At 33.0% G+C, this 72,089-nt stretch overlaps 1 protein-coding gene and 5 long non-coding RNA genes across 8 annotated transcripts; 5 read left to right on the top strand and 1 right to left on the bottom strand.

Moving 5' to 3' along the window:
* Positions 1-5,497: 5,497 nt before the first annotated feature.
* LOC146956415 (proteinase inhibitor-like) lies at positions 5,498-6,199 on the top strand. Its single transcript, XM_085728782.1, has 2 exons — positions 5,498-5,651; positions 5,803-6,199. The coding sequence occupies exons 1-2, from the start codon at positions 5,624-5,626 to the stop codon at positions 5,994-5,996; spliced, it is 222 nt and encodes a 73-aa protein (XP_085584908.1). The 5' UTR covers positions 5,498-5,623; the 3' UTR covers positions 5,997-6,199.
* A 9,936-nt stretch (positions 6,200-16,135) lies between these two features.
* On the top strand, positions 16,136-20,071 carry LOC146956414 (uncharacterized). Its single transcript, XR_015020151.1, has 2 exons — positions 16,136-18,000; positions 18,227-20,071. It is a non-coding gene; the product is annotated as an uncharacterized LOC146956414 (long non-coding RNA).
* A 7,063-nt stretch (positions 20,072-27,134) lies between these two features.
* Positions 27,135-29,581, top strand: LOC146956413 (uncharacterized). Its single transcript, XR_015015851.1, has 2 exons — positions 27,135-27,279; positions 29,333-29,581. It is a non-coding gene; the product is annotated as an uncharacterized LOC146956413 (long non-coding RNA).
* Positions 29,582-33,296: 3,715 nt separating this feature from the next.
* On the top strand, positions 33,297-35,676 carry LOC146956412 (uncharacterized). The gene is made up of 2 exons (XR_015015808.1): positions 33,297-33,441; positions 35,428-35,676. It is a non-coding gene; the product is annotated as an uncharacterized LOC146956412 (long non-coding RNA).
* A 10,125-nt stretch (positions 35,677-45,801) lies between these two features.
* LOC146956411 (uncharacterized) lies at positions 45,802-47,661 on the top strand. The gene is made up of 2 exons (XR_015015787.1): positions 45,802-46,081; positions 46,702-47,661. It is a non-coding gene; the product is annotated as an uncharacterized LOC146956411 (long non-coding RNA).
* Positions 47,662-63,195: 15,534 nt separating this feature from the next.
* LOC146956410 (uncharacterized) lies at positions 63,196-65,380 on the bottom strand. Of its 3 annotated transcripts, XR_015020149.1 has the most exons (5): positions 65,303-65,365; positions 64,758-64,781; positions 63,780-63,875; positions 63,579-63,692; positions 63,196-63,420 (listed from the first exon to the last, which is right to left on the bottom strand). It is a non-coding gene; the product is annotated as an uncharacterized LOC146956410 (long non-coding RNA). The 3 variants fall into 3 exon arrangements; XR_015020150.1 differs by lacking the exon at positions 64,758-64,781 and having other exon boundaries at positions 65,303-65,380; XR_015020148.1 differs by lacking the exons at positions 64,758-64,781; positions 65,303-65,365 and having other exon boundaries at positions 63,780-64,462.
* Between the last annotated feature and the right edge of the window lie 6,709 nt (positions 65,381-72,089).

Below are 72,089 nucleotides of genomic sequence, written 5' to 3'. Positions count from 1 at the left end.
CACGCAATAAAACACGCAATTAAAACATAATGCAACAACTTAATTCAACAACACATAACTAACACGCAATTAAAACAACATAAAACACGCGATTAATTAAAACATAACACATTATCACGGATCATCTAAACTAACTTCTTCCTCCTCTGGACCCTCCAGCAGAGCCCTGATCTCTTCGTAGTTCCTGGGCCAGTGCAAACTTTTCAGAATTTGTTCAGCAGATCTAACCAACGAAGCGTCCAACTCGATCGGTCCTCTAGCGCTGTGCTGACCAAAGACAGCGAACATGGTTCTCACGTCGCCATCGTTTGTGAGTTTCATCCGGCTGAAGCGTAGAGATCCGGCTGAGTCGGACAATGGACATCAATATTCAACACTGACCACCATCCTCGTGTCTCTGTGGTTGAGTTGACGATTGATTTGATCCAGCTCATCCTTCAGCCCTGAGAGGGTGACATCGTCGCGAATCCTAAACAGATGGGGTGGTGTTCCGCCGTTGTAGTAGACTGCCGCTAGCTTGGTGTTCGGATCAAAGCCAGGGAATTCCATGATTTTTTTTCCTGGTGTTGTTTACTTGTAATGAAATCTGGGACCCTTATTTATAGAGGTATTTGGGCGCTGTGGACCACAAAAATTGTCGGTGCAACGTGGGCCACATAGAAGAATCCAATGCTGAATCAATCCGGATTCTAAAATCCGAACCAGCCCTCACCATACACAAAGGCGGAAGTTCTCCTTTGATTCACCCCATTATCGTCTTTTTCCGGAATATATAATCCGGAATGTATGTGCATTCCGGATTATATATTCCGGATTGCATCAGAAGCTTTTGGCTGGTGGTCTGCACCACAAAGAAAACGTTTTTCAAACGTTTTGGGCGGTGGTCAAGTGTAAAAACACGTTTTTTGACTGGCATTGATGGCTTCCCCACCGTTTTTTGATCCTCCCTCCCCTATAAATATGGTCCTCTTCTACAATTTCTCACACCTTCTTCTTTCTTCTCTTCTCCTCTTCTACAACGATGTGTTTCCATTGTTGGCCTTTCATAGAAAGAGGCCTATTTGGAAATCCATCAGGGGTCATATGATCGGTCAATAGGGTAGGGGTCAGTCTGAATCTGAGGTTGGTTTACCTGGGTGTCATGTTGACCATCATGGTCTCTTGTTCCCTAGAGGCACCTGTGCCCCCTCTGTCTCCCCACCAACAGCATTTCTTCTTCCCCGCCATCTTCTTTCCTCCCACCTTCTTTCCTCTCCATCAGTGGCAGGAGTTAGAGCTGGAGCCACTGGTATAACTTATGTAATAGGATAGGATTAGAAATAGTTTTAGGATGTAATAAGCTTAAAAAGCTTGAAAGCTTGAAAATTATTGTAATGTATTGTTCATATATTAATAAAATGATTTCTTTTTATTCTTATGTCTTTTTATTTGTGTTTATTATTTTTATTTGCATTTTATTTTAATTTTACTTCTGCTAAAATACGATTCCGGATTTTAAAATCCCGAAACATCTGAAAAATACTAACAATTCATTCCGGAATATGAAATCCGGACCAGGGTTAAAATTGGAAAAAAAAATAGGGCGCGCGAGGAAAGGCATAGGGTGGGAAAAGTAATACTCTCATGTTTATTCCCCACTAATAAAACACTATTCAATTACTCACTTAAACATCCTATTTACTAATACACCTCCATTCTTATAATCTCTTATTTTTTTAATAATTGACTAACCCATCTATTCAACAACGTCTATAGAATAAATCAAAACTAAAAAAAACATTATAAATAAATAAAAGAAACATATTAATGAATGTGCCTAATCAACTAGAGGAGAAGTCTAAATATTCCTCAACATAGAAAACACACGTGAGACTCGTGGGAGAACATATACCACATTTCCCGATCAATTCAAAAGACAAATTGATAACTAATTTCTATTTCTTAAAAGAGCCAATTTTACCAAGAACAATAAAAAAACCAAGAAGATAAATTAGTTATCATAATCTAAAAGAAAAAAAAAACGTATATTGAGATTCATGGGAGATCTAATACTACATTTCTTGATCAATCTCAATAACATTCAAAAGAACAAATTGATAACTTAGGACTACTCTCTCATTTTCATAATATTTGTCGTTTTTGAAAAATTTACACATACAAAAATATTAAATAAATTTTGTTATTTTTTATAAAATTATGTGTGTTTTTTCTATAATACCCTAACCATTTATTATTTCATTATATTATTTCTCTCATACAATAAATATGTAAGAGTATTATTGTCAAACCAATAATTAATGTTGCATTGAAACTTGAGAGTGACAAGTAATGTGAAACAAAATTATTCTCCAAAAGCGACAAGTATTATGCTTGAGGGACTGATTGTTTTTCTTTAATATATTTAGCTTAGTTTCTTCAAAAAAAAAACTATCATAATCAAATAAAAAACACTAGTATTAAAATGCTAGAAATTGAATGACGTTCATGTTAAATAGGTTTGAATCTCATTCCAAAAACTAACTCAAAAGATGATGATCCTCAAACATATATTTATACATTTAACTGTTAGAAATCTGAACAATGTAGGACAAATAACAATTTCAAAACCAAATTCAACAATTCAAAGTAATCCACAACTAAAAAAATAATAATACTAGTTCAACACCATCATACCACCCATTTTATACCCATGATAATAAGTGTATTTATTTTACCTTTCTTTTTGCCGGAGCTTTTGACGTTTGAGCTACCTTCTGCACCCGATACGGACACAAATTTACCTCTTCCACCAGATAAATGTCTTTATTGTACTTGCATGGCTACATAAATAAATAGATCATGAATCAACCATGTTCATCTATTTAATTAGGATAAATCATAAAATATTCCAATCAATCAAGTAGTAAATAGCACATGTCTTACCCTTTCAATTCAATCTTTGAAGTTTTGATTTAAGCTTCTCACAAGTTGTAGCGGGTCTATATTATATCATGCTTCATAAAATAATAAGGTAGATAAAATTACTTTTGACTTCTCTTAAATTAATTTTAGATAACGATATCATCCTTTATTTTATTTTTTACGCCATTTTCGTTCTTTTGATCAATTTGTATAAGAATTTTCAACGTCCTCGTGACTTTAACTCAGTTGGTAGGGATAATGCATAATATATGTAAGATCCAAGGTTTAAACCTCGGCCACCACAAAAAACAAAAAATATGAATTTTCAATATTCAAATCTATGGTCATTCACGCATGTTTTCATATAAATTTATATTTAATTTTTGAAAATCCATATGCAAATGGACCAAAGACTAAAATGATTTGAAAAAAATATAAAGAACAAAATCATTAATTGAAATTATGTTAAGGACGACGAGTATAATTTTATCAATAATGCATAAGCAATCAAGAATAGGATACCAGATTTCCATGTCAAATAAGAAGTCCTTGTATTTTTATGATTCAACCTTTCACTCTACACTACTCTAATCCAAACCATTCCTTCTACATTAGATATCCAGAAGAACCTTAACACTTAACCAAACAAACAATAAAATTTGACCTAATTTGTTAAGTTTTTCTAATATCAAAATTATCTAAGGTAGAGAAAGCGAAAAGATGAAGAACTTCGATCAATATTAATTTGACAGGTTTGCATCTTAAAGAATCAAAATCTACCTAACATTTATAACTTCCTCTAAAAAAAACATTTATAACTTAAAGAAACCAAAATAAAACCAAACAAATTTATAAGACCAAAGTGTCTAACATTGATAAAAACTTAAGAGTATACGCACTATTGTAGACACAACATATATTTTTAATTTCTACTAATGATTTTCAAAGACTTAAACTTGGAGGGGGACAATCTAATTTTGTAATTAAGATAAAATATCCTTATTCACTAACTACTGAAGAAGCCATTTAAGCTAGTGGGATACACCTGTCCCCAATATGCTATGCCTATATCTGTCCTCGACTATGATAGTGTTTGCATAGGATTATTGATGAAAATTGGTTATATTGATGAGTCTAATGCATTATAGTGTATCTTATGTGTGTGTGTAATAAAAAAGTAAATATGTTTAACCTAAAACTTGAGTTAAAATCGCATAATAATGACGCTTAAGAAACTAGTTATATAGATAAGTAGCGGACTTTTTCTAGTCTCACTCCATATAGTTTTAATTACACCAAATTATTTAATTTTTTTTGCAATAATACCGAAATTGTTCTCTCCATGTAAATTTCTTCAAACCTTTTTTTCATCATCACTTTAAACCTTTATCCTTTTTCACCCACAAACCACTATGGATGTGCAATCTATAACTACCAAAATTAAAGATTTGAATCAACATCTTTTTCATTGATCCGGACTCTATTCATACAAGTGAATTTTATAAATTTCTTCAAGTTTCAATTTACCGTTTGTTCCATGATTTATTCGATATTGTTAATTTCACCATGGATGTTTGCCGATATGTCATTTTGTTTGTTCCATAATATAACGTGATTTAAGTTTACGTGAATAGGGTATCATAATTTAAGTGTATATAGGTCACATGTGAATTTAATCTACGTATATATATTCCAAAAAGGGTAGTGTAATTTAAGATTACGTAGAGTAATTCAATTTATACATGTATATGTAAACTCAATTTACATAAACTGCGTAAAACAAATTTACGTATATGTGATTAATGTGTCTAAACACCTCACGTAAACTTAATTTACTTATGTAAACTCAGTTTACATAAACTATGTAAACTGAATTTACGTATGTATAACTAATGTGCCTGAACACGTGAACATGTACATGTAAACTTAATTTACTTAATTTATGTAAACTGAGTTTACATAAACTTATGTAAATTGAGTTTACCTAAGTTAAGTAAATTAAGTTTACATAGTTTATATTGAAATTTTTAGTTTAATTAAAGGGTATAGTGGTAATTTTGAGGTGTAACTTGAATTATTTGGGGTATGAGTAGGCAAATAATATATTATCATATTGACAAAGGTTTGGCACGTATTTATTTATTTATTTATTTATTTATTTTTTTTAAACATTCATACATAAGGAATAATCTAAATCGCATCAGAAACTGATATAATAAGGTATGTGCACTTGTTGTCTAGAAAATTCAAAGTATCGTAATCCAATATCCTGCTACAGAGATTAATTAACCATTTTCATGTGGGTGCTAGTGTTTTCTATTATTAGCATTAGTGAGTGTGACGGTAGCAAAATGAGGTCTTTCTATAAAAAAAATGTAGCAAAATTAGGTTTGCTTGAGAAAGTCAAAGAACCACGCAATAGCTATCTAACTAAATCCAAAAAGAAACCTTATTTATTTTGTTGGATATGTCATATACATGGCTCAAATTTGTAAGATATTAGCTCAAGTAACTCAAACTATATCCGGAGAAAATAAGGACATATTTCACAATCAACTTCACCGATTGACAATGCTATATGATGACCAAAGACCCAAATTAAATAATATATATACACACACACACTATCTGATGACCAAAGACCCAAATTAAAAAATATTATATATAACACGAGCCTGCTCTATATAAGGTATTTAGTGAAAAACAACATATAAAGCAGAAAATGAAAAGGGACGAAGGTCGATGTTTAGGTAATCATACATATAAATAATATGCTATATTTTTTAATTTAATTTGATTGAATACAAATACTATAGGGATCAAATTCTATAATCTATAGTTATGATTGTATTATTTCTACATGCATGCTTACTAATATTGAATTTTAATGATTTACTTTAGGGAAGACTGAATGGCCAGAGGTTGTGGGAATGGACGGTGATGAAGCAGCAGAGAAGATTGAAAGAGAGAATCATAGAGTGAATGCAATATTGGTACCGGAAGGGTCTCTTGTGCCATTGAATTTCAAGTGCACTAGGGTTTGGGTTTGGGTCGACAAAGATGGGAAAGTCATTCATGTGCCAACAATAGGATAACTAACTAGCTACCCAGCTATATTATACTATTAGTGATGCAATATTAATGAATAAAACTATGGGGTGGCTAGCTAGCAAAAATGATCATTATCAATGTCATCTTTTTTTTAGTGAATCTTCCATATTCACTATTCTAAAGATATCTTAAATTGGCCTTTTATAAATAAAATAAAAGCTCTATATATAGATATCTTGAACCTGAATCATGAGATTCTTGCAACTGCATTTATATAGATATCTTAAATTAGCGTTTCCTATGATGAAACGTTTAATTAACAAGTAATATGATCTTGTTGGTATATCAAGTGTGAACAAATGTCTCGAATTAAAAAAAGTTTATATTGAACAATATATAATTATAAAGAGATTCATTTGTATGACTTCTCAAAAATCAATGTGAAGATTGTAACCAAAAAAAAAAAAATCAATGTGAAGATACTATCTTCCCTTGAAGACACAGCTATATATGTTGGTTCTCATGACTCCAGAAATGGATTCGGGGGGAGGTATCATGGACTGCAGCCCCCTCCCAAATCAAACACATACATATACAAATAAATACTAGTGTTATTTTGTTAACATATATTAATATTCTTTTTTGTAATATAATTATAAACACAAAATAGTATTAACATAATGTCCAATTAATATTCATTATTTAGATATGTCATGATATTATTTTTAAAAATGCATATACAAGTATATAAATGCTGAAGAAATGTGACCAGATGTATTTGTACTGTTATTTTAAACCATCAGTACATATAAGATCTACCACATGATTAATGAATAGACCTCGTCAGCAAAATTGACTCTAAAATAGGATGAGATGAGAAATTAGAAAAATTGAAGTAGGATTAAATAAATTGATTTTTAAAATGGAAGAATTAAAAGAGGTGAAAGTAAGGCAAACTAGGGTTTATCAAAAGAGAGAATCCTTTGAAAATCAAAGGTTGATTCCTTTTAGGATAAAATTAAACTTGGATTGGGGAACATCTTGGATAGTAAAAATATTGAGTCTCTTGGTCACAAGAAGAGATTCAGGAAGATGGTGTAGAAATTAGAGTTTATTCTTGTAGAGCTTGTCGAAGACTAATTTCTTCTAACTTTCATATATTTTTGTAAAGAACTCTTTGATAGTGAATTGAAGTGATCTCTGTTCTCCAGATATAGATCAATTCGGACCGAACTAGATAAATAAATATTATTGTGATCTTCTTCTCTTTTATCTTGTTTATTGTTTGTAATCCTTTTGATTTTGGTCCTGCTAATTTTGCTCCACACATCAATGTATTGATACGACTTTTGTCTGAATTCATTATATATATGTTCTTTTGGTCCTGCTGATTTATTTCAAGTGTGTTTTTGTTGTTAAAAAAATAACAATAAGCGGCGTGTTCTAGCATGCGCAAGGCTTACATGTCACACATGGTAGTAGATAAAAAAAAACACGTGAGAGCATTTTTTTTTTGACGTTTTGAGAGCGTATCTTAGATCTGCTTGTACAATACTTTTTTTTTTTTTTTACAAAACCGCTTCTTTTTCAATGATTCTTAAAAAAAAAAAATCATCTTAAAGATCGTAGTTGAGATCGGTTTGAAAGGTCCTAACACAATCAAATATGGGTTGGTTGTGTTTTTTGTGTTGCTTTTCTTCTTCGGCAGTTTCATTAAAGTTGAGTCAAGCGTGACCGACTCAATCTCACGAGTCAAGCAATGTGATGCAACCAAATTTCTATAGTTTTGATCTATATAAGCAGATGAAGACTTGAAGAACAATAACAAAACTCAGTAATTTTTAATGTGTCATTACTCTGCCAAAATCAAATAGCGCAAAAACACTTACGAAATTCTTATCAGAGTTTGTATCTTAGAAATTCTAAGTCTTAAAAGTCTGTTTTTATTTGTTCAGTTTATACCACTGATTGTATATCAAGTGTAAGAACATATCTTGTTTATTTTATAAACACCTAGAAGTCTCTTGCCTGCGTGTTTGAGTAGTGGAAGTCTCTTTTAGTTGTGATTGAGCATTGGAAGTCTCTTGCAAGTGTGCTTGAGAATTTGGAAGTCTCTTGGAAGAATCCTTTAGCAATTGTAATCTAGTGATATTATAGTGAAATTCCTTGGAGTGCAAGTTGTTAAGAAATTCTAAGTGAACTTGATGTGAAAACATTTTCAGCAGAGTTTTGGCACTTGTAAAATTGTTGTGAGTCTCTTTTCCAATCTTCAAGTGTTCACTCCTTTATATAGAGGTGTGAAAGAGACGTTGTTGATTGTCAGCACATCAAAAGAGTCGTTGTTAAAGCTTGATAATCACCAATGATCTGTTGCTTGATTTGGTTATTGTCCTATTGGTTCTTGTGCTATTGCAGACATGAAGAGTGGAGTAGTGGTTGTACAATTGTACTGTGTCCTTTTCCTGCGCTCTTCAGTGGATAAGCATCCAATGCCTTCTAATTCCTCTGAAATAGTCGTTGCTCCAGGCTTCCATTCCTTCTTCAATCATATGTATTTAGAATAACAACTTTTAACTAACTCCAGCTTCCAGTCTTCAGACTATGTTGAACTTCAGCTTCTGATGCTCTTCATGTAAACAATTTAATTATCAAGATCGACATATTATATGAAATTAGAACACACTTACTTGAAAATCATGATTACCGGATTCGCCGAGAATTGAGACAAGAGTCTTCCTTTGCCTTTCACATGCTCTGAACTTAGGGTTTTCGATGGGGCAAACCACTAATGAGCAGAATAGTCAGAGTGATGGCAAAGGGGACCTAGCCTCTCTATTTATAACCGTGCAACCCTATGCACCACCCATCATGGGCCTAGTGTTTGGGCCTACACTATGTTTCTACACAAATCAGATTAAGTGCCCAAAATCCCAATATTTATTGATCACTTTTATTAGGGCCTAAGCATCATCAAATGGATCACAACATCAGTCCGTTTTTATTAAAATCAAAACCAACAATTAATTGTAGCCCACAAAATATTAGAAGAAATTCTAACATTCTCCCACTTGAGCAAAATCAATTGTGTATTTTAAAATTAAAATTAAAATTAAAATTTAACAATAATTTTTAAAAACGATTCTCGGACTAATAACAAACTTCCTAATGTGGCCACTACATGATCCCATGATGCAACACTTAATAAAGACTCCGTCCAACTAAGAACTGAATGATATTGAATCATGGCGGTAGTTATATCCTTAATTGATATAACACCTTCCATGGTTACAAATATCACCAATTTCGTCGACTAGTCATATGTGTAGAGTGTAGCAAGAAATGATATGTCAACGTGATCATCGACCATACTATCATTTTCATTGTCGGTCCTCAATTTCTCTTAATGCCTTAAAGCCAGAGAAAATTATGCGATTTCTCTCAAATGCTTAAAGCAAAAGAAATTATGTGATTTCTCTCAAATGCCTTAAAGCCAAAGAAATTATGTGATTTCTCTCAAGTGCCTTAAAGCCAGAGAAATTATGTGGTTCACGGAAAACCACATTGCCTCAGCTCCAAAATAGTGTCAATCACCGGCATAGTGATCCCAACGACACTGAGCTCTAATTTTCACACATAATACATCAGCTCCAAAATAATGTTAACAGCCGGCATAAAGATCCTGTCAACATTGAGCTCAAATTTTTCACATGTAATGCATCAGCTCCAAAATAGTGTCGATCACCGGCATAGTGATCCCTTCAACACTGAGCTTTAATTTTTCACATTTGATATTTGATATATACAAGAATTAATCTCATCATCAATAATGAAAATTTACATCAATATATCAAAGACAATAAGTGAAAGAAAAATCCATCATCAGAAAATTGATAATATAAAATTCAAACTCCAACTAACCAAAGACATCAAAAGAATACACAGTATTCATGTTATTCAAAATGACTCTTGAAAACAATGAATCTAAGTCATTTGGTTAAAAGAACAATTAACGTCAAAGTTAGGGAGTCAATGAATGTAATAAATAATTTATTACCATAAATTATAGGAGTTGGGAGCCACTAATTTCAATTTAGACAATTTCTAAGGGTTCAAAAATGTTAGTTGTAACCTTTGGTTTTAGTAAATTTGCTTCTAATGCAATCCACACAAGTACTTGGATCATCAAACTTTAAGAAAGGTAGAATATTTACTTTCATTAATTTCTCAACCCTTTCCCCAATAAATATGATCCAAGTGCTTATGCCATAAAGTAAAGGATATCTTCCTCGACATTACACCTTATAGCAACAAAAAAATAGAAATTGACAACGAAAAGACGAAACAAGGTTATGTGAAGTCAAAGACAACTTATATAAACCATCAACAAAAAGATGGTCATGAACCATCTACTAAAGACAATTTATATAGATGAACAAATGATGAAGCAAGGTTATGTGAGTTTAATCTCAAACTTGGTTTTCTACCTCCAAGAGTAAAACTAAAACAAAGTTTCTCCAACAAGGTAACACAAACAAGATTCATCCTAAATGAAGGTTACGTGAAAGATATTTTTCAAAACAAGTTCAAAACTAGAATGTTAAATTATGGTGACATCTCTCACTGACTTCACAATTACTCCTAGATCATATTAATTCTGAAATTAAGTTGACATCTCTCACTGACTTCACAGTTACTCCTAAATTACAACGTTGTCATATTTTCACGTCCAATAACTTTTTCATTAGACACATGGAGACCAATATGGTAAGGTACTTTAACTTGTGAGTCATCTCCCACTAACCAAAAGGTTATTTCAGTTCATGCATGTTCTCCTAGAGGCAACTCCAAATCTTACTTAAAATATGTCATAAGACAAGATTTAGCTCAAAATAAACAAGCTATTATAATGAGGCCAATATAATTGTACAACCACCTTTGGGCAGAATGCACAAACTAAGGTCAAAACCCAAGCCAAAACCTCAAATGAGTTAATCAATGAAGATACATTGAACTTGGGATATTGTCACCTTTAGGCAGACAAATTCTTTGGTTCAACATATACTCCAATAGCTCCATTTCATATAAGTTAATCAATGAGCATGTATAATAAAAGCATAACAATTATCCATCGAGGAAATATATGAGACAAAACATGAATGCATTAAAAAATATCAATTGACAAGATATAGCTCAAAATAAACAAGCTATCACAATGAGGCCAATATAATTGTACAATCACCATTGGGCTTGGGCTGAATGTACAAACTAAGGTTATAACCTCAGTCAAAACCTCAAGTAAGTTAATCAATTGAATTCAGAAATTTGTCACCTTTGGGCAGACAAATTCCTTAGTTCATAACATTCTCCATTAACTATATCCCAAATAAAATTTTTAATTGTAAAATGCAATATCCACCTTTGGGCAGGAAACTACAGGTTACGATTAAAAACATTCCTCAAGCTACAAAATAAATTTCATCAATCAATCAATAGAGGCGGTTCCACTTTGGTGGTAACGGCCTATATCAATGCAAGAAATTCTTTTTGCACAGGAATCAACAACTCTTGTCAAAATACGACACAGAAAAAATATGCATCATTTAAATGCATCTAAACTGGTCAATATCGTTTCAATTTGCATTCATCATAATTTTGTTTGATACAATTCGGTAGAATAGTACGTTAAAAGCACATAAAGAAAATTCAATATATAATTATGTGCTATCATTTGGAAGAGTACTATTACCGCTAAACTCATAATCTCATAAACAAGTAATAATTTAAATCAATTACCAACGCAGCGGAAATATATGAGACTTGAAATTCACCACCATTAAGGATAAAAGACAAAATAGTCACAAAAAATATTTAAGCAAAGACTATAATATCCTCAATGTAAGTCTCCATAATAAACAAAAGAGTATTCATCAACAAATGATATTTGTTTCTCATTTCAAGACAATTGACATGTAAAATTCTCCCACTTGATAGAGAATGATAGTTGGATTATCAATCCAAAACTTTTAAAAATATTTAAACAAATATTCAACTATATTCTCTATCACACAATGGTCATGTCAAATAATATTACACCAGTAGGATATGTCCATCCCTTATATGATAAGGGAACAAGTGTAATCAAATTCAATAAAAGAATTTAAATTAATTAAATCATGACTAACCTCGAAAAGTGTAATCAATTCTCCTTGTATGTAGAGTCATTAAGCTTCGATGACTCAAAGAAAGTTCCACACAATTGGGCATATTGTCGTCTCAATTGGTTCATAATTCAACAACAAACCAATATAACAAAAGAAAGACTCCAATAATATAAATACAATACAAGATAATAGTTTTCAATTGCCTTCAGAATTGCTCAAAAATTATCTTTTATGATATTCCACTAGTGAGCATACAAATAAGAACAACGCAATATAGAATTTATACAATAACTATAAATTCATATACAAAAATATTTGGTGCTATCGGAAAAATTGAGTCTAAAGTAATCTCACAATTACAACACTTTGATAGAATAATTCACTTCTATAAAAGAGATTTTCACATATAATATTTTAGACTCACATCCTTGAAAATATATGAGTTCAAATTCTATAAGTTTCTCATATTTAATTGACACCAAATATTTACACATTTTACAAAATAAAATTTATTTCCATAAATAAAAAATATATGTTTGGAAATTAATCCCAATCAAATTACTTGATTTTCAAAATAAATCAATCCATCAAAATCAAATCAAATCCTTTTGAATATGAAAAGTTTGATCTATAAAATATTGGTCATGGTGTTTCCTTCCGGATTTGAGATAAAATTAAATTAAACTTGATGGAATATTCATATAGTAATCATGTCAATGCTTATACATATTAGATGCACATACACAATGAATCACAACCTCAAAAGGAGTATCAAAAATACATGATTTTAATTTGAATTTGACTATTCAAAATTGTCCATGCATTCACACATGCAATTGCAATTCAATCATGATAAACATAATCTTAAAACCAATTCAACCTATGAATAAACCAAATCTCAAATCCACTTCATTTTAATAGAGTACAAATGATAGCCATATATAAAAGAAATTATCCATAAACTTACCGAAGGAATCACACAAAATTGGATCAATTTACCAATTTCACACATATTAATACATTTATGACTCATAAAAATAATAATTGAGCAAACAATTATTAAACTCAAACCATCTTTCATATAGATTAAGAAAATTTAACAAAATTCCATGAAAGAAACTATCAAAACTCTTGTTCAAGTAACTTTATTTTGATTTAAAAATTTGTTTGCCAGATAATCAAAGATTCAACCCAAACCGAAAATATTTGATTTCTATATCAACCATATGATTTTGAAAATTGAAACAATTTCAATCATTCAAATTGAATATTAAGAACAAATTCTCAGAAACAAAATTGAACATTTTAAACAAATATGCGAATTCACAATAGAGTGAATTCCATATGTATAAAGATATCAACCCAAGGTGAAAAGAATATCAAATTCTAAGACATGGCAACGATGTTAAAAGAAAAATGAGCTAAAGTTAAAAGATTTAATTCTAAGTCTTTAGAAACAAATCACTCAAAATCAATCGATATCCATATCTATTTAAAGTACTTGAATTCAAATATATGATGAAGAAACAAATCTTTTCCAGTCCATACTTGTATAAATTAAACAAATATTTAGAAAAGATATCGAAACAGTTTCAAACATAACGATAAGAATAATTACCGAGTTCATGCAACTAAAACACATTAGGTTCGATCAACAACAACAATCAACAACATTGTGAATGAATAGGCCAAATTAGTTTTCACACAGTATATCCAGAAAATACATAAGTTCATATCTGTAATCAAACCAACAAAACAGATTTGTTCATCTCAAATATATATGTATAAATCAATATGTTATGAATTATGCAAAACCTGGAATGTCTCATAGTCCAAACTGAATTCATGATCCAGAAAGAAAATTAATGTCACACTGACTAAATCAATTTGATATAAAAGAGCTACTTTTGCCCCATGACACTTTGGATGGAAAGGTTGTAAGCAAACCAAAAATAAAATAAAATCTTACATATTGCCGTGAAGGTTAACAACAAGCATCAAGTATACGCACAACAAACACAAAATACAAGCAAATACTAACCCTAGAATAGTTTGGCAAATCATATACCAATTGATTAGAAATCAGGGTTCGTAGAAATTAACATGTTTGCCAAAATAAAAATGCATTAAGTATTAGGACCACAATAAAATTTAAATTAGGATTAGTGCTTGTCTCGTTGGTTTTATGGCAACCAAAATTGGTCACGCTTACACCAAAAATAAATAAATCATGAAGAACGATAAAACTTATATAGCATACATGCACATGAACCGAAGGCACATATGAATCGAAAGGCTGAATGCTGTAAATTGTTATGAACACATGTATCGCATCAACGACATGTAATTCATCACAAATAAAAAACTATCTATGCGATGCAGTCCAAGAACATTAGTTTTTAGGGTTCTAAATCATATAATATTTCGCTCTGATACCACATGTAAACAATTTAATTATCAAGATCGAGATATTATATGAAATTAGAACACACTTACTTGAAAATCATGATCACCAGATTCGCCGAGAATTGAGACAAGAGTCTTCCTTTGCCTTTCACATGCTCTGAACTTAGGGTTTTCGATGGGACAAACCACTAATGAGCAGAATAGTCAGAGTGATGGCAAAGGGGACCTAGCCTCTCTATTTATAATCGTGCAACCCTAGGCACCACCCATCATGGGCCTAGTGTTTGGGCCTACACTATGTTTCTACACAAATCAGATTAAGTGCCCAAAAGCCCAATATTTATTGATCACTTTTATTAGGGCCTAAGCATCATCAAATGGATCACAACATCAGTCCGTTTTTATTAAAACTAAAACCAACAATTGATTGTAGCCCACAAAATATTAGAAGAAATTCTAACACTTCAGACTCTCTGATGACGTCAGCTTCTGGTAGTCAGCTTCTAATGGTCTTCAGGCGCTCTTTGTCTTCAGACTCTGTCTTGAATCTTGCAACACAAGCTTCCTTTTTGTAAATTCCATTGCTCTCAATTGTTCTTTCAGAACCTATACTTGACTTATATTTTTTGACTATGGTCTTGCACACTTGAACAAATATTAGCATATCCAATTGACATTTTAATACATTGTTATCATTAAAACTCAAAGGTGGTAATGTTAAACACATTTTGTTCCAACAGATTGGACTACTCATGTTTTGTGCGAGGAACCAGTATAAATTATTTGTGTCCTCTCTCTCTCTCTCTCTCTCTCTCTCTATCTCTCTCTCTCTCTCTCTCTCATCTTTGTGTTTAATATTTCTATTTCATACAGACTTTGAATCCATCAGACTTTGACCAATACTGAAACACTTAGAAAAGTTTTATAAAATGCCAACATAATTCATCCCACTCTAAAGTGAGCCTTAAGATGCACTAAAATTATTTATTTTCTACATATTTATCTAATTCCCTTTATTCACCACCGTTAATTATATAATATATAACCTCTTCGATAGTACAAGGAGACACCCAAACACCACATTGGAACAATGCGAGAGAAGAAATACACAGTGTGTGATAAATGTGATTTTTGATGATATGATATAAAAAGAGAGATAGAGAAATTGAATAAATTGTTAATTCAATTCAAAGTTAAAATTATGGTTCATTCAACTACATACTCCCTCCGGTCCTTATTATAAGAAAATTTTCAAAAAAAAAAATTGGCCTAATTTATAAGAAAATTTCACAACTTTTAAGGTATATTTATTGTTTAAAAGACTTTTATATGAGGGTATATTTGTGTGTGTATTTACTAACATCAGTCTGTTTTTATTAAAACCAAAACCAACAATTGATTAGTGTGTGTATTTAATGTTTCACAATTTTTTATGAGGGTATATTTGTAAAAATATTCAAAAAGTTTCTTTAATCAATGATTGTATTGGTTTTGATGTTTTTTTGTTTTGTTTCTTATAATAAGGACCGGAGGGGGGCTTATTTAAAAACTAATAAACCTAAATTTAACGAAATCATATCTTCTACCAACACATTCACTTGGGAAGCAGAAACCCTTTTGAAGGAAGCTATTCAGGAACAGATGGAACTCCTTTTACTTAGGAAGTATTATCTATGGTTTATTCAAAAAAAAAAAAATATACAGATTAACTACAATTTTCAACGCGGCTTACATTAGCAATCCAATCAACTAAATGATGACAGTCCGTCATATCACATTTTTAGAGTCTTTTTAATTAAGTTTTAATTCTATTTTTATTAGTTTAGTACTTAATTTAAAGTCCTTTTAAATAAAATGTCATGTCCTTGTTTATTGAGTCAAGTAGTGTATTGTCACTATTATTGGTCAATTAGTATAACATAAATTCTTAAGTTTAAAGAGAGGTATGAATATAAATATCAGTATGATTAATAAAAATGGGCTTTGACCAAGTGAGAGTTATTGACACGAGAGAAGACAAAGGATGGCATCATGCTATGATGAAAAGGGGCTGCCGCACAACATAGAAAAAAAACAGAACACACGTTTTGATAGAGCTTTCTTGTACAGAGCCACATACATTTTGGAAATAAAAAGGGTATCACGCCATGGTTAGCAAGGAGCACACTTTGGAGAGATATTTGGTTTGACATTTCTAGAGAGAAACACAAAGCAATGTGTTAGGAGTAGACTCTACCTAAGATTTGTTGAGACATCATGAGTCTAGGCATGGAATCTTCATCTCTTCTTCATCCTTTGCCAAGCTTGCATAGACATATAGCTACATCTACCCTTGTGGGTTTTGAGGTATTCAAACAAGTTATTATGTAATCCTTTGATCTTTTAATATATGGTTCTAGCTTATTTATTCAATATTGTTGTTATTCTTGTATTTAATGTTTTATTGAGATTCAAAATGATATTGACAACCCAAGATTTGTTGAGACAACATGAGTCTAGGCATGGAATCTTCATCTCTTCTTCATCCTTTGCCAAGATTGCATAGACATATGTAGCTACATCTACCCTTATGGGTTTTGAGGTATTCAAACAAGCTATTATGTAATCCTTTGATCTTTTAATATATGGTTCTAGCTTATTTATTCAATATTGTTGTTATTCTTGTATTTAATGTTTTATTGAGATCAAAATGATATTGACAAATACTTTTGGGTCTAAGAACTAGAATAAGAATCTATCTTAAGTTATCACTCTAGACATAGATTTTAATATTTGATAATCACTTTTAATCTAGGAATTAATGTTTTTGGGTCATTTAATCGGTTGGGAAATCGTCGATTAAACGATCCAATCGACTTTGTGAATGTTTAAATGCTTGGGAAATCGACATTTAAACAATCCCTTAGAAATAACAATATAATTTGGACACGAATGATATTGTCGAGTGATTGTGATAATATCGTTTAAAAAGCTAGAATCCGTTATTTGATCGTGAGATTACAGTTGTTACGCTTGGTTAAGTGTCTCTGACCCCAACCGAAATGGCCCTATCTCTTCTCTATTTATTTTATGTCAAATAGTTATATAGGTTTACACAAACAAATATTTTAAATCCATACACTTAGAATAATATTGATTTTTGAATGTCTTGAATATCGCGTTAGTCCCTGTGGAGACGATATACACAAAAATAGTTAATTTTGATTGATAGAAAAATACTACATCAAAATGACGCCGTTGCCGGGGACTGACGTTTAGATATTTTAAGCATCACGACAATTTGTATTGTTTTGAACATTTGTATATAATTTTTAAATATTTTTCGCTATTGTATAGTTGTTTGAACTAACCTCTCTTTGGTATACAAAGAAAAATTTCTTGTTAGTTATATCCGTTTCAGATTGAAGAAGTGATGATGGTTGCAGAGAAAAAGGAACAGTTACTTAACAAGGAAGAATTATGCGAACAAAAGAGGAAGAAGGTATTTCTATTCAATAAAAAAAACAAAGAAAAGAAAAAAAAAGTGAAAAGATGTCCACATCAGTTCTTTTTCAATAACTCGTATTTGTCAGATGTCAGTTGTGGCAGATGAACTTTTAATTGTTGTGTTGTTTACTTGGATAACTCAGTATACCCCTTGTTATGTAATTGAATCTGAACTTGTTTATTATTGATGAATTTGCTTGTTTATTGATTTTTTTTTTCAGTTTAGTAACAATTTTGTGGTCAAACGGTATTCCAAAAGTTCATAAGGAGGGAGTGACTTGAAATTCAAAGGCGAAGTGTACGGCATGTGATAGGTAAGGTTCATAGCCAAATTTTATTTTTCAATTTACTTATATAGAGTGTTCCGTGCAACTACATTTCTAGAACTTGCATTGTTTCTTTATTGTTGATTGGTCTTTGTCATTTACACACTGAGACGAAAGTGCTTGGTCCTGTGAGCCTTTGAAGCCTACCTTTATTTAATTTGAAATTATCCTTTTTGTAAGTCAATTTGAGCCGGTAGGTTTAGATCTTTTTGTTCGGTAACAAACTACATATTTAACCTAGAGACTTTTAGGATTTAACCCAAAATGTTATATTTGAGTTAGGCAAAGTACGGTGTTGCTAAACAATAAGTTTGGGGTTGCTTTTGAAATTTGCAACCAATTAAGTTTGGGGTGGGGTACTAGAGAACAAAGAACAAAACATGAAAAATATACACAAAAATGGTGTATTAAAAAAAAGCAAAATAGAATGAAAAGAAGAAGGGGACAAACAATGAAAAATTTGAGTAATTTCAAATTCGATTGTACCGATAGTTACAAATAATCTCTAGTACCTTTACAATTGTTGTTTCAAAGGGTGAATGAGGGATTGAATCATTGCTTTAATTTTCGTAGGAGTCCCTAACTCAAATTTTGTGTAGCCTACTTATACAAATATTATCCCACCTTTACCTAAGCCCCGTTATAACCCTTAAAGACCTCAAAGTGTGTAATGACATTGATTTTGATTAACATTTAGAAATTTTTCAAGCGTATGGTAATATGTAGATCTGCATGTCGACTGTGTGGGAACTCTTATCAAATTGTTGAGTCGAGTTGTGTATGGTGGATGCAAGCAAGTCAAACTAGCTCATTTTTAGCTAGTAGGGAGATGAACTTTTGTGTACTATCGCTTGATTAGGTAATTGTTATTTTACTGTCGATTGTCGATTTTGCAAGTAGATTCCTTGAGGACAAAGAATGATTCAAGTTTGGGGTTGTGATGACAGTCCGTCATATCACATTTTTAGAGTCTTTTTAATTAAGTTTTAATTCTATTTTTATTAGTTTAGTACTTTAATTTAAAGTCCTTTTAAATAAAATGTCATGTCCTTGTTTATTGAGTCAAGTAGTGTATTGTCACTATTATTGGTCAGTTAGTATAACATATTCTTAAGTTTAAAGAGAGGTATGAATATAAATATCAGTATGATTTATTTCCATTTTTAGTTTCTTAACTTGTGCCCTTAGGGTACAAGTTAACATGACCCTTAATAAAAATGGGCTTTGACCAAGTGAGAGTTATTGACACGAGAGAAGACAAAGGAAGGCATCATGCTATGATGAAAAGGGGCTGCCACACAACATAGAAAAAAAACAGAACACACGTTTTGATAGAGCTTTCTTGTACAGAGCCACATGCATTTTGGAAATAAAAAGGGTATCACGCCATGGTTAGCAAGGAGCACACTTTGGAGAGATATTTGGTTTGACATTTCTAGAGAGAAACACAAAGCATGGTGTTAGGAGTAGATTTTACCCAAGATTTGTTGAGACATCATGAGTCTAGGCATGGAATCTTCATCTCTTCTTCATCCTTTGCCAAGCTTGCATAGACATATGTAGCTACATCTACCCTTATGGGTTTTGAGGTATTCAAACAAGCTATTATGTAATCCTTTGATCTTTTAATATATGGTTCTAGCTTATTGTGTAGCTACCCTTGTGGGTTTTGAGGTATTCAAACAAGCTATTATGTAATCCTTTGATCTGTTAATATATGGTTCTAGCTTATTTATTCAATATTGTTGTTAATCTTGTATTTAATATTTTATTGACATTCAAAATGATATTGACAAATACTTTTGGGTCTAAGAACTAGAATAACAATCTATCTTAAGTTATCACTCTAGACATAGATTTTAATATTTGATAATCACTTTTAATCTAGGACTTAATGTTTTTGGGTCATTTAATCGGTTGGGAAATCGTCGATTAAACGATCCAATCGACTTTGTGATTGTTTAAATGTTTGGGAAATCGACATTTAAACAATCCCTTAGAAATAACGATATCATTTGGACACGAATGATATTGTCGAGTGATTGTGATATTATCGTTTAAAAAGCTAGAATCTGTTATTTGATTGTGAGATTACAGTTGTTACGCTTGGTTGAGTGTCACTGACCCCAAGCGAAATGACCCTATCTCTTCTCTATTTATTTTATGTCAAATAGTTATATAGGTTTACACAAACAAATATTTTAAATCCATACACTTAGAATAATATTGATTGTTGAATGTCTTGAATATCGCGTTAGTCCCTGTGGAGACGATATACACAAAAATACTTACTTTTGATTGATAGAAAAATACTACATCACTAAATTAAACATATTTTTGCATGTGATTAATTTGATATTGCGCAAATGTACAAAAAGTAAACAGCCTAATATAATTATTGTCTACTCTATAGTTAATTAGATCATCATCCTAAATGATGAGATTTTGTCTCATAAGCATGTTTTTAATATTATAATATTTATTTTGAGGAAAATATTAAAATATTTCACTGTGATGTTGTTACATACATAGTTTTAAAAACCGGCTCGGTAATTGACTCGGCAATGGTTTTGGGTCACTGAGTCATTGGTCAAACCACTGTGTCAATAGTCGAACCGCATGACTGAACCGGATTAAACCGAATGACTCAGTTATATAACTCGGTCTTTAAATATAGCCGTTTTTTATTTAATCTACTTAAACCATATGACTTATAATTTAATCAACACTTAATTTCCACGAAGTCATAAATAAAGAGCAAAAATATTTTAAAATAGGGTTTTGCTAACCAATGCCCTTAGGGCAATGATTAAGGAATCAAAAAAGTTGCCCTTAGGTCTTTAAAATAAGTTGAATGCACAATTTTTAAGATAAAGTTACTACTTTAAATTTCTTATCAAGTGCCCTTAGGACACTTTTTAGCATTTCCCATAATAATATTGCCTCTATTCAATTTTTTTTACAACTCTTTCACTAATCATAAAGGCCATACATACAGTAGTCACTATGCATAACTCTTCCTCTTCTCTTGCGAATCATTTTATGCTACACAGACCAATGCCACCCAAAACCCACCGTCCAAATGAAAACCACTTCCCCATATAATTTATTATTCCAGCTTTCCTAGATTTTTATGTTACTCCCTCCGTTTCAAAATGAGTGTCGCTTTAGCCAAAAAAATTTGTTTCAAAATGAGTGTCGCTTTACATTTCCAATACAACTTTAATTTTTTCTTCCAACTTTACCCTCTCCAACTTTTCTCTCACACAATTTTCAATGCAACTTTAATTTTGTCTTTTTCTTATAAAGTAAGGGCAGTTTAGTAAAAGCGTTATATCCAATGATTATTTCATTCTATTTCTTAATCTGTGTGCCAAAGCCTAAAGCGACACTCATTTTGAAACGGAGGGAGTACCATTTATCAGTATTCAATTTATGTAAAGCAAACTAGAACAATCTTTTTACTTTTGATTTGTCGTCTAAATAACGTGTCCTTAAAAACACTAATACCTTAAAAACACTAATACCTTTCTTATACTTCTCATTCCTTATTTCCTCCTACTGTACTTCTGTTACTAACAATCTTCTACGTCGTGCTAATGAAAAGAGCAACGATTTATACATTCAAATGCACAGCTGATCATGGAGGTGGATAAATAAAGAAGATGAAGCGATGAATCAACCACCTCTGCCTGCAAATTTTGATTTTATCTTTAAAATTTATAAACCCGGTCCGGTTCAGTAAACCGGCCGAGTTACCGGTTTTCACGGATTTTTTCCGAGTTATACTGGTTCACACTGGTTCAATAACATGACCGATCCAACTTGCTGCTCGAACCGGCCATACCACCGGTTCACGGTTCAACCGGTCCGACCGGCCGGTCCGAGCCAAGTTTCAAAACTATGGTTACATAGTTGTAATTGAGAGATTATTTAAAATTACGTGAATTTCTATGTATTTTGTAGTTTGGTTACCGATATCCAATAAATAAAATTAATCTAACATTTGAATTTGGTTTAAAATAAAATGATATAAAAATACGACATGTGATTAAATGATTGGATAAGAGTACATACCAAATAGGCATGGCATTGGGGCGGGGTGGGGACGGGTTTTACATTCCCCGTCCCCATACCCGATTCTCATATACTTACCCATTACCCTACCCATACCCAACGGGGATGAGAAATTGAACCCCATCCCCGTCCCAGCATTGAATAATTTTTTTAATAAAAAATAGAAGTTTTTTTGCAACCGCTAGAGAAATATTGTAATGCATTATCGAGCAATATGCTCACTTTAACATTTGTTAAACCGTTTGATTTAGTTGCTCCTTTAAATATCAATGGTAGATTTTCTAATACAGAAATTATCAAACAAAATAACATGTCATATCAGCATAAATTAATTTTTTACATTCGGGACGGGTTTGGGTATGGGTTTGGGTTGGGTACCTATATACCCGTTACCCGTCCCATACCCGTGTTTTGAAATCGGGGAAAACCCAAACCCATACCCAAGCCCAGTCAAAACGGGGAAAACCCGTCAAATTGGGTTTGGTACGGGCGGGTAACCACGGGTATGGGTTTTATTGTCATGCCTAATACCAAATCAAACTACATATGTACCCAAGTTTTCAAAATTATTAGTGGAACTAGTTTTAGTAAATATAGTTTTTAGGTGTTAGGTTTAATTGATTGATCAATGCTTTCTTTTTAAGGAACTTATTGACTGTTTATTAGATAGTACTATTAATAAATTATACATGACTAACAAAATAGTTTTATATATCAAAAAATGAGTCTCTTATATTGGCTTCTTGTTGTGACCGTTACAAGACTTGGTCCGGGTCCTGTCCTCTCTTCACTTTCCCGTGCTGTGCTACTTTCTTTTGTTTTCAAATTCAATTCAACAACAGATCAATGAATTTCTTTTACCTTGTTTTGAATTCCCCAAGTTTGTGTGACCAATTCGACGTCTTAATTTGCACCATTCTTTCTAACTCCGTTCAATTTCAAAAGCTATGAATATGGTTTATAAGTGACCAAGTCATATTGCTACAAATACTACATTCTTAGTAAACTCTTAGTTTAAACGTAGCATGCAGTCAAAACAAAAACATACGTACAATTGGACCTTTTCTTAATTACCAATACTTGACCAAAAAAAAATGTTTCTTCTACCGTTCAATTTGAAAGTTAAAACATATCACCAATACTTGACCAAAAAAAAAAACATATTACCAATTAATCAAAAGGATGATTTGGTCATTGAGTTATTGAAAAAATAAAACTTCAATGAGATGTTCTTCATAAAAGAAAAATACTTTTTTACAAGAAAAATACTTGAGTTGGGTGTTTAAAATAATATATATCCAGAGATTAGGGAGGAATTAAAATAAAATGGCCTAAATTTTAGTTGTTTTATTCAATTTTTTGGGGTTTAGACTTGAATATCCTATTAATTAGTGTAATCTTCAATTTTTTAAGGATGAAAAATATAATGTTACGTCTTCTCTCCATTAAAATATTATTTCTCTCGTCGACCCAAATTCAATGTTGAAATATCTTCCCAACTCTCATTCTTTCATTGAACGAAAGACTCTATTCGTTATGAAACATTGAAGGTAAAATCTAAAGAAAAAATGAAAATATAGAATTGCAAGAGAGAGAGAATGTTTTGGTGAGGAGGGTAGCCACCAAAGAGAGAACCCAAGAATAAAAGTTATTCTCATTTTCTTTTTGACATGCCCTGAAGCCCAGATACTTCAAAATGGATGACGTACCGTATCCTTTGCGTATCCTGCACAGATACCTGCTCGATATTTCCCGATATGTATCAGGAGAGTATCCGAAGATTAAATTTTATTTTTTTAAAAAAAAAAACAATTATCCAATACTTTTCAGATACATATGGGATACAAGGGATAGGCGGTGGAAACTAACCGGTATGTGCGAGGTACCTGATGTTTCTATTATATTTGGTATATATGTAATTGACTAAGTAATGATGTTTTCTATTTAGGATATATCATATATGTAATTGATTAATTGTCGCTTTTTTTATTATCAATATTACTTACATTTATATTTCTATTGTTGCTGCTGTCTGTTTTGTGTCTCTTTGTTTGTTTGCGAACAATGTCATTGTTGATTGTTGTGTGAAGACAATTTCATTGTAGTGCCTTATCGTTTTTCTATGTCTGTTTGGTCTAGGTTTTGCGCCAATTTTTTTGCTTTTGAGTTTTAGTCCATATTTTGTAGTTTGAGTTTTAATATGTAGTTTAAATTTTTTTTTTATTGAAGTATCCCAGCCGTATCGTATCTTAAATTTTAAAATTGTCTCATATCAACGTATCGGTGCCGTATCGTATCTGTATCGTATCATGTATCTGAGCTTCATAGTTGACATGTGACTTAGGATTAGTTCGCTGTTTGATTGAATTTATACTGAAAAAATAGGACTACGACAGATTTTTTGTTTTCAGCGGTTGGATTGTGCATTATATTCAGATTTTCTCGTGCCCTTGTTTGATAGTGGAACAATTTCTTTGGTTGGGACAATTTGTGGGTTCTTCTCTTTGAGAGAATTTTCCACGTTAAAATTTTGGTGTCCCTTATGCGTTTTATTTATTCTATTTGCTACCATATAATTGTTGTTGCTCCTCACAAGTTCTCGCAAACTGGGAGAATTTTATTTTCGCTGCATATTATTTTGTTATTGTGTTTATGTGTTAATCTCCATCATTTCATCTACAGTGTTTGGAAACAGATCCAACATTTTCATGATATTTTGGTGTCCCTTATTGTGTTCTTCTTCCTGATATTTTTTTCCTTCCTAGCTAATTTTTCATCTTCTCTATTATTATTGTACCTTATTCATGAGGCCTTTATCCCATTATTAACGGTTTAAAATGAGTTTTAAAAAAGAAAAATCATAAACTTTTTTTAGAAAGTATTATATTATGTTTATCCTCTCTCTAATCCAGATATTAATCCAAGAATAGTAATTATATATATATATATATATATATATATATATATATATATATATATATATATACTTGTAATTCTTCTAAAAGGTGTTTCGTAAAATAATTTACTAACTATAATATCATTGTATACTTAATTATTTTCTATGACAAACGTATTAAGTACCATCTTTATAAAAGAAAAGTTAAATTGGGTCATGGGTCATTAATACCCTACACGATTATGATAGATTTTCAGGCTTAAAGAACAAGAAAGTTGATGTTCCCACTTTAACATTTGCTATGAAACATTAGGAAATTGTACATTTATCTTCAACGACAGTTATTTGTCTTCGAAACTTCTCTTAATAAAATGCGACATAGCCAGTTAACTGTCGCGGAACAAGGTATATTTCGGATAAATTTTTTAGCAATCTCAAAAGTGTGAACAACAACTTTCAAAGAAAAATGACAAATATCTTTATAGATTGTCCATATTCCAATTGAGGGTCCTTAAGGGTTCCTTACTTAACAAAGATCACTCCTTGTTAAGGATACTCCATTGAAGGAAGAAAATAAGAGTATCTATTAAGTAACAAACAACTATATAAGGACCATCTCTCTCGTGAGCAACTAACGGGTCCTACGTTAAAAGAAATAATAAAATAAGTACAAGTTGGTCTCACTTTCAAAAGAAGTAATATTTTATGAGGTAATTTATAATTTAATAAATAAATTACTTTTATATAATGATGTAAAGTTAGTGAGATCTATTTAAGCACTTTTCGTTGGCATCCTTATTAGTGTATTGTCATTGGAGTCATTTAGTCATTAATAGAAACTTTTATTAAAAAATTATAAATAAATGAGGTGGACATAATTGAAGAACCTATTAAGGCACTTGTTAAGGATTCAAGAAAAGAAATAATTGTTAAATTTCATTTAGAAAAAATTGCTTTTTAATCTTTCAATAAGTTGAATAAACAATTTCCAAGAAAAAAATCCTTATTTATTAATTTTATTAGGTCTGCAACAACTTAACCTAATATTTTCCCTCCAATTTGCTGTATTAGGTTAGTAGTAACTAGACTTTCGACCCGTGCGACGCACGGGTTCTACCGACTATGAAATACACTAATAAATTATACGTTTGTAAAAAATTGATGTCAAATAATTTATATGATCAAAATATATGATTCTTTTGCTGTATGTATAATTTACCACGGTTTAGGTTTTTTTTTTAGAGAAACACGGATTAGGGTTTGCTATATATAGCCAACTTTGCCTGGAAATTAGGGTATTTTGTTTGTAAACGTATTAAATAAGTGTACAACAACTTGTCAAAAAAAAGTCTACAGAAACAATAGATATATACAAACGATGACACAACGGGATATGAATGAAAAGCTCATCAGTGAGGAGAAATATTAGGGATTGCTGCATTTTGTAACGCCCCATTTTTATTTAATTATTTTTAGTAGATGTGTGAATATTTTTATATGACTTTATTTGATATATATATATATATATATATATATATATATATATATATATATATATATATATATATCTGTGTGTGTGTGTGTGTGTGTGATTTCATGTGAAATATATGTTTTGTGTGATTTTATGTGATATATGGTGTAATTCTATTTTATTATATGATTTATGGAGTTGTGTTTTAATTTGAATGAATATTGTTTTATTATTTGAGGAAATAATATGAGAAATAGAAATAATATAGAATTATTATTTATTTTAATTAAAGGGAATTAAATAGTAATTATGTGAGTTTAGTGGGAGTTAAATGAAAAGAGAGGAGGTTATAGTTTTTGGGAAAAAAGAAAGAAAGAAAAGGAGGCAGAAACATTTTCACGTAAAAACTTTAGAAACTGGTTTTGAGAGAAGGAAGAGGAAGCTAGGAGAAGAGCTAGGAAGAGAGAATCCAACCATTTTTGCTGTAGAATTTGCTGAGATAAGGTTAAGGGTGGGATTCCTTTCACTAATAATATATATAATTCTGAAATTTGATGAATTGTTGTGTTCTTGATTTTAGGGTTAGCAAGTTATGCTAGGTTGCTATAATGAAATGAATTATGTTGAGAATGCATGTTTTCTATGTTGTTTTGACTGCTATGTTTCCCATAGAACCTACAAACATTGTTGCAAATCATTTGGGGTTTGGGTGATCAGAAATTGGGATTCATATTCTCTAATCTTAAGTATGTTTTCTGAAATTGGGTTTGGCAAAGGCTGCAGGTTGTGAGTTTTGGGGATTAGGGTAAATCTTATTTTGATGTTCATAGTTTTGGTTGTTTGAGAAATTAGGTTTTGAAGATGTGTTTGGTTGTTAATAGAATAGAAAATTCATTGAAGTTATGTTAAATTAATGTTCAGGTCTTAGATTTATCATAGGCAATGTTCCTTATCAAATTTAGGGTTGGGTTGATGAAAATTGAGATTATGCGAAAAAGTGATTTTAAGTGTTTTTGAGAAATAAGTGATTCTAGGATAAGATGTGTTTGAGATTTGAAAATATGATTTTTCAGTAAAATATAATAAGATTTGTCGAATAGAACGCGTAGGCGAAAACGGAATCGGATTCGGGGTAACAGTTAGGTTTTTACGGACGAAACAATGAAACCGGGAAAAATGGGACTGCACAGAGCTGCATCGCAGGTCCCTGGCTGCTGCCTTTCCACGCCTGGGCGCAGTTTTCCACGCCTGGGCGCAGCAAGGCAGCCCCTCATGGGTGACTGCTTGTTGTGTTTTCGTTGCGTGCTGTCAGAACTTCGATTGTTGCATTCTTGTGTCTTTTTCACCCCCTTCCGTGTTGAATTAGCTTTCGGTGTAAACATAAAAGTTGTAGATATTTGAGTTAGCTTTCTAATGGTTTTAGTTTGACATGAAAATGATTCATATTTTTGAGTTATGATAAAAATAGTCCAGGTGGGTCTTCAGAAAACCTTAAGAAAACTTAGCATAACTAATCCCAAGTTAGTCCAAAAACTTATGGTTGGTTTCCCAACTTCAAACTTAAGTGTTAGGGATTTAATTGAGGTGTTTTATGGGTATTTGGCTTATGTTCTATTGATCAAAACTTAATTGCTATTGAAGGATGTTTTGAACTTTGAGAGGAATGTAATTGAATTTATATATACGCTATGTTGTTGATTTCCGTTGTTGATGTCGTTGTATCATCTGATGTCGAAGTTGGGGAGTGTGTCATAATTGTTTTAGGCACATATGTTGTTGTTGTAGTCGCTGTTGAAGTTGTATGTTGATATACACAAGTTGAGTCTATTTGCATACTCACATCTGTTGGGGGCTTATGCCTGGAATGTTCATCATTCAACCCGTTGGGGGCTTATGCCCTGGAATGTTTATCATTCACCTGTTGGGGGCTTATGCCCTGGGATGCTTTAACCATCCAAATTGTTGGGGGCTTATGCCCTGGAATGCTTAGCATTCAACGCGCGTAGATTGGTACCACATGCATGATGCATTAGTTGTCGTGTTGTCATTGCATTGTCGAGTTGTCGTTGTTGTCGTTGCCGTCGTCGCATTGTCGAGTTGTCGGTGTCGTTATTGATAACGAATTTGTTGTTGTTGTTGTTCTTGATGATGTTGTTGTTGTTGTTCTTGAAGATGTTGTTGCTGTTCTTGATGACGTTGTTGTTGTTCTGACGTTAATGGATGATATTAATTGATGTTATATAATGATGAATATATATGTTGTTGATGACTAAGATGTGGTAGGATGCTTTATCCTTATTAAATGATGTTAAGTTGATGATGTTGCATAGTCGAGTTGGTGTTCTTTGTTGATAATGGCGTTGGTGTTGTGGTAGATGTTGTTTAAATGTTGTTGAAAACGAATATGATGCTGAGTTATATGTATATATGAACTTGATAATGCTTGTTGTTGAACTGTTGTTATTTTCATTAATTTGATGAATTATATATTATTATTATTGGATAAGTTTCTCACCCCTTCTGCGTATATGTTGCCTCGGCCGTGGGTAATGTGCAGGTAATGATGGCTTGTAGGTTAATTGGCTCAAGTGTCTAGGGCTCTGATACATATTAGGATGGGGATCGTCGCGAATGTCTTCTTCATTTCTTTTATGTATCATATTTTGAAAAGACCTCGTTGTTGGATTTATTATTGTTGAGGATAATGTCTATTACGTTGAGGCCTTTGTGCCAATAATTTCGTTGACGTAGGATTTGGTTGAAATTATATTTTTAAAGAACTATTCCGCTGCAGTTTATTAAGATATTCTAAATGTTGGTATTTAAATAATTAGAAATTTTCTATTTATGAAATTTTGAAAAGTAGTGTGACACTCCGTTGTGTGATTACTCTGATTTTATTTATTAATATTACGTTGTTTGAGAACGGGGTGTTACAATTGGTATCAGAGCAGGTCGGTCCGTCCGGCCAATTAGTAGAGTTTTGTCGAGCCTAGTAGTGTTGTGTGACAATTTTGTATTGTCCTTGTTGTCCTGTTTGTTGTTTGTTGTGTAACCCTTTGTATGGACTGGTTGGAGTACAACCATGTCCGTATTAATTGTTTTAGTAAGACGGTGTACTTTTCTTCTGCTGAAGAAGAGAGTGGAGCAGAATTTTTATCTACCAAGCAGCTGAAGCGATTAGAGCATGATGGAAACTTAATGTTTTCCTTGATGACGTATTTGTCTGTAGAGAGTCAGTCGATAGTTGATAGATTGCCCGTTGTGAATGAATTTCCTGAAGTTTTTCCTGATGAGATTCCAGATGTACCACCAGAGAGGGAGGTTGAATTTTCGTTCGATCTTGTGCCGGGTACGAAGCCTGTGTCGATGGCTCCTTACCGTATGTCAGCAGTTGAGTTAGCAGAGTTGAAGAAATAGTTAGAAGACTTGCTTGATAAGAAGTTTATAAGACCAAGTGTGTCACCTTGGGGAGCACCTGTGTTGCTAGTTAAGAAGAAGGATGGTAGCATGAGATTGTGCATAGATTACCGTCAGCTGAATAAAGTGACGATAAAGAATAGGTATCCACTTCCGAGAATTGACGACTTGATGGATCAATTAGTGGGTGCTCGCGTGTTTAGTAAAATTGATTTGAGGTCAGGTTACCATCAGATTAAGGTGAAGGATGAAGATATGCAGAAGACGGCCTTTAGGACACGGTATGGACACTATGAATATAAAGTGATGTCTTTCGGTGTTACTAATGCGCCGGGTGTGTTCATGGAGTATATGAACAGAATTTTTCATGCTTTTCTGGATAAGTTTGTTGTTGTATTTATTGATGATATCTTGATTTATTCTAAGACTGAAGAAGAGCATGCAGAACATTTGAAGATTGTGTTGCAGGTGCTGAAAGAAAAGAAGTTGTATGCAAAGTTGTCAAAGTGCGAGTTCTGGTTAAGGGAAGTAAGTTTCCTTGGCCATATTATTTCTGGTAGTGGTATTGCAGTTGACCCGTCGAAGGTTGAAGCTGTATCACAGTCGGAGATTAGAAGTTTTCTTGGTTTGGTCGGTTATTACAGAAGATTTATCGAAGGATTTTTGAAGTTGGCACTTCCATTGACTCGGTTGACCTGTAAAGGTAAAGCTTTTGTGTGGGATGCTCAGTGTGAGAATAACTTCAATGAGTTGAAGCGAAGATTGACGACGACTCCAATTTTGATTTTGCCAGAGCCAGATAAACCTTTTGTGGTATATTGTGAGGCGTCTAAGTTGGGCTTAGGCGGTGTGCTTATGCAAGATGGCAAGGTAGTAGCTTATGCTTCGAGACAGTTAAGAATACATGAGAAGAACTATCCTACACATGATTTAGAGTTGGCTGCTGTGGTTTTTGTGTTGAAAATTTGGAGGCACTATTTGTACGGTTCCAGATTTGAAGTGTTTAGTGATCATAAGAGTCTGAAATATTTATTTGATCAAAAGGAGTTGAATATGAGGCAGAGAAGGTGGCTAGAGTTGTTGAAGGATAATGATTTTGATTTGAATTATCATCCGGGTAAAGCCAATGTGGTTGCAGATGCCTTGAGTAGGAAAACATTGCACATGTCGGCTATGATGGTGAAAGAATTTGAATTGCTAGAGCAGTTTAGAGACTTGAGTCTTGTTTGTAAATTGGCACCTCAGAGTGTGCAGTTGGGTATGTTGAAGATTAATAATGATTTCTTGAAGAGTATCAAGGAAGCACAGGAAGTTGATGTGAAATTTGTAGACTTGATGGTTGCTAGTAATCAGACTGCAGATGGTGATTTCCAGGTTGATGATCAAGGAGTGTTGAGATTCCGAGGCAGGATTTGTATCCCTGATAATAATGAATTGAAAAAGTTGATTTTAGAAGAAAGTCACAGAAGTAGCTTGAGTATCCATCCGGGAGCTACAAAGATGTATCATGACTTGAAGAAACTGTTTTGGTGGTCCGGATTGAAGCGTGATGTCGCGCAATTTGTTTATGCTTGTTTAACTTGTCAGAAATCGAAAGTTGAACATCAGAAGCCTGCTGGTTTGTTGACACCATTAGATGTGCCGGAATGGAAATGGGATAGCATCTCCATGGACTTTGTGACGAGTTTACCAAACACTCAAAGCGGGCATGATGCCATTTGGGTTGTTGTCGATAGATTGACGAAGTCGGCACACTTTATTCCGATTAATATCACCTATTCAGTAGCTCAGTTGGCGGAGATTTATATTCATAATATTGTGAAGTTGCATGGTGTCCCGTCGAGTATTGTGTCGGATAGAGATCCGAGGTTCACTTCGAGATTTTGGAAAAGCTTGCAAGAAGCTTTGGGCTCTCAATTGAAGTTGAGTTCAGCATATCATCCGCAAACGGATGGTCAGTCAGAAAGAACGATTCAATCATTAGAAGACTTGTTGAGGGTGTGTGTACTTGAGCAAGGTGGAGCTTGCGACAGTCACCTACCATTGATAGAGTTCACGTACAACAATAGCTACCATTCAAGTATTGGTATGACACCTTTCGAAGCTTTATATGGTCGAAGGTGTAGGACTCCTTTGTGTTGGTTTGAGTCGGGTGAAAGTATCGTGTTGGGACCTGAAATAGTTCAGCAGACTACGGAGAAGGTCAAGATGATAGGAGAGCATATGAAAGCGTCACAGAGTCGACATAAGAGCTATCATGACAAGCGTAGGAAGGACCTTGAGTTTCAAGAGGGTGACCATGTGTTCTTGAGAGTCACTCCTATGACCGGTGTGGGTCGTGCATTGAAGTCCAAGAAGTTGACTCCGAAGTTTATTGGTCCTTATCAAATATCTGAGAGAATTGGCACAGTGGCTTATAGAGTTGGTTTGCCACCACATCTTTCGAACTTGCATGATGTGTTTCATGTGTCGCAACTTCGGAAGTATGTAGCGGATTCTTCACATGTCATTCCTAGAGATGATGTGCAAGTTAGAGACAACCTTACGGTATAAACTCTACCTTTGAGGATTGATGATCGCAAGGTGAAGACGTTGAGAGGCAAGGAGATACCTCTAGTGAGAGTTGTTTGGGGAGGAGCAACTTTTGAAAGTCTTACTTGGGAGTTGGAGAGTAAGATGCAGGAGTCATATCCTGAGTTGTTTGCTTGAGGTAATATTTCGAGGACGAAATTCTATAAGTTGGGGAGAGTTGTAACGCCCCATTTTTATTTAATTATTTTTAGTAGATGTGTGAATATTTTTATATGACTTTATTTGATATATATATATATGTGTGTGTGTGTGTGTGTGTGTGTGTGTGTGATTTCATGTGAAATATATGTTTTGTGTGATTTTATGTGATATATGGTGTAATTCTATTTTATTATATGATTTATGGAGTTGTGTTTTAATTTGAATGAATATTGTTTTATTATTTGAGGAAATAATATGAGAAATAGAAATAATATAGAATTATTATTTATTTAAATTAAAGGGAATTAAATAGTAATTATGTGAGTTTAGTGGGAGTTAAATGAAAAGAGAGGATGTTATAGTTTTTGGGAAAAAATAAAGAAAGAAAAGGAGGCAGAAACATTTTCACGTAAAAACTTTAGAAACTGGTTTTGAGAGAAGGAAGAGGAAGCTAGGAGAAGAGCTAGGAAGAGAGAATCCAACCATTTTTGCTGTAGAATTTGCTGAGATAAGGTAAGGGTGGGATTCCTTTCACTAATAATATGTATAATTCTGAAATTTGATGAATTGTTGTGTTCTTGATTTTAGGGTTAGCAAGTTATGCTAGGTTGCTATAATGAAATGAATTATGTTGAGAATGCATGTTTTCTATGTTGTTTTGACTGCTATGTTTCCCATAGAACCTACAAACATTGTTGCAAATCATTTGGGGTTTGGGTGATCAGAAATTGGGATTCATATTCTCTAATCTTAAGTATGTTTTCTGAAATTGGGTTTGGCAAAGGCTGCAGGTTGTGAGTTTTGGGGATTAGGGTAAATCTTATTTTGATGTTCATAGTTTTGGTTGTTTGAGAAATTAGGTTTTGAAGATGTGTTTGGTTGTTAATAGAATAGAAAATTCATTGAAGTTATGTTAAATTGATGTTCAGGTCTTAGATTTATCATAGGCAATGTTCCTTATCAAATTTAGGGTTGGGTTGATGAAAATTGAGATTATGCGAAAAAGTGATTTTAAGTGTTTTTGAGAAATAAGTGATTCTAGGATAAGCTGTGTTTGAGATTTGAAAATATGATTTTTCAGTAAAATATAATAAGATTTGTCGAATAGAACGCGTAGGCGAAAACGGAATCGGATTCGGGGTAACAGTTAGGTTTTTACGGACGAAACAATGAAACCGGGAAAAATGGGACTGCACAGAGCTGCATCGCAGGTCCCTGGCTGCTGCCTTTCCACGCCTGGGCGCAGCAAGGCAGCCCCTCATGGGTGACTGCTTGTTGTGTTTTCGTTGCGTGCTGTCAGAACTTCGATTGTTGCGTTCTTGTGTCTTTTTCACCCCCTTCCGTGTTGAATTAGCTTTCGGTGTAAACATAAAAGTTGTAGATATTTGAGTTAGCTTTCTAATGGTTTTAGTTTGACATGAAAATGATTCATAGTTTTTGACTTATGATAAAAATAATCCAGGTGGGTCTTCAGAAAACCTTAAGAAAACTTAGCATAACTAATCCCAAGTTAGTCCAAAAACTTATGGTTGGTTTCCCAACTTCAAACTTAAGTGTTAGGGATTTAATTGAGGTGTTTTATGGGTATTTGGCTTATGTTCTATTGATCAAAACTTAATTGCTATTGAAGGATGTTTTGAACTTTGAGAGGAATGTAATTGAATTTATATATACGCTATGTTGTTGATTTCCGTTGTTGATGTCGTTGTATCATCTGATGTCGAAGTTGGGGAGTGTGTCATAATTGTTTTAGGCACATATGTTGTTGTTGTAGTCGCTGTTGAAGTTGTATGTTGATATACACAAGTTGAGTCTATTTGCATACTCACATCTGTTGGGGGCTTATGCCCTGGAATGTTTATCATTCACCTGTTGGGGGCTTATTCCCTGGGATGCTTTAACCATCCAAATTGTTGGGGGCTTATGCCCTGGAATGCTTAGCATTCAACGCGCGTAGATTGGTACCACATGCATGATGCATTAGTTGTCGTGTTGTCATTGCATTGTCGAGTTGTCGTTGCCGTCGTCACATTGTCAAGTTGTCGGTGTCGTTATTGATAACGAATTTGTTGTTGTTGTTGTTCTTGATGATGTTGTTGTTGTTGTTCTTGAAGATGTTGTTGCTGTTCTTGATGACGTTGTTGTTGTTCTGACGTTAATGGATGATATTAATTGATGTTATATAATGATGAATATATATGTTGTTGATGACTAAGATGTGGTAGGATGCTTTATCCTTATTAAATGATGTTAAGTTGATGATGTTGCATAGTCGAGTTGGTGTTCTTTGTTGATAATGACGTTGGTGTTGTGGTAGATGTTGTTTAAATGTTGTTGAAAACGAATATGATGCTGAGTTATATGTATATATGAACTTGATAATGCTTGTTGTTGAACTGTTGTTATTTTCATTAATTTGATGAATTATATATTATTATTATTGGATAAGTTTCTCACCCCTTCTGCGTATATGTTGCCTCGACCGTGGGTATTGTGCAGGTAATGATGGCTTGTAGGTTAATTGGCTCAAGTGTCTAGGGCTCTGATACATATTAGGATGGGGATCGTCGCGAATGTCTTCTTCATTTCTTTTATGTATCATATTTTGAAAAGACCTCGTTGTTGGATTTATTATTGTTGAGGATAATGTCTATTACGTTGAGGCCTTTGTGCCAATAATTTCGTTGACGTAGGATTTGGTTGAAATTATATTTTTAAAGAACTATTCCGCTGCAGTTTATTAAGATATTCTAAATGTTGGTATTTAAATAATTAGACATTTTCTATTTATGAAATTTTGAAAAGTAGTGTGACACTCCGTTGTGTGATTACTCTGATTTTATTTATTAATATTACGTTGTTTGAGAACGGGGTGTTACACATTTTAGGTTAAATTGGTGCGATGCATTTTTTTTAGTATTAAATAAGTGTACAAAATATTGTAAAAAAAAAAAGAATGAAATTGGTGCGATGAATTTTTTTAGTATTAAATAAGAGTACAAAATATTGTCAAAAAAAAGGCATGAAATTGTGCGTTGCATTTTAGTAGTATTAAATAAGTGTACAAAATATTGACAAAAAAAGGCAAGAGGATAGGAATGAAATTGGTGCGATGCATTTTTTTTAGATGGAATTTATTAGGTTAAATTACTGCTAACCTAATACAACAAATTAGAGGAAAAATATTAGGTTAAGTTGCTGCAGGCCTAATAAAATTAATAAATAAGGATTTAACCTAACAAATTTCTTTTTTCAGACGCTACTTGGAATAGCGTCTGAAAAATAACTTATAAGCTCGTGAAATAAGCTATAAACTCGTTGTGAAAAACCGTTACCAAACAGAACTTTTTTTGTCATACGAGATTATAAGTTATCCGCTATAAGCTCGTTTTTTGGCCTTGCCAAACAGAGCCTAATTAAGTCTGCATGTTAAAATTTAAATCATATCCTTACAAAGTTCAAATCCTCTATTTTTTCATTTTCAAAGATAAATACATAAAGAAGTTTGATAAAAATATAAAATAATTACTGATGATGAGACTCACTTAATGGTAGGATGCACTATCTATTTTTTGTCTATCTCTCTAACTTACATACTCCATTTATTTTGAAAAATAGAGAGGATCTTACTCACAATACGCAAATCAACTTTTTTTGCAATAGAACCAACCTCCATTATGAGATGTAGTATTTTATTCTCATCTCCATCTCCATCTCCATTTCCATTTCCTTTTCTACATGGCTTAATATGTCCAGCGAGATGAGAGGATGAAAGTGACCATGAAATAGAATTGAGTTTAGTGATTATTCATAAGTATTTCCACGTATATTAACGATAACAGTTAATACATGTGAAAACTTTTGGCGCTAAAGTTGCTATATTTAAAGTTTGATTCGTTCAATTTTCAACCTTCAATTCAAACTATACGTGTTGCTAAGTCAAGAAGCTATAAACGAGTTTTTTCGAAAATTAAACAAGTAAAAGCTCCGGTCAAGAAACAATATATTACTAACTTCTATATATATGCACGTCCTTGTGTCCTATCTCCATCTCAAATCACCAATATAACATCTACTAAAGTTTAACAAATTTATAAGAAACACATATCCAGTAGTTCTCAATAGACAAAAACATAAAAGAGCATTTTAATTGCTTATTTCATCCAAATTAATCACATTACAATATTCTATAAAATTAAAGAGATTATGGGCATGATTTTTTCCAACAGGAGGATCCTTTCAACAATTCTAGTGATCATCTTCTTCGTTTTGGTCACTTCCTCTCAACTCGGAGAAAGTTGTAGGACATTGCAAGATGATGAGTGGTCGAGGGGTCTTGTTTTGCAGTTACTTCAACGTGGCACTTCGAAACCATCAACTACCGATCCAATTCGTCCATAATTAGCCATAAGTTTAAAGTTCCTCAATCTTAATTTACGAGTTACGACAAGTTAATTTGTTCATATACTTACTAACCAAGCTAGTTAATTACCATAGTTGAAGAAGATAGCTTTAAATGGATCTTTATTATTGTACATGTTTCACCATTCTTTTTTCTTGTGCATGTAATTTTTATTTTCTAATAAAAGATTATTTTATATATTAATATTTATGGGTGATGAGTTCAAGTTTAAGAATTAGATTTATAAATATAAATAATAATAGTAGTAGTAGTAGTAGTAATAATAATAATAATAATAATAATAATAATAATAATAATAATAATAATAATAATAATAATAATAATAATAATAATAATAATAATAATAATAAGGGTTAATTATGTTTCTAGTCCCTGTAAAATAGCGACCTTGTAAGTTTAGTCCCTACTTAATTTTAATAGCATTTTTAGTCCCTAATTTTGTTTTTCTGCACTGAGTATTAGTCCCTACTCAATTCAAATTTGTTTAATTTATGCTTAAACTCTTAAATTTTTGAACAATTTTTTGTAGACATGTTTAGAACATTACTAAAAGTTCGTCCGCAAAAAATTATTGCAAAATTTGATTTCTACATCCAGATTTTATTACTTTTTATCTTTAACTTTTGTCGTTTTAAAAAATTCATATTTAATTCATTTCATGTCAGAGAATTCTAAATTTTAGTAAACGAACCTTTCATAGTGTTCTAATCTTGTCTCAAAAAAATTGTTCAAAAATTTAAGAGTTTAAGGATAATTAATCAAACTTTGTTTTAGCAGGGACTAAAATTATAAGTAAATTTTTTTTATAGGGACTAAAAATGCTATTAAAATTAAGTAGGGACTAAACTTACAAGGTCGCTATTTTATAGGGACTAGAAACATAATTAACCCTAATAATAATAATAATAAAATCTTAACCCAATTTAGTTGTTCCATGTGATATTGAAATGCATGCATGTTAATATTATTATAGTTGTAGTAGTAGAGAAAGATCTTCTCCATTGGGTTCGAACATCACATTTATCACTTATCCACCTTAAATTTCTAAACATTAAGTTACTTGAACAAAAAAGAACAAATAATAGAACTTTGGCTCACTGGCGTGGGGCTTGGCCGGCCTTGTATGCAAGCTCTATATATTTAATTAATTAACTTGTGCTATATTTCTACAAAAAATAAATTAACTTGTGCTATATGTATTTTTAAAAATAAAATTATTCAAATTAAAAACATTATAATAAAACATTAATTTGTGCTATATGTTCTTTCATTGAACGAAAGACTCTATTCATTGTGGAAGATTGAAGGTATAAAATCTAAACAGAAATTAAAATTTAGAGCCCTATTACGTCTCATGTTTCATGTATTAATTTTTACTTCAATAAAAAAACATAAGAAAATGTAGAATACTAATATTTTCCCAACCATTTTTATGCTGGACATTGTGCTCCTGTATGTGGAGTAAGATGCAAGTATTTTAGTCAATTATGTGAATGTCATGTTAGATAGAATTGCATGAGAGATAGTTTTGGTGAGGAGAGTAGCCACCAAAGAGAGAACACAAGAATACAAATTTTTCTCATTTTCTTACTAAGACGTGACTATAAATATGTGACTTAGGATTAGTTCACTGTTGGATTGAGTTTATACTGAAAAAAATAGGACTAGGACACATGATTTTTTGTTTTCAGCTGTTGGATCGTCATAATGCAGTTTATAGAGTGAGAGATATTGATTTCACGTTGTATTTGCGAATTTGAGTATTTTTGCATCTTCTTCTTGTTCTCATACGTGAACTTTTGTGCTTTATTGTTTTGGCAGGTGTTGGATTGTGCATTATATTCAGATTTTTTCCACGTTAAAATTGTGGTGTCTGTGTTTTATTTATTCTGTTTGATATTCAACCGTCCCATTTTAAATGATACGGTTGACTCTATCACGTATACCAATGCATATTTTGAACTTAGATATCTTTATAATCTATTAGAAAAAATTATGAAAATTTGATATTTTGAAAATATTTTTCGAGAAGAATCCAATAACATCTTATATGCTATATTTTGTTTTTATATATTAGTAGAAAAATAAAGTCAAAGCATGTTATGTGAATGTTACACATTTTCAAATTAGGTCATCTAAAATGGGACCGAGGGAGTACCATATAATTGTTGTTCCTCCTTGTTAGTGTATAAATCAGATTTAAGGACATTTGTTTGTAACTAACGAGAGTTAGTTAAGTTGTTATTTGATGGTAGTTATAGTAGTTAGAGAAGTTATAGTTAATAACTATAACTCTATTACTAAGTTAACTAGAGATTCAAGTGTATAGTTAGTCCTTTAAATATGAGTTATGTAAAGTTTAAATATAATCACATATCTCATGTATCACACAAGTTGAATCTATTTCAACATACAAAGTTTATTTGCATTTGTTCTCTCCCCCTCTCTATGTGTGACTACCGAGTTCTAACACTCCTCGCAAGTTCTCGCAAACTGGGAGAATTTTATTTTCACTGCATATTATTTTGTTATTGTGTTTATGTGTTAATCTCCATCATTTCACCTACAATGTTAGAAAACAAATCGAGCATATTCATGATATTTGAAAATATCAAGAATACTAATTTTCTTCTTCCTGAAGTTTTTTCCCTTCCTAGCTAATTTTTCATCTTCTCTCTATTTTTTTTTTTTTTTTTGAAATATTCATGAGGCCTTCATAGTTCATCCCATTATTAACGGTTTAAAATGAACACTAGTTTTAAAAAACAAAAAATATAATCTGTTTTTAGAAAGTAAACAAGACTTTATATTATGTTTATCCTCTCTCTAATCCAGATATTAATACAACAATAGTAATTATATATATACACTTGTAATTTCTAAAAGATGTTTCGTAAAATAATTTAGTAACAATAATATTATTGTTTACTTAACTTTTTCTATGACAAGCCTATTAAACCATCTTTATAAAACAATAGTTAAATTAGGTCATGCGTCGGTTAATACCCTACATTATGACAAAGAGAAATGTTAGCAACACACATTTTAACACATACTCCATCCGTCCCATAATATAAGCAAAAAAACTCATTTTCTTTGTCCCACAATATAAGCAAAAAAGAAAAATTTTATCCTATTTAATCTTGTTTTTTTAAAAAATCTCTTTTCCAAGAAAAACTTTTGTTTATTCTCATAAAATTAAATGCAAATTACATTCAATTTTCTCTCTCTTTCATTTTTTCCATAACCAATAGCCAATGAAAATTGTTTTTACATCTTCTTATAAAACTTTTTCAAAAGAAAACACAAAAAACTATACTCAAAATTCTTATGTTTTACTAGTTTTCTTAATAAATGTGGTTTTTTTTTCTTCTTCTTATAATTTAGAACGGAGGGAGTACTTTTCAATATACTTTTTTAATTGGTTAAAATTCACATGGGACCCACGCGATTTGGTGGGCCCCATGTGAATTTGGTGGGACCCATGTGTATTTTAAGAGTTTAAATCATATCCTTGTAGAGTTCAAATCTTCTATTTTTTCATTTACAGATATAAATACATAAACACATAAAGAAGTTTGATAAAAATATAAACTCAACCTCCATTATCAGATGTAGTATTTTATTTTCATCTCCATTTCCTTTTCTACATGGCTTAATATGTCCACCGAGATGGGAGGATAAAAGTACCGAAAATGCTAAAGTTCCCGAAAAGAAACTTCCCGACATAATCCCGACAATGTAAAGCAAGCATGTGGGCCATGTGGGCCATCTCTTCCATTTACCATCAACCCATGTATTGTTATAAATAACCTAATCCAACGGTGCCAAAGTTTCGGCAATCTCTCTGAATGAAAAATTTCGGGACAAATAACATTGATGTAAAAGTACCCATGAAATAGAATTGAGTTTAATGATTAATCATATGTATTTCCACGTATATTAACCGTAACAGTTAATACATGTGAAAACTTTTGGCGCTAAAGTTGATATATTTAGAGTTTGATGCGTTCAATTTTCAACCTTCAATTCAAACTATACGTGTTGCTAAGTCAAGAACCTATAAAACGAGTTTTTTCGAAAATTAAACAAGTAAAAGCTCCGGCCAAGAAACAATTACTAACCTCTATATATATGTACGTCCTTGTGTACTATCTTCATCTCAAATCACCAAAATATAACATCCACTAAAGTTTAACAAATTTATAAGAAACACATATCCAGTAGTTCTCAATAGACAAAAACATAAAAGAGCATTTTAATTGCTTATTTCATCCAAATTAATCACATTACAATATTCTATAAAATTAAATAGATCATGGGCATGACTTTTTCTAACAAGAGGATCCTTTCAACAATTCTAGTGATCATCTTCTTCATTTTGGTCACTTCTTCTCAGCTTGCAGAAAGCTCTAGGACATTGCAAGATGATGAGTGGTCGAGGGGGCTTGTTTTGCAGTTACTTCAACGTGGCACTTCGAAGCCATCAACCACCGATCCAATTCGTCCATAATTAGCCATAAGTTTAAGTTCCTCAATCTAATTTGTTCATATACTTGCCAACCAAGCTAATTAATTACCATAGTTGAAGTCTTCAACTTGAAGATAGGCTTAAATTGATCTTAGTTATTGTACATGTTTCACCATTCTTTTTCCTTTGTTTTTTTTTTTTTACAAATTCACCATTCTTTTCCCTTGTACATGTAATTTTTATTTTCTAATAAAATATTATTTTATATATTCATACTTTTGGGTGATGAGTTCAAGTTTAAGAATTTGAATTTATAAATAATAATTATAATAAAATCTTAACCCAAATTCAGGCCCGGCCCTGGGGGGTGCAAACAGCTCAATAGAGCTGGGCCTCCCCCAGCCATGGGCCTCAGTTTTTTTTTTAATACCCACTAGTACTACTGCACTCCAATTTTTTTTTTAATACCCTCAGCCATTTTCCGTCCTCATGTTTTAGCCTTTTAGACCTATTAGAATTAGGTCCTTTTGCTTTTGGTGTTAGGTGGGGGTTTCTCATGTATACGGTAGTCATTTTCATCTTTAGGTGTACCGCATATATACGGCACCTTGTATTTATCTTTTAAAAAATATAAATAGAACATTGCTTTTTTTAAAAAAAAAAAATACGTTTTGATTTTATCATTGGCCTCTTTTCATTCCCAGAGCCGAGCCTCCGAATTCTTAGGGACGGCCCTGCCCAAATTACCCAATTAAGTTGTTGCATGTGATATTGAAATGCTTGCACGTTAACAATATTATAGTAGTCCCCTAAAAAAAACATGATTATAGTAGTAGTAGTAGTGAAAGACTATCCCCGTTGGAACCCAACTTCGAATTTCTCGCTTATTCACTTTGAATTTTTATTCAATAAGTTAATTGACAAAAAATAAATAAATAATAGAAAGACCTTTTATTTTTTTTCTAAATAATAAAAAATATAGACTTAAGAGGTGAATTTTTAACCACTAGACTATTTGACAAAAAAAATTGGGCACATTTGCATGGGGCTCGGTTCAGCCTTGTATGTTAGTTCCTATATGTATTTTTTAAATAAAATATTCAATCTAAAAATATTATAAATAAAATATGGGTCATGTTAACCGGTACCCCGTTAATGATGCCAAAAAAGGTAATTATTACCATAAAAGGAAAATCTTATATAATAAAGTTTAACCCCTAAAGCTATTTCTAACCCTAATATTTTCCCCCCATTTCTCCCTCGACTTTTCTGAGCCATTGGATCTTGCACATTTAGGCGCCATTCAATTTTAGTCATTGATCATCTTACTTAATTAATGTCAGCCGAATTTTGTTATCAAGTTTGCTATAATTTTGGCCATCCGAATCCTTATTATTTTTTTTTGAATTCCTATCCTCCTTTTTTTTATTCCTATCCTCCTTTTTTTTTTCGAATCCTTATTTTTTTTTAATTCCTATCCTCCTTTTTTTTTATTCCTATCCTCCTTTTGACCGGTCGAATCCTTATTATTTTTTTTTTGAATTCCTATCCTCCTTTTTTTTATTCCTATCATTCTTTATTTTTTAAGCAAATATTTTCTACACTTTTAGGTTTGCAATTATTTAACATAACAAATTTCATCTAAAAAAATGCATCGCACCAATTTTATTCCTATCCTCCTGTTTTTTTTTTTTTATGAAGCAAATATTTTCTACCCTAATCTATTTATCTATAAAAATTAACCCGAAAGCTTATCTATCTATTTATCTATAAAAGTTAACCCGTAAGCTAATGTTAGCCCTAATTTTAACCTAAACCCTAGAGATTAAATTTCCTGTTTTAACCCTAACCTAAAACTTAATTCCGAAACAACTATACTCCTATTTTGTTGTTGAAACAAATTGGCCCTAAACTTCACCTTAATTTTACGCAAAAACTGTTTACTTTCATATTTATTTCTTCCTTTTCTCTTGGTTCACGAACTGCTCAAAGTGTAATTCATCCTCCTCTGCAATCTTTTGGCATTTTGGGTGGCTAATCCTCCTCTACTTGTATCCTTCCATCTTCCATCAAATTCTCTCTATGTAAAAGCCAAAAAATTTAAGCAAGGTTCAATTTTCAAATACATTAAGATACGGTGGTAGCTTTTCGGAATCAACTCTCTATTTACTAAATCAAAATTGCTTCAAGATTCCACAATTTTTCCCTAATTTGTAGAGGTATTCAATTTGTTCTTTCTCAATTTCATATTCGGTTTGTTCTTTCTCATTTCGATTAACGATTTCACCAATGATTCCATTGTTGGTTATACTATCTAAAATCGATTTTGGTTGATGATTCGGTTACGATTTTGATTTTTGATTCATTTCTATTTTGGGGGTTTAGATTGCATCTCACAAGGTGTTGCAATGGACGGGAAGATCAACGCTTGAAGTTACAGTCGTGAGTTTTTGTTCATTTTTGCAGAATTTGAATTATTATTATTATTCCATTTTTATTCATCTTCTTAATCTTCTTTTTGCTTTCCCTCTTCTTTGGTGTCTCAATTTATGCTCTGTAAATATTGAATGAGCTACGACGATGATATGAGCGGGTACGTAGAAATGGAAATTGGATATTGATGAGAAAAGCTATCTCAGTATGTTATCAAGGTATGTTAATGAGAACATAAACTTACTGAGAAGCTATATGATTTTATCTTCCACCTTGGACACTGTTTCTGCTACCGAATGGTTTTGTGATGGTCATAAGAATCATGTCTTCATATGATGGTCTATAATTTGTTTTATAGGGCTTCAATTTCTTCCAATAAGTTCAAACCATGGTGTGAATTTGAAAAACCTAAACATTTTAATTTTTTATTTCATTTTTTTTGTTGCTTTTGTTTTTTAGCTTATATTGTGATTTGAGTATTTTGGTTGCAGGAAGTGCCCAAATTTTGAGTTCTTATAAGACGATAGCCTCTGTTTATAGAATTAAGACTTTCAGATCACTTGGATGTAATACCTTTGAAAATACTCTGCATATTTGTAACCATAAGGAGAAAAAAAAATACTCACTTGCATTGGCATTCATTCCACACAACATTCTGCAAGTTCTTGATATGGCCAACCGTACAAACTTCATCCTATTCCTAACAAGCAATAGTACAGAGGTTCCCGATGCACTTTTCTCCCTAAAAGGTTTCTAGAATGCTGCCTTCCATTTGTGTTTCGTGAGAAATTCATGATTACGGTTTTTGTTGACATTTTTCTTTTTAATTTTTGATTGCACTATCATTTTAATAGAAAGGGTAAACTTAAACAGAAACAAATATGCTTATGACATGGAAATATATTTCTCCAATTTAAATTAGTATGATAGTTACTTTGATTGATCCATTTTATCTTTGTGTATGCTTTATGCACACCTTTTTTTTTTTAATTGTCTTTACTCAAGTATTTTTATGCATGAGGAGTTTTGATATTATATTTGTCTTCCTCACACTAACAATTCAAAGTAAAGATGGTGACAAGTTTGATGAGTCTATACGGACAAACCTGTTAAAGCTGCGAACTTATGGAACTTATGTAAGTGATTTTGCTTTATTTTGATATGTGCATTATTTTTCATTATTAATTAATCCTTCAATTCTATTTCTCCAATTTGAATTTGAAGCTTTGTACGTCTGAATTTTCAGTTATGCACGTCGTGAGTTTACATGCTAATAATTGTTATTATTCATTCTTAGTTGTTATGCTTTTTCTGAAATAGTACAAGGAGGATCTAACAGAAACTTTTGAAGAATTATCCGACCTTAGCCAAAATTTTACGCTGCATAAAGATTTTGTGTTGTTCTTAAATAAAACATTGTACTAAGCAGTGAGAGAAAGCTATTTTGCATTCTTAGTGTTTGATAGGTCACTTTTATTCTTATTCCCTTTCACTTATTTTGTCTTTTTATATTGCAAAATCACATAAATAGAGAATTGGAGGTTGACACACATTTTTCAATTTGAACAACTAAATGGATAGAGGATTGGATCGGTTGTCATTCTCAAAAGCTGAAGAGCTCTTTTTAGTTAGCATTTTCTGTTTCATTTTGCTGGTTCGTGTATCTATCACACATGGGTTTGTTATTTGTTTCTAATGTATTTTGTCTGAATCATGCTTTCACAGATGTTGCACTATAAAAATGTATATGACATAACAGATCCAACTTATAAGTAGATCTTGAGGCTTAAGTGGTGTACCTATCATGTCGAGTCCATCCAAATGAGGTTTGTGCGATAAGAACTGTTTCTTTTTGTGTTTTGTTTGACGCAAGTTGTGTTTTTTGTTGAGTCTATAGTAGTCAGATTTTATGTCGAGTAAGTTATATGTGATGTCGTTCAAGGTTTGTAAAAGCAATAAGATTATCAATTGAAATGATAGGATTTTTGCCAGAGGATAATAGTTGTAAAGCAAAAGTGATTTTTGCTGTTTGAGTTGGTATTTTAAATCATATTCAGGAATAGAATTAGTTTTATTGACATACAAATCGATTTTAGAAAAAATATTGCAACCCATGCCTCTATATGTACCTTTACGACGTTCCTGTTTAAAAAATTAAATGAGTTTAGTTTGTATTCAACTTAAAATATATGGGGTTGTTTTCTGAATTGCCATCTTTATATTAACATAAATATGTGCCCATTTTGTTTCCATTTGTATGCATATAAGATCATAAGAAACGTTCGATGTGTACCAGTCAATTTCACATGATTTATGCTTTTCGTCATTGCTTTTTTATTTTGGCTCAAAACATGGTCGTTTATTATTATTATTTGTGGCACCTTAGATCTTAGATGCAACTACAGTTAAATCATGTATTAATTGATGATTTTTATACATTCAATAGAATTATCTACTTCTAGGCACAAATTAAATCTCAGGAAGGAAATTGGACATGAGTTGTATCGGTATGTGAAGTTAGTTGATCCAGCTTTCAAACAGTTTGAGGTTGTTATGGACAAAAAAATTGGAAGTTGTGTTTTACTCATGGTATAGGAGAACTGGAATTGAATAGAACTTAAGCATGGTGCTTCGATCACTTTGATAGCTGTTCCACCACAATTGTTTGTTATTCGGGTGAATGACCGCCATGACTATGAGATTAAGTATCCCATGTATGTTCCTCCACTGACTTTAAGACTAGAGCATTCAATTTACAGTCCAGATGCAGCCCTTTCATTCGCTGGTATCACCTTACCAATCCCTTATCGCCATGACTCGAACAACTTTAAGTATTCCATCACCAAATGGTTGACTCTTGATGATGTTACGTCTGATTATATGGTATTTGAGAAATCTAAGTTTAAGTTAGAATTTTTTTTAGCAAACCATCTAATATTCTTTACTGTCATGTCTAACGTGTTTTCATTTTTCTTTTTCCTTTGATTTTCACTTATGCTGGATTTTTTGATGACATCATCCACAAAGAGTGTAAAGATATTGGTCTTATAAACGATTCAGGACATTATTGGTTGTTGAAATTGGAATTTGTGGATGAATATAAGTGTATCAAATTTGGAGAAGACTGAAGGCTCTTTTGCAATGGAAGACAACTCTAAGAGGGAAAGGGCATAAGGTTTGGAAGAAGTGGTCTGGGATATAATGGAATGCTCTACTGCACATTTATGAAATAATAATGTGTTTGTTTTAATTTGTCTTTTTTTTTTTTTGCATGTATTTATTCTTTGTTTAATGTTTTGGATGTTGAGCAATCAACCATCGTTTATGGACTATGCTTGAAACTTGCAAGCCAAAATCGATTTTTTTTTTTTTTTTTTTTTTATAAAAATTTATCCATGGGTTGTAATTTTGGATTAAAATTCCAACTAAGTGATATTATTCATTTTGATACAACCATGCTTATAAAAAAGTACATATGTCGATTTTTATTTAAATAAATGGAGGTCAATTTCATATTTACAAAATGCTTGGTAAATCAGCGTAATAAAAAGGTAGCAGTGTTTTTAAACTTGATCTTGCGCCTAAAGACATATATGAAGCAAATGACATCGATAGGAACTTATAGTTATTTATATAATTTAGTGGCACAAGACTACTCCCTCCAATCCTTTTTATAAGAGACAAATTGGCCAACTAAAATTATTTATTACTTTTTATGATCATTTGTGCATCCAGTTACAAGTCTTCAACCGATAACAATGATAATAGTAACAAGTCTATATATTTTGGACCGGAGAGATATGATTAATAGACTAATTTAGCCATTCATGTTTATTTATATTTATCATTGAGATTTAACAAAGATATATGAATAATGTAGTTCATTTTTATCTTTATGACTTATTTCATTACAGTCTATTTAGTATGATATAACTTATTTGTGTATATTTTACTCGGTAAGACCCGTGCGTTAGCACGGGTCAATGGTCTAGTACTATATAATTTTCTTTTTTAGCATCATTAACCAGTGTCTCGAAGCACCGGATAACATTTCCCATAAAATATATAGAATTATTAGAAAGAAATTTTTTAATGTACTTTTTTTTTTTGAAAGGAAATTTTTTAATGTACTTATTTATATATATTTATTATGTACGCATTGATTATGAAGACTTCCACTGTAAATTTAAGAAGACAAATTAATTACCCTTAAAATTCTAAAATAACCTAATCTAAAATATTGCCACATATGCAATTGTGATATAAATAAATTTTAATTATCAAAATACTATCACATGTACTCTTTACTTTCTTACTTTACTTTAAAAACACATATTTATACATATTTTCTTCTATCGGTTAAAATTTAAAAAACAGATCAAGATAAATATTTGTTACCGTATGAAAAACACAACATAAATCGTTGTCACTAACACATAAAGAATACAAAATAAATATTTTATTTAGAAATATAAAAAACATGTGACAAATATTTGTCATTGATAAACAAATAAAAATAGGTAACAAACATTTTTCAATGAAACATTAAGTAATATAAAATAAATATTTGTTATTGATAAATATTAAAAACATAAAAGACAAATAACTTGTTGGTAGGCTTGTGGAGAACAATGTCAAGTAATTTGTTGTCGAGGTGGTTCCTCGGTTTCCCTTCCACGGGTCCCATAGCCATTATGAGTTTAGGACTAAGTATTTCTTGTATACTTATGATCGCTTAAACCAGGAAGAGTGTGACGACTATGATCACCTTTTGCCTATGTGGTGAGTTTAATTCCTTCCCTTCCGGTCGACAAGGACGGGCAAGCCATTATGGATGTTGAGATAAATCTTGATACGCCTGTTGGAACAAAATGTGTTTAACAATAAACCTTAAAGAGTTTTGATGATAACAAGGTATTAAAAATTGTAAATTGGATTAGCTAATATTTGTTCAAGTGTACAGGACCATAATTATAAAGTTACATCATCATTGGTTCTGAATGAGCAAATAAAGAGCTATGGAAACAACAAAAATTTGAAGCTTGGACGCTCCTGAAGGCAACTTGCTCCTGAAGAAAAAGCGCTCCTGAAGTCAAGCTGCTCCTGAAGAAATAGCGCTCCTGAAGAATAGTGCTCCTGAAGACAAGAGGTCCAGAAGTCACATCATCAGAAGCTGCAGAAGTCATCTCATCAGAAGCTGCATCATCAGAAGCTGCATCATCAGAAGCTGCCTCATCAGAAGCCATTTCACCAGAAGCTGAATATCAACTGGATTTGCAAAGAATCAAGAATTGAAGAATCATCAATGCAAAAGCTGTCTATTGGATTCGAAAACACAAACAAAGGATTAGTGGAGCTTGCAACGGTCATTTCAAAGGTGTTTGAAGGTGTGTGTTTGCAATTTGGACGAAAGCGTTGACATTGTACTTTGTACGAATTGTACAACCACGTTCTCCACTACTCTGTTTTGTGTCTGCACTTCAAGACAAGAAAACAGCTCCAGAATACGGTCTCGCCTGCATAGATGTTCCTTTGGATAAGGAATGGATTTCAAATTTGTTCTTCATAGGACAACAACCAAATCAGGCAAAAGATCATTGGTGAAAGATCAAGCTTCAACAACGACTCTTTGGTGTGCTGGCAATTTCACAACGTCTCTTTCACACCTCTATATAAAGGAGTGAAGACCTAGAGAATTGGTAATGCAAGAACGCTGAACGAAAGACTCACAAGATTTTCACAAGTACCAAACCTCTGCTGAAATTGTTCTGCATTCACTTAGAATTTCTGTGTCTCAAAGTCATATCTTAGAAATTCTTAAGTCCATTGAGTCTGTATCTGATTTGTATTGTGAGCACCTCTGATTGTATATCAAGTGTTCAACCTTAAACAATTTTCTGTGTAATTTTGTTTAGTTAGGAAGTCTCTTGCAGTTGTGCTTGAGCAGGAAGTCTCTTGATTGTGTTCTTGAGCAAAGGAAGTCTCTTGCTTGTGTGCTTGAGCATTGGAAGTCTCTTGCTTGTGTGCTTGAGCATTTGTAATCAGATATTACTCATAGTGAAATCTCCTTGGAAGTGCAAGGGGGACTGGACTACTTCCGGATTGTGGAAGGAACCAGTATAATTGCTTTGTGTCGTTCTTCTTCTCTCTCTCTGTTTTATTCCGCTGCATTTAGATTCTGATCATCACTTCAGAAGCTGTCTCACTTAGCTTCTGATCAGTGTATTCAGTTATTTAGAGAAACGAAGAATTTTTCAAAACACAATTCAACCCCCCTTCTTGTGTTTTTCTCACCTTCAATTGGTATCTAGAGCCTTGGTCTGTTGTGTATCACTTAACCGTGCAACAGTCAAAGATCTGAGAAAAACATGACTACTCCTCCTCCTGATGGTGATACTAGCTATAAAAATGTCTCACATGATTATAGTGATAGTAAGAAAACCAGTGTTGGAAAAGTTCCAAAGTTCAATGGAGATGCTGAAGAGTTCTCTTGGTGGAAGACCAATTTTTACAGTTACATCATGAGCCTAGATGAAGAATTGTGGGATATTCTGGAAGACGGCGTTGGTGGTTTAGTCCTTGATGAAGAAGGAGCTGCTGTGGATAGAAAGAAACATACTCCAGAACTGAGGAAACTTTACAAGAAGCATCATATTATCAGAGGAGCTCTTGTCACTGCCATACCCAAAGCAGAATACATGAAGATGAGTGACAAATCCACTGCTAAAGCTATGTTTGCTTCTCTCTGTTCAAATTATGAAGGGAGCAAGAAGGTCAAAGAAGCAAAGGCTCTCCTGCTTGTACATCAGTATGAGTTATTCAAAATGAAGGATGATGAAACTATTGAGGAGATGTACTCAAGGTTTCAAACCTTAGTTTCTGGTCTACAGATTCTAAAGAAGAGCTATGTTGCTTCTGATCATGTAAGCAAGATACTCAGAAGCTTACCTGCCAGATGGAGACCAAAAGTGACTGCCATTGAGGAAGCTAAAGATTTAAACACTTTAAGTGTCGAAGATCTTGTTAGTTCTCTCAAAGTTCATGAGTTAAGTCTTAATGAACATGAGTCTACTAAGAAGAGTAAATCAATAGCTCTTCCATCCAAAGGCAAGTCATCAAAAGCTCTCAAAGTGGTTGAATCTGAAGAGGAAGAACAGTCAAGTTCAGACTCTGAACCAGATGCTGCTGAAATGGCCATGCTCTCAAACAGACTTCAATATCTGGCCAAGAAGAACAGAAAGTTTCTCTCCAGAAGGGGTAACTCCAGAAGCTCAAGGAAAGAAGATCAGAAGGGATGCTTCAACTGTAAGAAGCCAGGTCACTTCATTGCTGAATGCCCTGATCTTCAAAGAGAAAAGTCAAAGGACAAGTCAAAGAGGTCTACCTTCAAACCAAGCAAACTCAAGAAGCAGATTAAGCAGAGTTTAATGGCAACCTGGGATGATTTGGGTAGTGAATCTGGATCTGATAAAGAGGAAGCTGATGAAGATGCAAAGGTAGCTGTTGGGTTGGTAGCAACAGCAACTTCAGAAGCTGGATCAGATTCAGACTCAGAAGATGAAAATGAGGTATATTCCAAAATTCCCAGAGATGAACTTGTTGAGTCACTTAAAGAACTTCTTACACATTTTGAAGTAAGAACCAATGAGTTGAAGGATTTAAAAGAAAAATATGCTGATTTGGTAGAACAGCAAAAATCAACTCTATTGGATCTGAAAGCTTCTGAACAGGGACTTAGGGGCTTTGACTTCATGTGTAAAACATATGAAGATCAGCTCAAGTTCTTATGTCAGAAGCTACAAGAAAAGTGTAATGAAAAACCTTTAAGTAACCATGAAATTGCTCTTGAAGATTTTATTATATCTGGCATTGACAGAAGCAGAGTGGCTTCTATGATTTATAGCATTTACAAGAACAATGGCAGAGGAATTGGTTTTCCAGAAGTGAAACTGGAGAAAACCAATCTAAAGTCTTGTTGTGAATGCATCAAGGAAGGTCTGAAAACATTCTTTGTACCAGAAGGGGCTGAGTTGGAAACTGTTGTTCAATCAGAACCTGAAGCTTCTAGTTCTAAGGCTAAGATTACTTCAAAGCCAAAGAACTCTAAGTCAAAGGCTATGATCAAATCTGATTCCAAAACTTCAAAGGTTAGGATCCTGAAAAGATCAGAACCTATTCCTCAGAGTTTGGTGAAACCAAAATCTGGGGTTCTGAAGTCTAAGTTTCAGAAGAAGACAGTTACTGCTTCTGAAGTACCAAAACCAAAGGTGATGGTTAATCAGAAGCAACCCAACTCACAGCACAAGGTACAAGAAGTGAAGAGTAAAGCCTTAAGTACTAACCTTCCAGGACCCATAGAACAATGGGTACCTAAATCTAAAAATGTCAATGATGCAGGTATGTCTAAGAGCAGTGCCAAAGCAAAGATCATGGTACCTAGACAGCGGTTGCTCAAGACACATGACAGGAGACAAGTCCATGTTCCTCAGCCTAACAATGAAAGAGGGAGGAAATGTGAAATTTGGAGGCAACCAGTCAGGCAGGATCATAGGTACAGGAACTATTGGTAATTCCTCTACCTCAATTAATAATGTATGGTTGGTAGATGGTCTTGAACATAACCTTTTGAGCATAAGTCAATTTTGTGATAATGGTTATGATGTGCTTTTTGAAAAACCCAACTGTACAGTAATCAACAAGAAAGACAAATCCATTGTGTTCAAGGGAAAGAGAGTTGACAATGTCTATAAAATCAATTTTTCTGAACTGGCTGATCAGAAGGTGATCTGCCTACTATCAGTGAATGATAAGAAATGGATGTGGCACAGAAGGTTGGGACATGCTAACTGGAAGTTAATCTCTAAGCTTAGTAAGTTACAACTTGTGAAAGGGCTACCAGACATTGACTATCATTCAGATGCACTTTGTGGTGCATGTCAGAGAGGGAAAATTGTGAAATCATCTTTTAAAACCAAAGACATTGTCTCAACCTCAAGACCTTTAGAATTACTCCATATTGATTTATTTGGACCAGTGAGTACTGCATCCTTATATGGAAGTAGATATGGATTAGTCATTGTTGATGATTACAGCAGATGGACTTGGGTGAAATTCATAAAGAGTAAAGATGTTGCGTGTGATGTATTCAGTAGCTTCTGCACTCAAATTCAATCTGAAAAAGAATCAAAAATTTTGAAAGTCAGAAGTGATCATGGTGGAGAATTTGAAAATGAGCCATTTGAAGCTTTTTGTGAAAAACATGGAATTTTCCATGAATTCTCTTCTCCTAGAACACCACAACAAAATGGAGTTGTAGAGAGAAAGAATAGAACTTTACAAGAAATGGCCAGAACCATGATTCATGAAAACCATTTACCAAAACATTTTTGGGCAGAAGCAGTGAATACAGCATGCTATGTTCAAAACAGGATCTATATTAGACCTATTTTGGAGAAAACAGCATATGAACTCTTTAAAGGAAGAAAACCCAGTATCTCTTACTTTCATCAATTTGGATGTACTTGTTACATTCTGAACAACAAGCTCTACCTAAAGAAATTTGATGCCAAGGCCCAAAGAGGAATCTTTTTAGGTTACTCTGAAAGGTCAAAGGCATACAGAGTGTATAATTCAGAAACACTCTGTGTTGAAGAATCTATGCACGTTAAATTTGATGACAAGGAGCTTGAAGATAAAACTTCAAAGCAGGGTGAAAGTTTTACAGAGATACAGGTTCCTGAAGCTACTCCAGAACCTGATCAGATAGCTGAGTCTGAAGATAGTCCAGAAGCTGAACCCACATCAGAAGCGCAAGATGAAACTGCTTCTGATGAAGCACAAGATGGCTCACATCAAGAAGATCCTCCCAAAAACACATTCAAACACAAGTCTTCACATCCTGAGGAGCTAATCATTGGAAACAAAGATAGTCCAAGAAGAACAAGATCACATTTCAGACAAGAAGAGTCAATGATTGGACTAATCTCAATGATTGAACCTACAACAGTTGATGAAGCACTTTCAGATGATGGATGGATCCTAGCTATGCAAGAAGAGTTGAATCAATTTCAAAGAAATGATGTGTGGGATCTGGTACCCAAACCTCAGCACAAGAACATTATTGGAACAAAATGGGTATTCAGAAACAAGCTGAATGAGCAAGGTGAAGTAACAAGAAACAAAGCCAGACTTGTTGCACAAGGGTATAGTCAACAAGAAGGCATTGATTACACTGAAACGTTTGCTCCAGTTGCAAGATTGGAAGCAATCAGGTTACTTCTTTCCTATGCAGTTAATCATGGCATAATATTATATCAGATGGATGTCAAGAGTGCATTTCTCAATGGTGTCATAGAAGAAGAAGTGTATGTTAAGCAACCTCCTGGATTTGAGGATATTAAATATCCTGACCATGTTTTTAAACTGAAGAAATCACTATATGGCTTGAAACAAGCTCCCAGAGCTTGGTATGATAGACTAAGTAATTTCTTAATCAAAAATGATTTTAAGAGAGGACAGGTTGACACTACACTCTTCAGAAGGACCCTTGGGAAAGATATTCTTGTTGTGCAAATATATGTTGATGATATAATATTTGGTTCTACTAATGCATCTCTTTGCAAGGAATTTTCTGAGTTAATGCAGGATGAATTTGAAATGAGCATGATGGGAGAGCTGAAGTTCTTCCTTGGCATTCAAATCAATCAATGCAAAGATGGAGTCTATGTTCATCAATCAAAGTACACAAAGGAGCTTCTGAAGAAGTTCAAACTTGAAGATTGTAAAGTGATGAACACTCCAATGCATCCTACGTGCAACCTGAGCAAAGAAGATGAAGGAGCTAAAGTAGATCAGAAGCTGTATAGAGGTATGATTGGTTCTTTGTTATACCTCACTGCATCTAGGCCAGATATTTTATTCAGTGTATGCTTGTGTGCAAGATTCCAATCAGATCCTAGAGAATCTCATATGACTGCTGTCAAGAGAATCTTCAGGTATTTGAAGGGAACAACTAATCTTGGACTCCTTTATAGGAAATCCTTAGATTATAAGCTAATTGGATTCTGTGATGCTGATTATGCTGGTGATAGGATTGAAAGAAAATCAACCAGTGGCAATTGTCAATTTCTGGGTGATAATCTTATATCCTGGGCTAGCAAAAGACAAACAACTATTGCTATGTCTACAACAGAAGCAGAATACATTTCAGCTGCAAGTTGTTGTACACAACTACTTTGGATGAAACATCAGTTGGAAGATTATCAGATAACTGCTAACAGTATTCCCATTTATTGTGATAATACTGCTGCTATTTGTTTGTCTAAAAATCCAATTTTGCATTCAAGAGCTAAGCACATTGAAATCAAACACCATTTTATCAGAGATTATGTTCAAAAAGGAATTTTAGATATACAATTCATTGATACTGAAAATCAATGGGCTGATATATTTACTAAGCCTTTAACTGTTGAAAGATTTGATTTTATAAAGAAAAATTTGAACATGCACTTCGTGTCTGATTAAATGTTTGCTTGCTCCTGAATAGGATTTTAGGTTCTGAAGTTAGTTCAGAAGCAGTAGTCCATCAGAAGCTCTTTATTGAGGTTCTGAGGAAAACTCGCTTCTGATGATGACATCAGCATCTGAAGTCCAGAAGCTGGATTTGTTGCTTCTGAATAGTTGAATAAGTGGAAACGTTGGGAGTTACTTTTTAAAGTAACTTCTGGCCCACTAACCTGGTAGTTACTCTGTGAACTTCTTACGTGGCCTGTATGTGTTGGTGTATAACTAAAAAGGGCAATGATGATTTAAAAGCTTTGAAAGTACTTTTCACGCGCCCCCAATTTTGTCATTAATGTTATGTTTGTTTGTCTCTTTTGAATTGCAATCGTTTTACTTTTAACACTTTGTCAATTCACACACTACTCACTCACAACAAACACATTTGCTCTCAAACCGTTTGCGAAGTAAGCGCATTCTCTCAACCTCAGAACCCTAAAAATCTTCATCTTCTTCAAATCTTCGTCAATCATCAAATGGCATCATCAAGCTCAAAAGTTTCAGAATCTACTTCAAACAAGCAAAGCGTATCAGAATCTGGGTCCTTCTACAAAGAAAAGACTATGGATATTCCATGGGAATCCTTGATAGTCCAAATAGAGTCACCAGTGGATTTTACTTCACTCAAGAAGTACGAAGTAAACATGGAAGGTTTAATAGAAACACAGGAGCTGTCTGAGTATTTCAGAATGCTAAATGGGCCAACATATGTGAATTTGGTCAAGGACTTTTGGTTAAAAGCTGAAGTGTACAATGAAAAGCCTGCAAAAGTTGTAAGCAAACAAGCTGGGTCAAAGAAAGGGAAAATGGTCATGGATATGAATCCTACATCATTTGACAGCTTAGAAATAAGGTCTGAAGTGATGGGCATTCCTATAACCATCACTGAGGAAGTTATAGCTAAAGCTTGTAGAAGGCATGCAGAGGGAAGATTCCAAGAAATAGTCAGGAAGGAAGATGTCCTGCTACAAGGTTACTACAACACTCTTTTGGGTGGGAAGAAGGATGCAAAGCCTTCTGAAATGGAGATTCACAACAGGATGTTGGTGAAGTTCAGTAATGATTGCTTCTTTCAAAGAGCAGGAGGATCTGACCAACCCAACAATCAACAGAAGCTAGCAATTTACTTCATGGCTATTTTGGAAAAGATAAACTTCCCAAGATATGTAATGGATCATCTCTGCTGGGCCATAAATGAAAGCACTATCAGAGGAAGAAAACAAGTACCCTATGGAAGATTGCTGTCTGAAATCTTTTATCAAGGAAGGGTGCTGGAGTTCTTAAAAAGGACAAGGAGTGCTTCTGATAGATGTTTCGAAGTCTCTACTGCTGAAAGGACTATCAGTAGCAGGAGCTTATGCTCTATGAAGTTCATCAAAGAAGCCCCTAAAGATGAAAAGTGGTTAGAGATGACAACTGCTGAAACTGAGATAATCAGGGACTTTCCTTCCATCGTTAAGGAAAGTGACTCTGGTTTCCTAGTTCAATCAGTAGCTGAGTATGTCCTGGAAGAAGATGCAAGCACTCAGGAGGAAGCTGTTCCTGCTAAAGTAAAGAAGGTAAAGAGTGCCACTGCATCAGAAGCAATTACTGATAAGGGCAAGCAAAAGAAGGATGTCAAAAGAAAGAGGGGGAAAGCTGAAACAGTTTATCACAAGGAAAAACTGGATGAAGCTTTGGATGAAATAGAAAAGGAGGAAGTTGAGCCCAAGCTGAAGAAGAAAAAGGCACCTGTTGATATAAAAAGCTCTATGGTTGAGCTGACTCCTGCCAAGGCCAGAATGGCTAAGGAATTTGCTGCTTTTAAGTTATCAGAGTTACAGGAGAAGAAGAGAATTAGGGCTGCTTCTATTCCCATAAAAAGAAGCAAGGACAGATCAGAGTCAGTCATCACAGAAGAGCATCTGAATAAAGCTCTTGATGGGATAAAGGCAAATGAGCACAAGAAGAAGGCATCTGAACTAACCTTCACTCCAATGGTTGAAGTAACTTCTGATATGGAGAAAGAAGCTGATGGGCAAGCTGTTCAGATGCTAGCTGAATTAAAAAGGAAAGAAGCTCAATACAATTTGGAGAGGGATCAAAGGCTCAAGGCTTCAGGTCTGGAGAATTGTGATGAATTTTTCAAGAAGAAGTCTGAAGAAGTCAAGGAAGTGGCTGTTAAAGCTTCAGAAGCGGTTCTGAAAGCACCTAGTACTATCACTTCTGAAGCTGGCCCTGCAGATCAGGTAATCCAGATTCCAGTCACCTCCATCCCCACTTCACCCTCTTCACCATTAGCACCTGAACCAATAGAAGACACTTCTGTCTTAGACAATCTTGCTCTCCACTACTCAGGTGAGTTACCCATAGATAAAGCCTCAGAAAAAGCCTCTGAAGCAACTTCAGAAGCAGCTGCTTCTGAAAATGTTGTTTCAGAAAACCCTCATCAACAAACACCTGAACCACAAAAACCCACAACACCCCCACAATCACCAACAGCTACCATTGACCCCCAACTCAACACTCAAACATCAACTTCACCACAACAACCACCATCTGAAACTGAATTTCAACCTTTACCTGAACACTCTCCTGAACCAACTCCCATGGATGTTGACATCTCTCTAGTCAATGTTCAAGCCTCAACCTCCACCACACACATTGATTCTGACCAGCCCTCATCTTCTAACACACAAACACACCTTACCATTCCAGTTCCTAACCCTATTCAAGACTTAGAAATCAGTGATTCTGATCTTGAAATCCTTGAACATCCACCCACAAACATCCTGGAATCTGGATATATCAATTCTGAGCTTCTGACAATCCTTAGTCAATTGCTTAATCTTGTGGATCAACGAAGGACAATTGATCTCACAAGTGCATATGAAGACTCCTGGGCATCACTTCAGAACCGGGCAACTGAGCTAATTGAAAGCTTAAGGGCTAAGTGCATCAGAAGCAAGGAAGCTTCTGTCAGGAAGTTAATGGAGCATCTGAATCAGAGTCTCAGAGTAAGAAGTTCTACACTGCTCCTGGCAAACCAGCCTTTCTTCTTAGAAACGGATTACTTGACCAGAGAAGCAAGGTTGTGTAAGCTTCTGAAGAAACAGATGGCACAGCAGCAGCAAGAAGCTAAGGAAAGGGAACAGGCTCTTCTCCAGAGGCAACAACAGCTTGAAGAACTGTTGCAGAAGAAGATTGAAGAAATGGAGGAGATGAAGAAACAACATCAAACCAACACTTAGTTGCACACCCTTGTGTTTTTCTTTTTGTTTGTTGTTTGTTTTGAATTCCTAGTCCTTGCTTCTGAAACCATTCTGTTTTAATTCTCTTTGCCTCTGAATGCTTACTGATTCTGACTGTTTAGCTGCTTCTGACAATTGAATATACATGATTTTTGCTCTGATTTATTTAGTTCATTGCTTAGTATACTCTCTCACGTTTGAGTTTTTCTCATATCTTTTTGTCTTTTGTGCTTAGATTTTTTTTAATTTTTTTTGATAATGACAAAAGGGGGAGTATATGTGACAAGTATTTAAAGGCTCTGAGCCCCATTAATGGCATTTGAAATTTTTGAAAAACTTCTATCTTTTTACCTTATTGGTATAAGCTATGAATGAACGAAGGAGTATCAAAATTCAAGTAAAGTTAATTGAACCATTCTTCTTATCTATAAGTAAATTCTTTCAATGATTCAATTTTGCTTTTAAGCTCTGATAATAATTATTGCGCGCAAAATGAATTTAATTAACCTGGATAGAACTTAGGGGGAGCTTACAAACCTCACCTTAAAGACTATCAGACTCAGGGGGAGTTTGAGCTTACAAACCTCAGATTCTGAGCTTACAAACCTCAGAACCCCAAAGTCAACTTGTTAATTAGATTAACAACAATTGATCAATTTTAAATACTGTTGTTTGTCATCATCAAAAAGGGGGAGATTGTTGGAACAAAATGTGTTTAACAATAAACCTTAAAGAGTTTTGATGATAACAAGGTATTAAAAATTGTAAATTGGATTAGCTAATATTTGTTCAAGTGTACAGGACCATAATTATAAAGTTACATCATCATTGGTTCTGAATGAGCAAATAAAGAGCTATGGAAACAACAAAAATTTGAAGCTTGGACGCTCCTGAAGGCAACTTGCTCCTGAAGAAAAAGCGCTCCTGAAGTCAAGCTGCTCCTGAAGAAATAGCGCTCCTGAAGAATAGTGCTCCTGAAGACAAGAGGTCCAGAAGTCACATCATCAGAAGCTGCAGAAGTCATCTCATCAGAAGCTGCATCATCAGAAGCTGCATCATCAGAAGCTGCCTCATCAGAAGCCATTTCACCAGAAGCTGAATATCAACTGGATTTGCAAAGAATCAAGAATTGAAGAATCATCAATGCAAAAGCTGTCTATTGGATTCGAAAACACAAACAAAGGATTAGTGGAGCTTGCAACGGTCATTTCAAAGGTGTTTGAAGGTGTGTGTTTGCAATTTGGACGAAAGCGTTGACATTGTACTTTGTACGAATTGTACAACCACGTTCTCCACTACTCTGTTTTGTGTCTGCACTTCAAGACAAGAAAACAGCTCCAGAATACGGTCTCGCCTGCATAGATGTTCCTTTGGATAAGGAATGGATTTCAAATTTGTTCTTCATAGGACAACAACCAAATCAGGCAAAAGATCATTGGTGAAAGATCAAGCTTCAACAACGACTCTTTGGTGTGCTGGCAATTTCACAACGTCTCTTTCACACCTCTATATAAAGGAGTGAAGACCTAGAGAATTGGTAATGCAAGAACGCTGAACGAAAGACTCACAAGATTTTCACAAGTACCAAACCTCTGCTGAAATTGTTCTGCATTCACTTAGAATTTCTGTGTCTCAAAGTCATATCTTAGAAATTCTTAAGTCCATTGAGTCTGTATCTGATTTGTATTGTGAGCACCTCTGATTGTATATCAAGTGTTCAACCTTAAACAATTTTCTGTGTAATTTTGTTTAGTTAGGAAGTCTCTTGCAGTTGTGCTTGAGCAGGAAGTCTCTTGATTGTGTTCTTGAGCAAAGGAAGTCTCTTGCTTGTGTGCTTGAGCATTGGAAGTCTCTTGCTTGTGTGCTTGAGCATTTGTAATCAGATATTACTCATAGTGAAATCTCCTTGGAAGTGCAAGGGGGACTGGACTACTTCCGGATTGTGGAAGGAACCAGTATAATTGCTTTGTGTCGTTCTTCTTCTCTCTCTCTGTTTTATTCCGCTGCATTTAGATTCTGATCATCACTTCAGAAGCTGTCTCACTTAGCTTCTGATCAGTGTATTCAGTTATTTAGAGAAACGAAGAATTTTTCAAAACACAATTCAACCCCCCTTCTTGTGTTTTTCTCACCTTCAACGCCTGCAAGTGCACGAATATAGTATCGTATTAGAAAGTTAATGATTCTTGAGGACTTCTGATTATCAAGGTTGTTTTTCTCCTGAGAGTTTAACTAGAAGTGGTTTTAATTGTTGAGAGTTTTGCTGTTTGATTTGGTTTTGAAAACATGCAATTTATAAAATATTGTCTCGAAATTATTGGAGTTCACCACTGCAATGAACAACCCTAAATCCCAAATCTTTTCTAGTGTTGTGGGAAATAATTGTCTAAGAATAAGATAACTCTTAAAGTAGCATCTGTTCTCTTTCAAGAAACAAAGGATGCACCTCACTATTATATCTCTTGATTCTCATAGTTTTTATGTTGGTTAAAATTCACCGAACCCTATTACCTCATTTCATCCTAAAAGGACCATGAAATAGAAATGAGTTGAGTGATTATTCATATATGAATTTCGACATATATGATATATTAACCGTAAAAAACGAAAAAAAAAAAAAATTAATACCCGTGAAAACTTTTGGGGCTAACGTTGCTATATTTAAAAGTTTGATTCGTTCAATTTTCCACCTTCAACTTTAAGCCATACGTATTACTAAGTCAAGCTATATAAACGAGTTTTTTTGAAAATAAAACAAGTAAAAGCTCCGGTCAAGACACAATATATTACTAACCGCTATATATATACGTCCTTGAGTACTATATAATGCCCATCTCATATCACCAAAATATAACATCTAATAAGGTTAAGCAAATTTATAAGGAACGCTACCAATAGTTCTCAAGAGACAAAAGCATTTTAATTACTTATTTCATCCAAATTAATCACTTTACAATATTCTATAAAAATAAAGAGATTATGGGCATGAATTCTTCTAACAAGAGGTTCCTTTCAACAATTCTAGTGATCATCTTCTTTGTTTTGGTCACTTCTTCTCAACTTGGAGTAAGCTGCAGGCCATTGCAAGATGATGAGTGGTCGAGGGAACTTGTTTTGCAGTTACTTCCACGTGGCCCTTCGAAGCCAACAACTCCCGATCCAATTCATCCATAATTAGCCATAAGTTTAACTTCCTCAATCTTAATTTACGAGTTACCACAAGTTAATTTGTTCATATACTTACCAACCAGGCTAGTTAATTACCATAGTTGAAGATAAGCTTAAATTGATCTTAATTATAGTACATGTTTCACCATTCTTTTTCCTTGTACATGTAATTTTTATTTTCTAATAAAAGATTATTTTATATATTCATACTTTTGGGTGATGAGTTCAAGTTTAAGAATTTGATTTATAAATAATAATAATTATAATAAAATCTTAACCCAATTAAGTTGTTTCATGTGATACTTTGTTTTACTAAAAATAAACGATATTCATTCCTTTATTTAAATTTTCCTTAATTATAATGAAATCTCGCATGATGGTGTTGGTTTGGGATAAGACACATGTTTGATTCTCTCTTGTATATATGAAAATCACTTATTTAAATAAAATGAACAAAAAAACGTTTTAGAGGGGGTGATTACAATAAAAAGTTGAACTTAATCATCATCTTTAATGAACGAAACTACTACAAAAAAGGGCTTATATAACGCTTTTTTTTGCTTTAGATAGCGCTTTTGAAGCGCTACTACAAATGGCGCTGGTAAAGGTAATATAGCGATTTTTTTTCAGTATAAAGCGCTATCTAAAGCAAGGTTTATATAGCGCTTTATGTCAAGAAGCGCTAGCAAATGTTCTTCTTAGATAGCGCTTTCAAAAATAAACGCTATCTAAAAGGGGTTTAAAATAACAAAAAACAATGTAACACTAGGTTTAGATAGCGCTTTATACAGGAAAAAAGCGCTAGGAAAAGCTTTTTTTTTTGTCAGACTTTTTTTTATATTTACAGATAGCGTTTTTTATTAATTTAAAGTAATATATATATATATATATATATATATATATATATATAATTTTTCTAAGGGAAATATATATATTTTGCACATTAAAATTGAGACTATTATTTATCAAATAAAACGTAAACATATCATAAAAAATGTATGTATATATAGCATAAAAGTCAGAAATGTATAGCCACTAATATGGTAACATGGATATCTCTAAGTTACAACTAATTAGTTAACATAAAGATCAAAATCTTCTATGGTAGCATGCAGCCTTCACCTATCTTCTTGGTCGTCTCAACATTTTTATCCAAAACAAGCAGGCAAATCATTATTCATTTCCAAATTTCGTTCACTCTCCACCATCTGAATATATAGCAGAAAACACCATTAAGCAAATAAGCAACTATATTATATTAGAGACAAATTCAAAGTACTACTGATCATGACTACAAATTAAAGCAAGATTATAAATTAAAAACACTACCACTTCCAGCAAATATATTTAGAAACATGAAACTCACCTTATCATAAAAATATCATATAACTTTTAGGCTGATCATGAACTGACACCATTCTTCTTGGATTTCTCTTAGTTTATCTTTTGAGTATGTCACACACTTGAAACCATCAATGTACTGCATATATTATAACAAAAAACAACCATGTTACTTAATAAACTTAATTATATACAAATATTATACTTTAATATAAAAATAACATACCAGCTTTGGAATCTCATTTAGTTTTGAATTGAGAATCTCTTTCATAAACCTCGTCACAAAGTACCCGCAATCTATACCCTTTTCTTGGCGAGGACACTACAAAAAATAAAATAAGTTTGTATCAATCAATAGGCTTAAAACCACACCAAGATATTTAACTCGTGTGAATTGAGGTATAAGGCATAGATGGTCTCTGGTTTACTGCTCTAAAATTGTGTTGTAATATGGTCTTGGATTTTCTCATCTAAGCTAGAATTAGTTTAACTCAGAGACACACACACACTTACATGTCATATACTCTCTTGTGATTCTACTTCAATGAAAATTATGTGCTTTCAAGAGGATGTCTCCATGTCTCATATTTCCCACTTATTTCTTGTCTAGACTCTTTAACCAAGACTAATAGCATATGGAAAAGGAAAAACAAAAGTATATCATCGTACTGGATTTTGGTAAAGGAATCAGGCCCTTGATATCATTCTATACTAAAAGGAAACTCTTATATGGCATTGGCTAGTGTTAGGAAGACTCTATCATAACACTGAGAATGATCCAACACCTCTGAGTACACTCTATTGCACACCTTTTCCTAGAGCCTTTACCATTCCACAATACCTAATTTCTCGTATATATTTGCAATCATTTTAACAAATTACTATTAGCAAGGCAAAAGAACAGTCACACCCAAAGTCCAAGTATTTGGTCAAATCACACGACATAAAAGGCTACTCTAAGTTGTTAATATTCTTCGCAGTTTGTTCTTATTAATTCATCATGTGCTCAGTTGTTGGTACATACTAATTGATCTTGTGTCAGTAGTATTTCTTTCTAATTGTTTGTAATTAGTTCTTAGACCCCATCATTTAATAACTCGCGAAAACTAATGCAGAATTTGAAACAAAACAAAATAGATGGTAATAATATTGACAAATAAAATGGAAGTACTTGATGAGAAAATCCATGAAAAGAAATTCTAACCTGAGACAGAGAGATCGGCTAGTCCTGTGGAAGAAAGAAAACTTAACTTCTAATCAACATCGAAGCTAATTTTCTTAGAGTTAGAACAACGAGGAAAATAAGCTTTATTTATTATCATATGAAGAGAGCTAACCAACCCATATTCTTAAACTTTGTATTTTAGAACTAGTTAAAAATATACATGTATTGTAATGCCATTGTTAAACTAAAAACATGTTTCACGTATCATGTTAAAGGTCCTTCATTTGCTCAATGTATGGGTAGAAATAACCATTACAAATTAAAAACACAATTGACTCAAGCAATTCCACAAACACTTGATGGGCAGAATACAAGCACAAGAGTAGTTTGTTTTCTCAAAGTACATCAAAAAACAAAATTAGACATCACAGACCCACATCATATCGGAGGATAAGTTCACATCACAAATTAACTTCAGAATTAAAACACGACATATATCATGATGAATTAATATCAATTAGATTTTAAACTTACAATGGAAAGATGAAACATAATAGAACAAAATCCATTAGTTTTAGGATTACCTAAAAATAAGATAAATTAGCCTAGCGGAGCTTCAATTTCTTCTTCTCTTTCCAAAAAGAGATGAATGTAACAATCACAATACAATTTTTTTTTTTTTGTTTTTACTTCTCCTTAATCAAACATGAATATATGAAACAAGGGTTAATAGTGTTTTTCACCCCTGTAATATAGGCCATTTTCGGTTTTCGCCCTTGTAAAATTTTCGGTTTGATTTGCACCCTTGTAAAACTTTTTTTTTTTCCGGAAAACACCCCTCCTTAATCCAACTCAGCAAATTTGCTTACGTGGCGCTGATTTGGCAATTTTTTTTCATTTTTTATTTTTTTTAAATGGCCAGGTGTAAAAAAAAAATCCACATCAGATTTTCATTTTAAAAATATTTAAAAATAAATTTTAAAAAATAAAAAAAATCCAAAAAATAATAAAAATATTCAGTTTTTTTTTCCAAAAATTTAAAAAATCGAAAAATAATTTTTAAAAAATAAAAAATCCAAAAAATCATAAAAATATTCAGTTTTTTTCCAAAAATTTTAAAAATCGAAAAATAATTTTTAAAAAATAAAAAAAAAATCCAAAAAATATAAAAATACAGTTTTTTTTCCAAAAAATTCTTTTTTAAAAATTCAGAATAAATATTAAGATTTTTTCAGAAAAATAGTCATATTTTTCATATTTTTTTCCAAAAAATTTAAAAATCGAAAAAAAAAATTAGATTTTTTTTCAAAAATTTTAAAAATTAGAAAAAATCAGAAAATATAATCAGATTTTTTAAAAATTAAAAAGATTTTATAAGATTTATGATTTATGAATTCTACCTCCTCTAAGGAAGAGCTTAATTATAGGAAAAATGGAATTTCCACGACTTTTATAAAAACCTCTAATATTGTATTCAGATTTTTAAAAATTAATTTTTTTTCCAGAATGTTTTTTAAAAAATCTGACCTCTTTTTTTTTTGAAAATTTAATTTTATTGTATTTTGAAAATTAAATTCCAGAATTTTTAAAAAAAAATTAATTTTAAAAAAATCTGATTATATTTTCTTATTTTTTTCTAATTTTTCAAATTTCCAAAAAAAAATCTTAATAGTTTATTTTTATAATTTTTAAATTTTTGAAAAAAATCTAAGATTTTTTTTCGATTTTTAAATTTTTTGGAAAAAAAAATATGACTATTTTTCTGTTTTTTTATATTTCGGAAAAAATCTTAATATTTTTTCTGAATTTTTTAAAAACTATTTTTCGATTTTTTAAATTTTTTGGAAAAAAAAAACTGAATATTTTTTGGATTTTTTTATTTTTTAAAAACTATTTTTCGATTTTTTAATTTTTTTGGAAAAAAACTGAATATTTTTATTATTTTTTGGATTTTTTTTAAAAATTTATTTTTAAATATTTTTAAAATAAAAATCTGATGTGGATTTTTTTTACACCTGGCCATTTAAAAAAAATAAAAAATGAAAAAAATTGCCAAATCAGCGCCACGTAAGCAAATTTGCTGAGTTGGATGGAGGAGGGGTGCTTTCCGGAAAAAAAAAGTTTTACAAGATGCAAATCAAACCGAAAATTTTACAAGGGCGAAAACCGGAAATTACCTATATTACAGGGGTGAAAAACACTATTAACCCATGAAACAATAAACAAATTTTGATAAAAGATATGGAACAATAGCATTCATTTATCCCAATATAGAATGCAACCTAATAAACATTCAAATTATAAACGAAGAAAAACATGGAACCAAATACTTATGTCGAATTTGTAAACCCTAATTTCGTAAATTGGAGAAGAAAAATTGAAACGAAATCTAAAATTGGTTCGAATTCATACGAAAAATAGAAGCATAAAACAAAAACATGAAAGCTAAAATCCCTAACTTCCTAAAAATTTAGAAGAAAAATAACGAACCTGGAAATTTTTGCTTTCTTCTTCTCTTCAGAAACTCGTTAGCTGAAATTGTGACCACAATTAGGAATCACACAGAATGACGAAGTTTGTGAACGGTTGAGGTCGTTAACAGAGATCACGAACGGAGGAGCTGCGTGAAATCGTGAATGGAGGAGATTGAATCGATGAAGGTTGTGAAAGGATAGCATGGTTTCGATTGAGGTAGTTTGATGAATGGAGGGTTTGTGAGGAAGAATCAGAGAAATTGTTTCTCTTGATGAACGATGGGTTGAATCGCTGAAAGGGTCTCGTGAAATTTATTCTATTTTTTTAATAATTTAAATTTAAATAAATACCAAAAAAGAATACTTGACTGGAAAAAAATTTAAAAAAAAAGAAAGCAAAAAAAGGATGAGGTGAGGCAGGGATCGAACCGAACACACAACCGAACACAAATGACCTCCTCGCTACAAAAGTGAGCTGATTTACCACTAGTATAAATATTCATTGTTAAAAGCTAGCACTTTTTGGATATTATAAGCGCTATCTTTCTTGAGCATATTGTAGCGCTTAGCAAGCGCTATTTAAGGTTGATTCGTTTATAGCGTTTTTTTTCAAAAGCGCTATATATGATTAATCCTGGTTTTTTTTAAATATTTACTATTTTTATTAAATCTATGCTGGCGCTTTTTCTACAAAGCGCTATATAAATTTAGTATCATAGAAAGCGCTCTTTTAGAAAAGCACTATCTATATCCTCCGCGTTTTGATTTATAGCGCTTTCATGTTAAAAGCGCTATTTAAGAGGCGCTATATTTTCTCAATTTTGTAGTAGCAGAAGAAACGCAACTAAGATTATAAAAGGGGTTACGTCTTGGAGAGTTTTTCTTGCATGTAATACCTGAAACGCATGCATGCATGTGTAATGATATCAAATGGAAAAGCCATGTTGGCTGGTGAATTTGTTATAACAAAGAAACACGTGCACGCAAAAGATTGGTGAACACCCTTTTGGTGATCCACCCTCCTACCACTCCTGAGTTGGCAATAAAAAATGATTAAAATAAGAAATAGATCTGGCTAATTGAAAAAGAAAAAAAGAAGAAAAAAAATCATAGTTTCAGCTCTGTCTCTCTCCACGCGATCGCTTTCTCCACCTCTCTCTGCCATTTGCTCCGACGGCCACCAGCTCTCTCTCCGACGGCTCCATCTCAACCCTCTCTCCGACGGCTCCATCTGTCCATCTCTCTACCCATTCTTAGGCGACGGATCTCTCCATCTCTCCCTCAACCCTCTGGCGACGGCGTCTCTCCCTAAATCGCTCCAACAAATTCCGATCCGAATACAACGAAGGAGATTCATTCTTACCCCGAACCCATCTGTAAGTTTGAAATTTCTCAATTAATTTTCTTATCTGATCCCTGCTAATTTTTTATTCAAAATTTAGTTCTGTTGTGTTGATTTTGCCTTGATATTTATAAGTTTTTAAATGTTGATGAGTTTGGTTTTTTTTTCTTTCTGCAATTTGAGTTTGTTAGAGGCTGCAATGCATATGCTAATTGTTTTATCATTTCCCACCTTCGTGTTTTCCGACAAAAACAGTACTCGTATAGTATTGCTATAAGTCTCATAATTGGCCATACATCTTATTATTTTAGACCAGAATTAATGTGAGACTGGTTTGTTTGATGATGGAGCAATTAGACAATCCAACTCCTCTTTAGGGAGTTAAGTAAGTTAATTAAAAAGTTGGTGGGTAAATCAAAGGGTGAGATTAAGTATCCATCCTATGACTCATGCTATAAGTATCATACACTTGTGCTATAATGGAGTTCAGTTTTCATTTTTGCTACGATGGAGGAAGATTGGGTTGGAATTGAATGGGAGTTTCATGCTTTCTCTAAGTTTAAAGGAACAATGTACACTCCAGCAGAAATGGTAGAATGTATGGGTCGAGTGTGGGCATTGGAGCGAAATATGTTTCAATATTGTCTATGCCCACAAGAACGATTCTCACACGCAAACATGAATCAATATCGTAGAGAATGGGAATACCGCATGGCAGAGTCTGCACGTCTTAGGCAATCTCTACGTCAAGAAGCCCAAAGAAGACCAAAACAACGTTCATCAGAAATCCCAAGAGACAGTAATGAGTCGCTCGAACTGGCCATTAACATGATACGTAACGAGAACAATCAGATGCAAATTCGTCTCAACAGATGTCTAAATTCAAGGGAAGTTGAATTACGTGGAATAGAGCATCTCCGTCAATACTGGACAGATGATGATTTATCCGATGAGTAATAATTTATAATTATGATTCTCAATGTTATGACTATCTCCATCTATTGTTAGGACTATCTCCATTAAACCATATGTATTGTACCATTTCAACTATCCATCTATATAATTGTTGTACCTTGGTTTTTATATTTCCTCATCCATCCATTTATACCATTGTAAGTGTCGTTAATATTACTAAACATTTCTGTTATATTTCCTTATCCATTTATGAAAAAATAGTGGTCACGTATTTGTAAAAATGTGGTCATACAGACCATATATTTGGCTAGTTTATCTTTTCCAGGTGTAGATAATATCGTTTTAGGCGAATCGAACGCATAATCTCATTTGATCACTGCACTAAAATCCTTTCCAACCATAAATAACTTGTTTTACAATCAGTGAGTTTATCACGCCTAAAGACAGACAAGTTCTAATTTATGAAAAAATAATGGTGACGCATTTGTAAAAATGTGGTCATACAGACCATATATTTGGCTAGTTTATCTTTCCCAGGTGTAAATAATATCGTTTTAGGCAAATCGAACGCATGATCTTGTTATACCCTAATTTTGGACCTAAAAATACTAACTCATTTCTTCTTATCTTTCATTTGATGTGTCTCTGATCAATTACATCTTTCTCTGCATTTTATTTCAGTGTTATTTGCAAAATTCATGAAAAAGGGTATTTTAGTCATTTCCTGCATTCAACTCATTTTAATCCTTGAAAATTGTTTGAGTCTTTTAAATTGATTTGTATAAATCCTTGTTTCAATATCATGTCAAAATCCATTTCAAAAACATCAGTTGAGTCATTCTTTAGTCAGTTTAGCCCCTAGGGGCATTTTAGTCATTTCCTATGCTAAAATTTCTTTCAGTCTTTTAAAAATTTGATTGAGTCCTTTCAAATAGTTCGAATAAGTCTTCATTTCAATTCTATGTCAAAGTCCATTTTAAAATTGCATTTGAAGTCATTTTGAGTCAGTTTTGCCCCTAGGGGCATTTTAGTCTTTTCAAGTGTCAAAACACTGTTCAAATCTTAAAAATTGCCTCTGAGTCTTTCAAGTTGGTTTAAATAAACTTTTTTTTCAATTCCCTGTTAAAAATCCATTTTTAAATTGCATCTGAGGCATTTTTTTAGTCGTTTTAGCCCTAGGGGCATTTTGGTCATTTCACACGAAATTTCGGCAGAGAGAGGTTACTTTAAAGTACCTCATTTAGGCCATTGGTTCTTTTTAGTCTGTTTTGTCAATTTTAATCGTTTCACTTTACGTTATTTTCCAAATTACCAATTTTAATTCATTTTATTTTTACTTTTTTATTTTTTAGTCCTAAATTCTTAAAATTTGCATTTTAAGTCCTTAATTGTCCAAGTCATTAGTCCAAGTGCCACGTGTCAGTCTTTTATTTGTCCAAAAGTTAGTTACGCCACATGGCAGTTTGTTATTGGTCCAGGCATTACAGTCATCAGCTATATAAGCCACATCACAGTCAATGGTCAAGATCACCATTCATCCCTTTACACATCATCAGAAACAGAATCTTCATTCTCTCTCCATCACAAAATCGATCAAAAATCCCAAAAACCCAGAAAATCACATGAACACCATGAATGTTCATCCACCTTCAAACCCTAACCGAATTTCTTGAACTCAAATCAACATCAATTCTTCAAATTCGTGTCAATATTCATCACAAACAGATCAAATTCGTCAACAAATTCACAAAATCATTTCGAATTTCAGAGATTCTCAGATTCCATAGGGAATCATCATCATCGAATCTTCATCTCTTTCCTGCAATTCGAACCTCAAGGTGATCACAAGAAAGAGCGTGAGAGAGAAGAGAAGAAGACAGATCGAATTCGAAACTGAATCAGAGAAGAAGAAGATCGAAGAAACCAGCACAGAATCACAGCAAAATCTGAAACCCTAGGATTTCAAATCAAGAATCGAAGCATCAACGTAAAAGCACAGAGAAAGGAAGCAAATCAAGAATCAAACAGTTCACATAAGTCAAAAGAAGAAGAACATTCGAAGAAGTTCATCCTCTCTTTCGTCCAGGTACCGAATCTTCCTTCCCGTCCTTTCTTCGTTTTTTTCCTTTGCAAATCATGTTAGTTCATCTCATATTCGTGCTGTTTCTTCGCAAATCAATGTAGATGGTTTTAGGAGATCTTTCTCCAAAACGCTGCTTAAAAAAAGAGTTTAAGAACGAAAAAACATCAACGTAGCGTTAAACCTTTCTCCGATCTACGTTGATTTGTAAGTCTTTTGAAAAAATGAGCCTCAGAATCGAAGAGAGGAAGTCATGAGCGTCAAGAACATGTAATTAGGTTTCCGTTTAGGGTTCCGACGCGGCGGCGCCACCTCCGGCCACCGCGTCGGAGAAGTGAGGAAGATGACCGGCGTTAGGTCGGAGAAGAGAGAGTCTGCAGACTCTCTCTCTCTAAGAACATTGTAGAGAGAGAAAGGAGTGAGGATTGTGAGGGTTTCCTTTGAATCTTGCTTTTATACCTGCCTATTGATCCCACGCGCGCGCGTCTGCGCCATACTGTGCTCTCTCATGCTTTTTGGCCATTAGATCTAGGGTTAAGAGGGACTGGATCAATCCAACG

This window comes from Medicago sativa, chromosome 1 (assembly GCF_051527215.1).
Source record: "Medicago sativa cultivar Bolivia chromosome 1, Bolivia_mono, whole genome shotgun sequence".
In the NCBI taxonomy this organism is placed as follows: domain Eukaryota; kingdom Viridiplantae; phylum Streptophyta; class Magnoliopsida; order Fabales; family Fabaceae; genus Medicago; species Medicago sativa.
Note: the sequence above shows the minus strand (reverse complement) of the source record. Positions and strands in the feature narration are given on the sequence as shown.

What these genes read in the sequence shown, in the direction of transcription:
- LOC146956415 (XM_085728782.1), top strand. Translation starts at nt 5,624, where the DNA reads ATGAAAAGGGACGAAGGTCGATGTTTAG. An exon ending in GGACGAAGGTCGATGTTTAG is followed by an intron (nt 5,652 to 5,802) that starts GTAATCATACAT and finishes GATTTACTTTAG; the next exon opens with GGAAGACTGAATGGCCAGAG.